Genomic DNA, 55,178 nt, shown 5'->3' on the forward strand with positions numbered 1-55,178 from the left:
ACTCGAGTTTTGAGTTGCTTTGATTAATCTTTTAATTACATCTGAGTTGCTTTGAAAAGCTATATATAATCCGATAAGCTATACTGAAAAAATGTAATTTTACGTTGTTTTCTATGGCGAATACATTTTGTTTCTAACTTATAACAAGAAGCAGTAGGAAAATTCTTGCCAAAACTCTGTTTATCTCATAAAACAAACAGACTGATGTGGTAAGTTTCTTGATTTCTTGTCGGAAAGCAAGGAGTGCGTTCTTGACCCGCCAATAAACTTTTCCATGTACCTGTACACTTATATTCACATGAATGTTGTGAAAATGTTTTATGAAAACGAGAGATTGATGGATATTGAAAAGAACTTGACACAGACTATCTAAACTGCTTGGCTTTTGTGGAAAAACACGCGTAGCTAAATTATTGTGCTTTGACAAGCATTGTGCATATTGTATCATCACTGAATCTTTACCTAAATGGTAATTTTGCAGTTGCTTGAGAGATTACAAAATTATTTTTTTATACGAGGATTGAAAAGTTTTGATATATCTCAGCAGAAACACTATTAGGACCAACTCAATAATTTCAAACTTTTCATTCAAATGTTGGTCTTCAAAAGCTTATTTTCACAAAACGGTGTATGCCTACATCTTTTTCTCCATAAATTTAGACGTTTGTGTCATTTGGAGGAAAGTTGTTTGTTGGGTTGAAAGAATCTGAAATCAATGCCTCGTTTGTGTAACGTATCGTAACGTAATCTATCAGTCAGCGCTTTTGTGCCTTTTTGTTTTCGAATACATTTCCGTGACAAAAGATTGGCTTTTGTAATAACGCCATCAACCATAGAGTTGTATTCTCTGACTGCATCTCAAACGCTATGCCATACTCAGCAATTTTTCTAAAGCATTGTTACACAAAATGCATATCTGACAAAAGAAGGGAAATATGTTGAATTGAATTATATTTTATACGGATCGTTTTCCTTGTCCTTGAAAAAAAGAAAGAACGATTTTTATCGTTTGGCATAAAAATATGTATATTGAGGTTCACCTTGGTTTGCATAATGAAAATCACCCCGAAGAATTGCTTGAAGTGATTTTGCAGCTATTTGATCCTTCGCGATGATATCAATTATAGTTTCTATCAGATGAAACCTGTTCAAACTATTTTTTTAAAACTATGGTTCATTCAAGAATATAATAGCTTACTTCATTTTTGCGTTTTTACTTCGATTTTTTCACAAGCAAGACTTTACACAAAACAAGTTATTTGCAACGTGAGTTGATTGACCATAGTAGCCTAAATGGACCAAAATGCTGTGGCCAAAACTTGATTACTTTTTATCAAAATGTTTGCACATTGGAAACAGCAATCATTTTGTTTCAAATCAGCATATCACTTTTTGTCATTGGTTCAACGTCTGCAGACGTCTAATCTAATATACGACAAAATTGGTTTTCTGGGTCTTCGGTTGCGAAAAACATCATTATGATGTATTGTGACGTGGTCTATCAGCCAGCAGTAGTTTATGCGTCTTTTGTTTTTGGATGTGTGTCAATTACAAAAGATGGTTTTTGCAGTAACGCCATCAACCGCAAACTGCATCTAAAATGCTATTTCAAAATTTGAAAAGAAAGAAATCTTCTAATGCGTAATAAATAACTTGACACAAAATGCATGTCCAACAAATCAGAAAAAAAATGTAGAAAACGTTATTTTGCAAATCTAGTTAACAACATGAAAAAAAAACACTTCAATCATATTGACACAAACGTGCATTTTTAAAATATCAATAACCTTCAATTTTGCCCAAGGAAAAAGTCAACACTTTAGTGATTTTTTGTTTTTTTACGACAATAGCACTCGGCCTGAAAAATAATTTTTTTCTATTTTTCGTATCGTTATGCCACGACTTTGAGTTTGTCACGCAGAACGGGAGTTCCATTTGGCAAACGACCTGTTCTATAGCCTACCAACACGATTTGACTAAACGATTATTATCACTACATTTTGTCACAACTGTTTGCAAAATTGTTTCATTCAAAGTGATCATTGTTGGTAAGTATTGAAACATTTCACTTTGGAATGCATCGTGACATAGTTTATCAGTAAGGAGTTTTAGACGCTCTTTGTTTTTGGAGTGCATGATGGCCTAAAATGGAACAAGCTCCTATCGAAGCAAGTCACTACCTTTGGATAGGTTGTTGTTCAAATACCACGTGACACCACAGGCTACCTTACTTTTCTGTATTCAACCGCTACCCAGACAGCAAATCAGACACTTTTTACATCGATTCAACGTCTTTAGACGTTGAAATAATGTTAAAAACGAATAAATAGCTTCCTGAGATGTGCTGTGAAATACAAAGTGTTTCTTGATCATGCATAACCAAATTCGACAGTGTGAATGTGAAAAAAAATTTGCTTGATTTAGTTCCAATATCAAGTAATGACAGTACGTTTGAAAAAGTGTAGACTATAAACATGTGACTCAAAAAGAACTTGAAATAGTTTTTTTGTGGTGATTTTGTCTCATTCTCTGCAAATGTTGAAACAAAGCAAATTTTTTTTACAATGCCTCCGGCAAAACAACAAGCAAACGCGAGTCGGACGCCAATTACGATTTCATTGAAGCGTGGACGACGTCTCCGCGTAAGAGATTAAAATCTACACAATGGAATTAACCCGTCACACTCAATTATAAGTTAATTACGAAGCAATTTCTCAAGTCAAATAAAAAAATATTACCAACCATCAAATTATTTGATTTTTCAAGTTGCGCTGTTGAACAAATTGCAAAAGAGTTTCGATGTTATGTTGTCAGATAAATTATCTGCACCATGTGAAAATTTGATTGATCTATCTTGCGTAGTTTTTGAGTTACACGAGCTCAAAGTGATAATGTCGAACCGACCCCCCCGTCCGCAAGTCAACTGGCCAAAATACGTCACAGGATAAAGGGTTAAGGGTATAAAAACAACTCATTCTCAATTTCGATAACAACAAAATATTTTTTTACTGAAATTTAGTCTGTATAATCTAACGTAGAAATATCAGAAAATTCCAGGTCTCTGAGGTTTCATGAAAAGAGTTGATCGTATTTTAAAATTGAAATCGGTAGCCTAGAGTTATTCCATGTAGCCGAACGAAGGTTAAAGGTTAAATGTTATGACAAGCATTCTAACATGCACATTATCTACCAATTCAACAAAGCATTAAGCAACATACACATATTTTATTAACTAATCATCATGAAAATTAAACATTTCATTTCATAAGTAACCACTTCTTGTACTAGATACTTTTCAGGGCAGTTTCCAACGAGGTACCACGCATGTTGTACAGTATGAAAACTCAGCATTGAATAAATTACAGAACAATTTTTAAGCTTGCTCTTTATGATGGAAAAATAAATGATTTAGCAAAGGATAACTCAACATCTCTCGGTCACTCATTTTCTTCCACAAAGCGTCTAATACTTCAAGAATGTTGAGTGTTAAATATGCAAAAAAGCACTGAAGACAACAAACTAAAACAAAAGGACTGTAGAAGTACTATCAATTTTATTAAGTTACAAGTTTTCAACTTTCAATGATAAATTGCGTTTATAAATTAGGAGCAAAATTTGACAAAGACGTGATACGAGTGCTTGAAACAATTTAAAACAAGATCACATCAAAGGTAGCTCGAAATACAATTTAACACAGTGGTTCTGATACCCAGCGTATTTTTTGCGGCAGTGCGCTTTCAACGTATTCTGTTTTTAAGGGACAACTCCAGTTTTTTGTGGAATAACCTTTTTATCGACAAGTTTATAAATTTAAGGGCATTTTCTATTTTTGCGATGTAGTTGATTTTTTAATGGTTTTATCATTTTTTAATGAACATCTTGCTTTAGGGCTGGAGCATGTCATATAGCCAGCTTAAATTATCCTTTCAACAGCTCCGGTCTTGATTGAAGCGTAATGCAGTTGGATGAAGGCATTTGTTGCGATTCTGTTAACGTTGAATCATGGCTATCTAGAGATACAGCCCAATTTATTACATTTTGCACACTTTTTCAGATATCGCTAACTTAATAACTGTTAGAATGAAAAATTCAGAAAGCAATGTTTTAAAAAAATTTTACGGTCATCCCCGGTGACAAATAGGGTTTTAGCGTCAACAGGCTATGAAAACAAAGACGCATGAATCAGAAAATATCAGTAAGACTGTTAGCCGCTTGCTAACGTTTTTTTAAACTTCTTTTTTCATTTATTACTGCTTCCCCAAGGCAACGAAAAGCTTTTACATTAATACGAGTCCGTAAAAATAACCAAATCTTCGAAAATTCAAACAGTAGCAGTAGCGCCAGTCAAAATGTGACAAATTAGGCAGCACCTCCAGGTAGACATGGTTCTGCCTACCTTGACAGCCACTTTATCAGTTTTTGATCTGGTAAAGATCTGGTCAGATCCGTAGGCTACCCATTCTAGTAAAAATCTGGACCAGATAAAGTGATTGTCTGAGTAGCCTACCTGTATGTCGTGATCAATTTAGAATAATGTTACAGCATACGTATACTGTATAAGTTCTTAATCTTACATCTGTTTGTATGTTTGCCAAAAAAAAAATAAAAAAATATGTTTGCCAAAAAAGAAAAAAACTGCGTTCTTTTCTAGCATAAGAGTCAACCTACCTAAAATTTTATTAAAGCGGCCCGCCACAGCTTTCCTTAGTGCTAAAGTGGCCCGCATGCAAAAAAGGTTGGTGACCCCTGGATTAGGCTACTGTGCCAACATATATCTTATAGCCTTATAACATAACTTCATGGCCTTAGCCAACACAAAATTTCGAGGAGAAGTGGCAAATAAGTATTTTTGCACGTGCGTGAGCCCGACAAGGAGTCGGCGAAAGCGGACACCCACAGAAGGGTCTTGGGGACCCTCTCCCCAGAACCTTCTAACCAAATTCTTTAAAGTTGCGTATTTTGAAAGTAAGCTACTTTCAGATTAATCAATGGTAGTGGCAGTGTGAAATTTTTATTTAAAATATTTCACGGTAGGTGGAAAGTTGTCCCTTTTGCCCCCTTGACTACGCCCCTGCATAACTTTGCCAATGGACATAAGTGCGTCGCGAGACGAAGGTTAAAAATTCTTCCAACTGTATCTCTTCGAAACATAACATTTTCTGTTCTGATTAAGTTCTGATTAAGTTTCTGTTCTGATTAAGTTTCTGTTAAGACAAGCAATATACCAAAATATCAGATAAGATTTGTTTGGCGGTCTGCCACAGCTTCGAGGACACCAAAAGGGGTCCGCCAAGACAAAAAGGTTGAGAACCACTGAATTGAACAATGGTTGACGCATCAAATACACTGCATATGAGATGTGCACACCAAATGATTCTACGTAGAGAGTACTCTACTACAATTCGCTGTGATTTTTCAACGTTGTACTAAAATCCGCCCTAACTGTAGCTTAGGCCTTAGTAAGTCACAAAGAGATCACAAAGAGATTTTTCCCCAGAGATGCTTCCCCCTAGCATCAGAGGTAGGCACTCGCTACTTTAAATGTAGTAGGCTACCCGCCACCGCTGCTCGGGCCAAAGTAGCGCGCGCTACTGCTATCAGCTACCAACATATAAAAGTAGCGCGCTACCCGCTACCAAAAAATAGTGGCGTTGTTAGTGGAGCTGCAAACGTAGCGCGCTACTGCCCACCTCTGCCGAGTATACATAGGCTACAAGGCGAAACCTCCAATGCTACATCATCTTATTTATGTATCAGTAAAGTGAGGACATCTTTTTGCCTATGAAAATTGCATCTTTGTTTCGTTTCTTTTTTGTTTACTTTAGGGCACATGAGAAACGTTTTCTCTTTTCCAATAATCTTAAGGCTACCATATGTTAGTCCTGTAGAATTTTCGGTCAACCTAGAAAAAATTCTTATAAAGACGTATGATATATCGCTGGAAAGATAATTTTATCAGCTTTTCAATGATGGGTTTTGTCTTTTTTTTTTTACCTTGGAGAAAAAAGGTTACGGTCAAAAATGTGCCGGGGGGGTAAAACACTAATTTGCTCTATATTATAATACAATTATAAGCTAAAATACGTTACCTTTGTAACGGAATACACACCATAAATTGGAATATTTCTATCAACAAAGCAAACTAACAATCGGAAAGCAAAAATATAAAACATAACCTAATTAGGAGGTATTTATCACACGTGTAAGGGAGTAAAAGTTGACCGAGACGGAGATAACAGGATAGATTTCACCGAAACAAAAGTTTTTTTTTTTATAAGCAAGGATATGTAAGCAACACATAAAAGCTATCTAGAACGTAGTGAAGAAGGTTTTAGTTAAAGTGCTATTTCATAAGGTATTTTGTTACAAAAGCACTGTGTCCCCCAGTCCTGGAGTGCCAAAAAAGCCCGGTCTTGCTAGGGTTAAACCAGCTGTGAAGATGTAAAAACGACATTTACAGTTTTAAGTTCAAATAAAATGTAAACACATTTCAATCAAAGTGATGCAAACGCATCCATAAAATTTCTCTCTTCTCCCAATTCGTCATCAAACACGACTGTAATATTTGTGCATGTCTGATGATAAGCTATACTCTGAGGCCGTGGTGGTATGCAGCTCGTGGTGATTGTGGAAGGAGAGCTTGATCAATGTGAGAACAATTAGACATGACTATTTTCTCGTACTTCTGTTTAGTGATTTGTGGTAAAGTATATGTAGACAAGTTTAAAAGTTCGAAGTACCGTATCCAAGCCTGCCAACTTGGTGTGGAGACATGTCGTCTTCGCAGAAAACATCGGCAACATTTCGCAAACTTGCTTGATTTCAACTTCTCAAATAGACATCTTGCCGAATTTATGAACTTCTGAAGTTGTATCACAGCCACTCCAAAACAAGAACATCTACCTTCGCAATAACATCTCTAACTCTGTCGCACTGTCTTTGCTGGTAGTTTTTCCCTCTTGTAATGTTTGGCAAGAAGATATCAGAATAGTCACGATAGGCTACATAGCATGATGCACTAGTAAGCAAAGGACATCAGTAACGTCGGATCTTTGTTTGTATAGTTTGAGAAAAAGATGTTCCTTTCAGTTTGGCAAGAATTTTGATCATTCAATTCAACAGTTTGAGACGTCGTACCAGAGCGTTTTTGATGGGTGGAATCTTTGATTGACACCGTGTCATTCTTTGCTTGACGATGTGCCTGTTAAGCCCGCTTTCCGACAAGAGCAGAGTCTGTCACATGATCCCTTGCAGCTACATCGAAAGATTTTCAAAACATCTTCTGGTGCAGCAGCTACATCCGTCATGACTGGAGAAAACATGTCATCTTTCTTCTGCCAACCCCATGACAATGGTTTCAAATCTGAGTTGCTTAAAGTTCTCCAAACTTTCAGCTGGTGATATACTCTGTGGCCGTGATAGTATGCAGCTCGTGGTGCTAGTGGAAGAAGAGCCGGATCAACAGGTGAACGATTAGACATGACCATTTTCTCGTACTTCTGTGGTCGTTTCCCATGTGAGTCCACCCAATAGCTTAATTGGTTAGCGCGTGACTTTGTGAACGAAGAAGCTTCATCAAGCTGCGCTGGTTCGACTCTAGGTGTGTAATGGATGGAATAATTTCCCGGCAATAACATTTCAACAATCGGAAACTTCACTCTGTCAATCTCTGTAACCGGCCCTGCGTCAAAAGCCTCTACATTCTACAAGTATGCGAAACTATCACGAATAACCTGTCAAGGCTTTGTCAGTCCGAGGATAAAGGTTCAAAACCAACCTTGTAACCATCAAAAACAATAACGTTGGCGTGCAAGTGCTGAAGAAAACTGATGTAGCCTACTTTTTGAAGAACTCATGGAACTTCTCATTCTTCTTTCAGTCACAACACCACAACAAGGCACCGCCACCAATAATTTTAATGGAGTCAGGTTATTTTGTCATTTCAACTTTGTGCAAGATGTATGACTTCAGTTTTGATTTTTGCGCAGTTCGTAAAACTCCATCTTTGAACAGTGACATTGGGTACGGTGATAACTCGTAGAATAAGTACCGGTAGTCTGCAATTTTCGTTTTCTGGCTTCCTCTCTATGACAACAACCAATCTCAAAAAGAGTATTAATGGATCAATGGTGATAGTATTATGACCAATTTTTAGACTGGCATAAAGGCTCTGTCTGTATAGCATTTATTTGCTTCTTCCTCTTGAAGGAACAATTAGTAAAGGTTTTATCATCAAGTTCAATTTGGATAAACGCCCCTATCTCCTCAGATCGGTCACAGGTCACATACTGTTGTTGTTATCAATCAACCCTGAGTCTAGAGCCATAAGCTGAACTCCAACGGATTATGTGAACGAAACCAGGTTTGTACATTTTTTAAATCATCATTATCACGTTTGATTCTTCCAGCAAATGCCTCTTTGTGTTTATCATCAGAATTTGACAATGATGAGACTGTACTGAGTGCATCTGTCACTTCTGCACACCTGTGCATGGTTTTATTCCACGCCCTTAATACATTATCGGTGGTGTCCTTGCCGATGACTACGCCTTTTCCTTTTAAAGAGTTCATGAGAATTTGTTTAATAGACAAATCAGTTCAGAATTCTGCCCATTGTTTGTTAAAATGCCTGACGGCGTGATTTCCGTACATAAATTGCTGGTAGACATCTGGGGGACTTGTTTCCAATTCTGGCAATTCAGCAACTGTTTAAAGATGCAGGCAACATGTTTTTGCATAATTGTTGTGACCTGTGGCAGCAAATAGCTTCAGCATGCTTTTTGACGCAGAAATGTGTAGTAACCAGTTGCTTGTTCTCTCTGCTTGAATAAACTCCAGCACAACTGAAACGTAATTAACATAGCTCAACCACAGAGCTGATATACGTGATTCTCGTGTGAACTGCTCCTTTTTATCGGTGAAAAATGCCATTATCTTATGCCCAATGTTATCATTATTATAATCAGAAGGACTGTCTGAGTCATACAATTTCTCCAAGGCACTCTGCTCTCCGGGCGTCAACTCACTCCAAAATTCTTCCAACATAAGAGACAGAATAGCTGTTGCGCATAACAGATGATCTCGAACAGCGCGGGAAACTGCCTTCCCACTAAACATGTGCCCTACCTACAGTTACAGGAGCGTATGCTGTCTCAAGAGCTCTTCTCAAGCCACTTCCCTCCATCCCAGAAAACTCATAAGCTGGTGAAAGCCGCCCAATCGTACAAATACGCCCATGTTCTTTGATGACTTTATGTCGTATGCTTTTATGTGAAGCTGTTGGTCGAAGGTTACACATGCCAATCGGACATTCAGTTTTTGGCGCTGTTCAACCACAAACGATAGAAACGAGTGTTAACCTGTTAAATCTGTGGCGTGTAAGTCGATCACCGGTAACATGGTTACAACAAACTTTGGCTTAGATTGCGATATTGTTTTCGCACTCATGTATCCACCACCTGGAGGGTGACTTCTTGAAGATCTAAAATGCGCTCCAGAGAAGATCAATAAAGCGATTGTGAAGGTCCTCCTGAAAGCAAATATGAAAAACAATACGGTTTGTGTGGCATTCTGTAATCATATCATGATTCCAATCCTATACTGACAACGGTGTACAAGTCCATATCATGTTCCATTTTTTTTATATGCATTATTAAACAATGTCATTTTTTCAGTGGATGTTGGACGACCAGGTGTTGAATACTGAGCAGGATTTTCAAACCTTGTTCTGCATGGTAGCCTACATGGTATCTGGCTTCAGCAACCACCAGGTCGTGTGCAGTAAGCAGTCGTTTCTGAACAGTTTTAGAAAGTTCATCGTCTCTACTTTGGCATAAAGCAAGTGTTACGTAATATATTCCTGACGATTTTGTCCGCACCTCTTCAAAGTTATTTCGATCAGGGTGCGGTTCATCAAACATACAACTACTTTATATCCACAGTAAAAACACTGCTTTTTAAAGTCGAACGATTGTTGTTCTGACCTGGTCGATACTGTCCTGCTACTGGATTGTTCATTGCTTGAGGCTGGACGTTTCTTGGATCTCGCATGGTTTCTCAAGAAATTACGGCATGATGTATGGATGCATGTGATATGGCCATTTTCTTTATTTTTCTCCATTGCAACCAGCGTTTCACAATCCATTTTCAAAGCATGACCAATTATAGGGTCCAAAGGGTGTGTGGTAGGCAGTGTTGGGCGCGATAACTCATTTTTCGGTTAAGCGATAACGATAATCGATAAATGAAAAATGCCTAAAGCGATAACGATAAACAATAAATCAAAAAAAAGTTAAGCGATAACGATAAACGATAAATTATCGCCGATAATGTCCGATAACGATACTTTTTTTTTCTTGATTAGCCCTGCCCCATCCCATGCAGCACGAACTGTTTTCATCAACATGACGAAAAATCGAACATAATCAATCATTTTATAGGCTACTGTAAAGGGACAAAACATTTTGTAAGTTATGCATGAATAGAATCGCAACAGCGGCAGTGGGTATCGAATCTTCAACCTCTTGATCCAGAATCAAACCACTGAGGTAACCGCCGTGCTTATAATTATACCTTCAGATACCAGTTGGATGCTTTTATCAATTGAGTTACACTGCCGCTTACGTGCAGTAGGCAAAATAATTGAATCAAATGAAAATACCATAAAAAATTCCAAACTTTGTATTTTAATTTCTGCTTCAAAGGCTGTTTACAGTCGGCAGCAGTGGCCGAGTGGTTAGCAGTGGCCGAGTGGTTAGCGCGTTGGGCTCGCAGTCGAGAGCCTGCATGTTCGACTCCAGCCACCCGCACTTGCTGTTGTTTCTCTGGGCAAGAAACTTTACGATAATTGCCTCTACCCAGTGATCGATTTCGAGTAATGGGTAGTACCAAATTTAAGTCATAAGTAGAGTAGACAACCGGAAACAGACATTGCCGTCGGCTGCAGCGTGGGTCAGGTGTACGTCGGAAGGCGTACACCGATGCATAGCGCTCAAGTCCGCTTTCCCGCAATGCAGGATAAAGATAAAACAAAACAAACAGCAAAGTCAGGAATAATTGAAAAAATTCCAAAAAACGCAAAATCAAACGAAATTTATATCGGAACAACAATATCGGAATTTTCAATGTTAAAATTAGCCATTTAATGCCAAAAACTCTCTGATAAACTCCCTGAGCTTCCGATCCTCGGATTTCACTGAGTGAGTTTGCAGCGCTTCTCCAGTTCTCTGGCTGAATTTTAAATGATTTTTCATTCAAATTCACGAGACTATTATTTGTTACGTTTTTTGTCTCTGTGGCCTCTCCTTATAAACCGATTTCTTATTATGTTGATTAGTTATTTGTTAACTTTGATTTGAAAAATTACCATTCTGCATTCATAATATTGTTGACCCACGAAAACTTATGGCGTTTAACTTATTATGTGACCGGATTTTTTATGACTTGTTCATTAGGTTAACATTTTGGTGCTCTCTCACTTTAGGCAGGTGCCCCCCTCCCTACTTTTTTCGCTCTGGCGAGAGCACTGAACTATAGGTCTACTGTATTGTTTTTGCATCTTTTCTCGACGGTCATACATAGCCTATCTACTTCATGCTTACTGCATGGCTAATTTTCTTTAACTTTAAACAGGAACAACTTTTAACTTGCTACGCCCCTAATCTAAGCCTATGTAATAAAATCCCACTCTCCAGAGTCTTGATCTTGAAAAGTGCGATAAAATGCACGATGCTGCAATCAGAGTTGCGCTTACATTTTAGTTGTAAAATTCACTCACGATTGCCGATTGCAGCAAAACAACAAGAGAATTGTTGCAGGCATTTCATTGCATTGCAATTTGCAACTCTAAAATTTATTGTGTTGTCAAGGCCGTCGCTGCAGGGGGGTGTGCCCCTTCCCCTGACAACGACCTGTGCACACACACTTCAGGCACTGAAGAAGAACTGGTTTCAATTTTAGTTTCATTAACTAGGTGGCTAGTAAAAATATTACTTTTCATAGTTTTTCCACTTGTGTGTTGATCCGAAATAAAATTTATCGGCGATTATCGGCGATAATCAAATATTGCCTTTGGCGATAACGATAAACGATAACTGAAAAAATAGTTGAGCGATAACGATAAGCGATAAAAATTTATCGCCGATAATTATCGCCGGTAAATTATCGCCGATAATGCCCATCACTGGTGGTAGGCTACTATCACTCTTGCAGAAATAAGCTCCAACATGACACAGTGAATCACCAGTCCGATAGACACTTAACACAAATTGCTGTTTTTTCTTGACTTGAATCTATCTGCAATGTAGCCTATCACACTAACCGTAGTAAGTAAACTATAACAAAATAAAGTTATAATGAACAACGACAGCTTTACTGGTGCACCCCCCTCCCGTCTTGCTCAATCTTACCCCCTGAAACAGATATAGCCTATAATTCTATTTTCATTTATACCTTTTGCATCTATATCATGCTTTTCTGTTGATAATTCATAAGTTTCTAACCTTTTGTTCACCCATTACAGGAAAGATAAGAAAATAAATATTCTTATGTTAATTTTTTTTCTAATTTCAATTTTTACCCCTCCGGCACGTTTTTGGTCGTAACTTTTTTTCCCCAAAGTAAAAAAAATGACAAAACCCATCATTGAAAAGCTGATAAAATTATCTTTCCAACGATATATCATACGTCTTTATAAGAATTTTTTCTAGGTTGACCCATTTTTAGACCAAATTCTACAGGACTATGTCCTCTTTTAAGAGGATTTGTCCTCTTTTTTGAAGGAAAATAAATTGTCCTCCGAAGACACCCAAAAATGCTCAAATGTCCTCTTTTTTACATATTTAATTTTCTTGCTCATATTTTCAACAGGATTTCATTGTAATGTGACTTTTTCGCAATTTCCAACCATTTCTGTACAAATGCAACATGTTGATTTATAGATTTTCGAAAAACATTGGCTTACCGGTACTAAGTTACCGTATTTGATCTGTTGTTCTAAACAAATCTTAGACATTTATTGAAACAAACTACATTGCTTTGCGATTGTCGTAGGGTAGGTAGCCAAATGGCGGTCACAGTGATGAGTGCGAGCGAACTGCAAATCCACCTGTGAAGGAATTGCTTCATTTGAGGAAATCTGATCAACAAATTTATGAAAAAGAAAAATTGGGACAAACTAAAAAGAAATTGAGAAAATCAAACAAATGAGTAAATCACAAAGAAATAAAAAATAAAAAAACGCAAAAACTTGCAAACTAGTTTGACATGTTTACATTTTAAGGTTCTCACACTTTTACAATAAATTATTGCTTTACCCAGATCTATTTTATATTGATTCAGCGCTTGTAGACGTTGCTGATTACCAACTTAATAGTTTGGCTAATTTGTCAAGTGAAGCAAATCGAAAAAATAATCCAATGTGCACGATGCACAACACATAACCTATTTTAAAATAAATCGTGGCATGGATAGTTGGATACTTACAACTTATGTGGGTGCAAATGTAGAATAAATTTTATCTGTGATGCAGCCACAATGGTACAAGGAAGCAATCAGTCTTTTAGCTGAGTCTGTCCTTAGCATCTCATCAACAGCAGCAGCTGTATACAACTTCGAGCTGATCCTTTTTTTCTGAAAAAAGTTAAGGCATGGCTACCTACTAGGCTACAGATACTGTCTGCCTCACATCTTTAATTACATTATCACATCACATTTTTATTTTGTCACACAAATCTAACAAATCGGCTTGCGAAAAACAAATTTGTCTGTTTTTTTTGTGTTTGTTTTTTTTGCTGTAACTTTTGCTGCATACGTCTATAATTATCCAATAGGATGTAAAAAATTCTTCATACGTAACATTCTAGGCTACTTGTATTTTACTCGCTGGCGAAACTTGTCCTCTTTTTAGGGGATGAAAATATGGTAGGCCTAAATAATCTAGACTTTCGGCTTATGCCATTAGTTAGGCCAAGAGCTTGCAAAATGCCCAAACAGTGAGCCAAAGCTATGCAAAATGTTTTGAAGCGAGAAAATGTTTTATTTTTTCTTTGTATTAGGGCACGTGACCAAGTCCCTGATTGAACCAACAAGCAACAACTTTTCGTCTTTTGATCAAATAGCGAAACAGCTGCTAACCGACAACAAAGCGTGGTGATACCGGACTTACCGGTGATACTGACAGTTATTGAAAGCAGCTATCAACCCGCGAAGGGAATTGCCCAATTTGCAGCATTATGTATCAGTGGAAGTTGATGCTGAAAACGAAAAGTAGTTTGTTACTATCGTCTCGAAAAGCAATGAGTGCATTTGTTTTGTCACTGTGCATATTTCATTTTTATGCTTTTATTACATCTAATCAGCGTCAAAAAGACATAGAAAAATTGCGGTTAAGCTGCCAGGCAGACCATCGCCCAATTCAAACTCGTTGAAAGTGTTTGTACTGTTGCTGAGAACCAGGTTGTTACTTAGCCTTTTATGTCGCATTATTCTACGTCACGAGAGAGACCAGACATATTTCGTAACGTCATTCTATGAGGCTGCTCAGTTGAAAGGAAGGATGCGTTCACTTTAATGAAGCTGGCCTTCCAAGTCAAGATTATCAAACTTACTGCTGTAGCTTATTTCGTTATTCAGGCAGTGATCTTTTATTGTCATCTTGTAGCGTTCAAATGAAAAAGTGTTTGTTCAAGTATTAAAAAAATTATATTGCAAAATGTTGACCGGCAATGTTGTATTTACGTAACAATTGCTCATTTTATTGAAGAAGTTCGCTATGAAGCTACCAAGTAGGCTACAGACTGTAACTTGAAAGTGAGTAAGCTAGTAGTTCTTGTAATTAGTTACGGTATGTGTTATCAGAACTATCGTAATTTTGCACAAACTTTGCAGGCTACTACGCAGAGTTGGATCAAACCTACTAGGCTACTGTTCCATCGAGGTTTATGATAAAACTGTCTGTGCAGTCAGTGCGCATATGAAAGTGGGAACTTCCACTGTACATAGACTTGCAGTTTTACAGTTAGTTAGTTTAAATACTGATTGTTCATCAGAATAAGTGAAAAAACAGAAGAGATCTCGAGTGAAGGCGAAAAGTAAGTTTTGCTGGTTTTTCAGCTTTGTTGAAAAATTGAAATAGCCTACTGTATGTTTGCGTTGAGTTTGCGTCTCTAAGCATAAACTAGACTAAAAGGATTTGTAACACGTGGTTGCACATTGAGCGGCTTGGTGTTGGCACTCGTTTTTAACAGTTCGCTGCACGCATGCATTTGCTGCCGGTTTTCCCAGCGTATTTGCTTTGATTCAAGGTCTGTAGATGTACAGTGTTTAAAAACGACTGATTTGTGAGCCGTATTTACTGAGAGTTTACATCCGCGTGATTTCGTGGTTGTAGGGCTGTTCCGAACAAAATTAAATCAAGCTAAACGTATTTTGTACTTGATTTCGTACCAAATTAAATCAGCCTTCTTAGCAGCTTAAAGAGTATTGATTTTAATAAAACTTTTGCTGTCTTAAAGTTGGCATCTTATTCCAGCATAAACTTCTATTAAGACACTCAAAATTGTTATTGCCTTCAATGGACAACTGAGTGGTTGAGTGATTGCGTATTGAGTGGTTGAAGAATATTGTGATTGGGTCTTGCGCACCTCTAGACAATCCGTCCTTGCTTCGCAAAGAAACCACCCCACGGAGAAAATCCATCCTTTTTTGCATTAATTTAACATCATCAGAGATTTATTAGATGTATGAAAAAGAAGTAATTTGCTGGTGGAGCCCTTCTGTCTTACACCCCTACAGATGGCCACTCCTGTCGATTAAAATTTCCTGATTTTTAGTCAATTATGCACTAATGGGGACTGACTTCCTCATCTCAGAAATGTGGCTCTGAATAACCGACAACGGGCCATACCATCACCGACTTCTTTGTTGTATGCCCTCGAAGTAGAGCAGATGATCTGGTGACCTATGTGACGAGACTAAAGGCTGCATGGTATTTAGTATCCTTGTAGTACAGTCTGAAAAACATCGACATTCCGTAATCGTAAACTGAGGGACGTTCAGCTCCTAAGACTCAAATGATGACGACAATGTAGCGTTGAGAAAATGGGTTCAGAAAAATAGTTTGGTTGGCTGGGCTTTTATACTGCTTCTCTGAAACCGCACGCCTTCTAAAGGGCTGCGAGCAACTCACACGAAAGATTTAGCTCCACATAATGCACATGTTGTTACGATACATAATAATTGTTGAAAAATACGGTATTTACATCATTTTGGTTGTGCGCAGTGCAAGAACCATGAAAAATACGATTCTTGTCTTATTACTACGGTCTTGCAATAGACTAGTCTCAGCAGCTTTTGTGCAATTTCTCCTTTAACAGTTCGCTCAGTTTTAGTGTTTGACATGTAATAGGGCTATTGTTTTTTTCAGACTAGGTTGACTCAGCGATATTTATTTTGTAGGGGGAGTGAGCCATTCGATGAGATTTCATATACAGTATAATATAACAAAGTTATCACTTTCCACACGAAAAAGTTTTTTGTATAAAACGAGTGGACTAATCCAGATCGATGTGAGCTAGGAATACGAGGTCAAGTCACTGTAAGCGTCTGACGTTTGGTAACTTTGACGAGGGAGTCCAGGAGGTGCTTTTAGATCCGATACCGGAATGATTTTAGGGGCCCGTAACCATTCCAAAGGGCCCGGGAACTTAAAAAAAAACTCGTATTCGTTAGATAGGGTGCGTTTTTCTTAGAGTCTGAATTTGAGACCCGAGAGTCTCATTGGTACCGAGCCAAAATGATCCCGTTAACGGCCCTTCTGACGTTGAATCTGTATGGTTATTGGGATCACCTCTCAGCTACTAAAATATATTCTTTAGCTGTTGTTATAGTTGGGATTCTGCTTGTGGAGCAGTTGGTTCTTTTTGATTTCTTTCAAAGTTATTTACTGCTTTGTTGAGATTGCGTTAGAGTCAATTGAACAAATTGCTTAAAGTTTGTCAGAGCTCAAGTTGAAACAACGTAATCTTGAAATAATTAGAGAATCCCACCAGCCTCGAAGAGCTTGCTGAAATCAAAGGTTTCAAATTCATTATAGCCTTTTTACAGGGAAGGTGCAATTATAGCCATACAATACAAAGATAAATTGAAAAGTTACGTAGTGTAGAAGGAGAATTGCCTGAAAAAGCCAGAAGAAATTTTTGATAAAAAGTTGAAAAACAGTTTGGAAGCCTAGAAGGTAAAAGCTAAACTCGATATGCAGGGAAGTTTTTTTTAAGGCTTCCTTTAAACAGTATTTTACTTGTGGAAAACTAATTCCTAAAAAATACATCAAAATTCTATCTTCTTTGTAATTCAATTATTCATTCTTAATACAGTTGTTGGAAGAAAATTTGTTAGGTCGCTGTTGCCGCTGGGGGAGTCTTTTGTGTAGTTTGGTCTGACAGTAATCTACAAGCTATTATTAAAAGTTGCACACCGAAAACATCATTACAGACGATGAGTTTCACGTGGTCGAAGCTGGCAGCTAGCTATTCATATTATATATACAAAAATGCTGGTAAGTAACTTTGCTGTTGCCACAATGATTTTAATAACTGAATTAATTATTGTGCATTTGAACTTTGGACTCTAGGAGGTAAGCAGCTTACAGCAAACGAACGTTTCTAAGTGAAAAAAACTGGTGAAAACGTTTTTGTTGATTAACAAATATCCAACATTTGAACAACTTTAGCCAAGTTGATTGTTCTTGTCAATGAAAAATGATCCAGGGTTGCCAACCTGTCTTCACCAAAAAAAGCCAGACCTAGTCACAAAAAAAGCCTAAAAAAAGCCAGAAAAAAATAGCTGGAAAAGCCAGTATAAAAGAGCTGAAACAGCCAAGAAAAGGCCAATTAGTATTCATTAAACATACATATATAAAAATTGCACAACCAAATAGTGTCCCACCGAACTTTGACTTCAGCGACAACGCAGAAACATAGTTAATGAAAAGACAAGCAACTAGAAAATTTTCTCGTTTCGGCTTCAAAACGACATTCGGTCGGACACTATAACTAAATATAAGTTAGAAATTACTGCTCCGACTGACGCTGACTGAATTTTTTTCTAAAAAAAACGGGAAAGATAAAATTAAGCCAAAAAAAGCCAAAATTATGTTGGCTTTTTATTAAGTTGACAAAAAATCGATGAAACATGAAAAAAAGCCAGAAAAAGCCTAATTTTTCTGGCTTTTTTTATTTAAAAAAAATAAGCCAAGGGAGTTGAAAAACAGCCAGATTCTCAAAATCTGGCTTCAAAAAAGCCAAATTGGTCACCCTGGAAAAATCAATGTGAGCAGAAGCTGCGTCCCAAGTGAAGCGAAAAAAAAGAGAAAAGCACACAATTATTAATATCCGTAATACTGAAAGAAACAAATGAGCTAACAATTCAACCTCTGAAAGGCCATGTGATATAAGGCGTTGGCGTTGTCGTACAAATTTTTAACAATTGTATCCTTGCTTTCTTGGTAAACAATTTACCGTTAAAGAGAAAATTCTTTACTCATTTTGAATGTTTTTTTACAGCAGACGACAGTAGCCGTTTTAAATACGTTTTATCTATAGTAACTATGATAGTTTGAAGCGGTCACGCTGTAGTTGTCTTGCTTACCCACAATGTCCCAGTGAAACAATTTGGTTCTTTCATTCTTCAAATTGTATTATTTCGCTGCTTCGTTTGCAACTATGCAGTAGGCTGCTACCGTCACTGCGGCAGTTGAATGTTGTGTTTCCCTAACAGCTAGGATTACCAAGGTGTAGGCTAGTTGTTTTTTTGTAATTCCTTCAATGTTTGCACTTGCGCTTTCACACTTCTCGACTTTTCCTAAATATTATTCGAGATGCTTTGTCAAAAAATAAAATTAAAATTAAAAACTAGGCTATATAATATGTATATATTTTCATTTTGTTTTTATTGAGTTATTTTGATCACATACCACCATTTTTACCATTAAGTCAGCTGCTCGGAAAGAATGATTTCTTTCTGATACCAACTTCTTTCTGATACCAACTGCATTTGTATAGACGTAGCAGTAGGTTGAATATTTTTAGTCAATTGTCTTGTACTGAATATGCGCTTTTTCATTTAGAAAAGTTTTATGCCATTCAAATGAAACTTGTAAAGTAAATGCCGCTACAAGCAACGGAATTGCAAGTCAGATATTAAGATGTTGAAAAGTAAAAGTAAATAAACAACATTTAGTGGCAATAGTGCTGTAAAGCGTGCGTGACATTGTATATCAACTACATGTAGTGCGTTCATAATTCATTTATCCTTTTATGATAATATTGTTAATGTTACATTCTGTAAAAATATTATATTTTAAAGTAAGGTTTGCTTTTCTATTGAAAATAGCAGCAGTAAGACATATGCTACAGGAGATGAAGTAACTAACCACTTACATTTTCTCCTGGGACACAAATGATGAAATTTCTAATGAAAAGTAAAAAACGCTATCTTAAGGTGATTAAATGGTAAACATTTGATTGATGAACAATTGAAGGCAATGAATTTTCATTATTCGTTAGTTACGTTCATGGCAAAAATGCCCGATAAGCAGCGACAAAATACTAAGTTATAGCTGATCTGTCAAAACAAGAAATGTTGCAAACATAGTAACATACTTTAGCGCCCAAGAATGGGAACATTGTGGATATGAACTGCTTGCAAAATTAGCAGGGACAAAGCTTGCTGATAGAATTGCTGGAAAGAGGTAGGCTACAATGTGTGCTGCGACAAATCTTTACTATACCAACCTTGGCTTTGAAGCTAGAAAAAGCTACTTGTAAACAAACTAATCGTAATTGGCACTAGGAGGTTGTACTAGGACACTAGGATGAGGATGTATGGGGAAGCATGTTGGATATAGCTGCAATCAACGCTCAAATATTGTTTGTGAGCACAACTAGAACGAAAATAGGAAGACGCAAATTTATTTTACAGTTGATTGAATGCTTGCTTGGTCAAGCGCAAACTTCTATTTATAATGTTGTAGTCGCGGCGCATGCATGTGCAAATCAAACAAAAAAACATGCAAAAAAATGTCTTACGTATCATTGCAACGATGCTACCGTCTTTATTTGTATATGTTCTAAAATTGCTGTGAAGATAACTCAAAAGTACAGTACAGCAATTTAATCTATGTGAAGTGCATTACTGCATTTATTGTTGACTTAATCCACGTTTAGTGAAAAATGACATTTGTGCGAGTTTTGTGAAAAGGCTGAGTAGCCTAATTAAAATTATCATCTAGTAGGCCTAGTGATGTAAATCAAAAATCAGGAAAAAAGTAAAAGTGTTTTATTGGACACGGCGGTAAAAATCGGCTGTGGGAAAACCTGGTAATCCTTGTGGTAAGGGCTATTGCGACCGTTTCGGTTTTGCTTGTCTTGATACTAATTAATCAGTTCTACAAAGTGTAGGCTACTTGAACGGTATTACCACAACTACACATTTGTATTTGAAGTTTTGAACAGTAGCCTATTACGAAGGTTTTAGTCGTTTTCCAGCAAAGACCAAAAAAGTCTGGATGAATGCTGAATTTACAATGTATAGTCAGGCCCGGATTTAGGGGGGGCAGAGGGGGCAGTTGCCCCGGCCCCCCCGATTTTTGAAGGGCCCCCCTACGGGGAAAAAATGTGATTTTGTGTTATTTTTTTCCTTTTGACCTTTAAAGTTTCTGCAAAATGCTGTACAGTACTGGACTGATGCTACTGTAGACGTAGAGGTGGTTTTTCTCGCTGTAGGCGCGAAAAAAATTTTTGCACGGGGGCCCCCCGATCTAAAAGTGCCCCGGGCCCCCGATCAGCTAAATCCGGCCCTGTGTATAGTAACTATTTATCTAAAACTAGTTCTGAAGTTGTTTAAAAAATGCTTGTGTTGTTTCCTTGAAGAAGTGTAGATGTCCAAACTTTAACACTCGAACCGGATCTGATACAGTATGAGACACAGTTTGCTGGTTGCGAATGTTGAACTAGATGCGATGCATCTTTTGTGTGTGTCACTTTTTTCAAGGCTTAAATAAGCGCATAAATCTTAACCACTTACATGTTTTTATCTTCGACCAAGTAGAGAATACTGTCTGCTTCGTTGAACGAAATAATGTTAAGTAACCGTTTTGTGTTTTCTTCAATTAGATCCAAGAACAGAAGAGTGGCCTTTAGTAAAATCGCCATGGAATCCAGCTTTGGTTACTGCATGTTATTTGTATTTCTGCTTAAATGTTCGATCACTGACTTCAAAAATGCCAACCTACCAATTGCGACCATTAATCTTTCTTTACAACATTGCCATGGTAACATTATCATGCTACATGACTTATGAGGTAAGTAACATTTATCCCGGAGATTTAAAACTTTCGGTTACTTCAGTTTCATGTTTTTGTCATACTTCAACCTTTAGCAACGTCTTATCTATGTTATTAATGTTTCATTTGTATGTAAAACTTATGTCTGATTATACCAATGTAAATATTGTGTTATGACTGTGCAATGCGAGCATTGGTGTGAAACATATATTTGCCTATGCCGTAACAGTTTACTTGGAGCAACAATTTTTACTTCAATGCACCTTGGCCATGAATGAACTTAGTTTTTCTAAGTTGGGACTAAGTTTTAGAGATACCTAATATCCCTTAATACTTGTATCATGGGCCAAATTTACTTTCTAAATGTCAAACCAGAAGCATAACATTCTAGCAGCGTTGCTAAATGCTCAAAAGCGACACCTTTCGGTGCAATTACTAAACATTTTGTAGGGATCCAATGAGTAGTTATTTTGTGTATCCCCAAAATTATCCAGGAACTTACTATCTTTGTGTGATCGTAAAGAAAGATACAAAAAAAGTCACGTCATCATCCTGGTGTAATTGCTAAACGACTTGTGCTACATTTTACTGAAATTCTACCTGCTTTTCCTTTGTTTTTCTTTCTTGGCAGATCTTATTGTTAAGAATGTATATTGTATGTGATTGGTTTGAAGCAACAAAAGAAAACCACTTTGGCCAATGCAGTTACTGCGATTGTTTTCTGCTGCAGTTTTGATTCCACAAACATACAAAGCGAAGCTTTTTCAGTTTAATAACTTATTAGCCTATGGTCATAGATCCATCTTTGCTAATAGAGAGAAGAGAAGTTTTAGTTTGCCGTGTACTGTAGATGTACCGATGCGACTATACGACATTTATTGTTGGGTACGGTACCAGTTAAAGCTTCACTATTACAAAGATTAAAAACACACAACTGCTACTTTCCTGAAGAATATGAAACTATTGAATCCTCAGTGGGTGTGACCATGTGACCTTCACAAACATAAGCCTATTTGTGCGTCGATTTGTTATTAAGCGATGAATCATCAGCTCTAAATGAAATTCCAAGTGTGCAAACCCAGGCAGCTAAATCTGTCATTTTTACATTGATTCAACGTCTTCAGATTTGAATCAATGGAAAAATGACGGGGTTTCTGTCTGGGACCTTCTGTTCTATTGCCTAGTGGCAACAAGAAACACATGTTTAAATTAGTCAATTCTGGGACCTTGACAAGAACGATAGGCTACTTAGTACTTGTGCACTTAACTGCAAATGTGATGGCATTAGCTGAGCTAAAACAATGAGTGGTACATCTTCAATCTAAATGGTAACTCTTTGCTAGGGTAGCTGTTGCCTGTAGAATAGTAGCCTACAGCAAAGTAAGAAAGGGGCACTTCCCAGACAGAAAAATTTTGTGCAGTCGTTAAATCAATGTAAAAATGGCGGATTTTGTTGTGTGGGTTAAAAAAGAGATCGCTCGTATTTGAAAAATTCGTTGTGGGGAAGAAAAACATTACAAACCAAGTATTGGTTTATTGCCGTGCAATGTTATGACAATAGGTGGGTATTGCGTGTTGGTATTTAAAAAAAGTGATTGGCACTTTTTACTTATCTTAACATTCTAAAATTTTAATATTTGAACATTTTATTTCACAGTTGTTTGAGTCAACAAATCACCCTTCAAAGTAAGCCATCTACCAATAAAATATTTAGGATATTTTTATACAATTAACAACTGACTTTTCTCTCAAGTAGGCTACAGTAGAACCCCAAAGTTGAAAGGACCTTTAAGTAAAAACATCTTCATTCGATTGCCCCAGGATGCCAGACGACAAGATGTCTTACTCCATCACGCTTGGTATCCTTGCAGGCATCTAACCCGTTACGTTTGGCCGAAAGGGAGCAAGGCAAAACATTTTAACCACTCCACACAAAACTTTACAAAGTTTACTACATGCTACCTCAAGAAGCTTTACCAGTATTAAAAGCAAGGTCAGCTAGGCATTCAATTCTTGAGTGTCCCATCTCCAAAGCGCTAAATGGAATACCTGGTATAAGAACACGATACGAGGTTACCCTGATCTGTCTTTCCACCCGGAATGGCCCGTTTCGGTGAGTCCGATTCGGTGAGTCTGATTCGGTGAGTCCGATCCCTTAACGGGGGATTTTTTCAATTTTTTTTTTTAATTATTGGGTACTGTAGCCTAATTATCATTGCCGTTTTAGGGTTAGGGATTTGGGGTTAGGGTTAGGGGTTAGAGGTTAGGAACTCACCGAATCGGACTCACCGAATCGGACTCACCGAATAGTAGCAGACCCCTTTCCACCACCTGCACTAAATTGTGAACAATGTACTATTGTACAATACATGAGAAAGAAGGAACTTGATCGACAAGCCATGTGCAATTTGATTTGATCTCAAGGTGTCGTTACCCAGAGCAGTAGTTTTCAAATTTGTTTGGACCACGGCACACCAAGGAGTTTCGGAGTTTACCGCTGCACATTGATTTATTATGTCAACGTGTTTTTTTTTCGAAATAGCGCACTTGTACTAATTTGTGATCGAATTTACTATGACGAAGATAAAAGAAGTTATGCAAAATAGATGTTACTAAAATTAGTTTTGTTTTAAGCAATATATACCAATAAAATCATTTACTATCTTTGCAACGTAAAAATTGTAATCTACTTGTGTTTTTGCACAAATAGTCTTGATTCGGGGTTTGACATCAATTTGTATTGGTCTTATGATCAAGCAAACGATCAAAGCAAATGCTTCCTTATAAACTAATTTGACAGTTTCCAGCTTTGCGCTACGGCTGCAATATACGAATCACTAGACTTTCGTGGCACACTGGCGACCCTCTTGTGGCATATCAGTGTTCCATGGTACTATAGTTTGAAAAACTCTGCCCCAGGGCATAGCTTCTTTTTGAAAGGTGAAGTAGCCTAAGCAAAAGACTTCAAAAAGCGCAAATCAAGGCTTGAACAAGCGGCGCAGTTTTTTCCTACAAGCGTCAAGTGTCACAGATTGTGTGATAAACCTATATTTCCCAGACCTGGTGTTCTCCACTTATAGATCAGAAATTATGAGAAATAAAGTTTTTTGAAGTGGTGCCTGTGTCATTAATTACAATATCAGTTTTCAGTTCAAATAGCTTTGCATAAAGATTTGTCTGAAATGTTAGCTGTCCTATATTCAGCCTTCAGGCAAAGTGAATGTTGTCCTTAGTTTGTTTTTTTTCTGCTGCACTTTGTGTTATAATTCTTTGACGATAAGTTCAATTACAACTGCAATTTCATTCCAGTCAATAAAGCAATGCTTTTTAACATGACTTCAACGTACACAGACGTTGTAAATCAAAAAAACAAATACGTTAAGCAGTGTAAAACTATAACTAATTTGCTGTCTCCGATTGCATGTGTGTTTTTTGTGTAACCGATTAATGATTGTGAATATCCAATGACTGGCGTGATGGTGTGCAAAAGTTAACAAAGTATTCAGTTACAATTTGTCTCTGCTGAAGTTCACTATCTCCATTCCTGTCAATTCAATTAGAATACCTTTAAGGAGTTTGAGGTAAACTTGTTACCGTGCCACAATAACGCTTTCATAAAAGCACTTTTTGCATAATAAAATGTGCAACACATAACATGCAGCTATATTGTAGAGACAGTGAAGCGATAAATATTAATTGCTGTGAAATACAGTACTGGATAAGCGTAATAGCTTGTTCTTTTTAATTTTACAGTTTGTTATGTCTGCCTACCTTTCTGGATACAGTATGCTTTGCCAACCTGTCGACTTTTCTTTAAATCCTCTGGCAATACGGGTAAGTGTTTGGAATAGCCTGAGGCTATGATGCCATTTTGATAAAAAAAACTGCTTTGGTGAACTATCAGCAAATGATATCAAGCATTACCAAAGCCATATATTATGATTCTAAAGAAACAATGTCAATTTGACGTTATGCCTTTACCCTTTTTGTTACAAATCTATTTAATGTTTCTTTTTTCTGCGCAATGTAAACCGATTTTTTCAATTCCCCACAAGCGGTAGTTGCATAGCCAAAAACGCTTGCATTTTTGTTTTATATCATGATAAATGCAATGGTGCTGGTCGATTTCGTTTGAATTTAGGACTAGCTTAACTAACTAATAATGTTTAGCAGAACTTGTTATGGGAGCCACAAATCAGTGAAGCATTAAAAAAAAATTAACAATGAAACAGAATGACATTATGACTTGAGCATTCACTTTAAAAATGCGATCAATAGGTCACCTCACTTTTTTTCGCAATAGAAAATTGTATTGTCTGCTTTCTGATGTCAATTTATGTTATTAATGTTTTTGAGTTAGTTAAGTAACTTCACTGAAAGGTAGTCTTATTTCTGTCCATCAACACCAAGGCGGGCATCTCACCAGTGCAGCAAACATGTTACGTTTTGCTAACCAATTCGAAAAAGGTACTACGTTAAAGAATGAATAACGATTTCCAATATCTTTTTTTTACCAAAATACCAACTTTGCATACACGCATCCTGACATACACGACAATGTGATGATTTGTGTAATCCGATGGCCGTTGTCATATGATATTTACTAAGTAAGGTAACAAGCTTACAAACCAATTACAAATCTAGCGTTTAGTTTCTATAGGCTTGTAGTATTAGCAAGAAATAACAAACATATGGAAAGAGGCCTCTATGACTTGTCAAGTCATACCAAAACATTCTGAAAAAGGCACTTTTGTTCTAGGTAACTACTCAGCATTAATATTTCAATGGCAGAAATAAAGGTTGGTTAGATGCGGTAAAACTAGCGAAGTAATGTTACTGTTTCAAAACACCAACCTAAAACCGACAGCAAATATTGAAAATATCTTTGTAGTTTAGGTCTACAGCAGCATTTTAACATTTCTTTTTAACTATAACACGTGAGTTCTGCATACTAAAGCAGTTATAGCAACGTGTGAGTTATGTGTGTTTTATGGTCGTAATAACTTTTTTTGTCAAACAACCTATTCTAAATGCACCCCATATCTTCTGTAGTTACTAGTACTACGATATTTGTTTGAATTCGCTTTACTTGGCTTGGCATTCAGCACTAATGTGACAGTTGGTGGCATAGGCCCATACAAGCCTGTCATTGCCAACTTAAACTTTTTACAACCAAATTGAATTTTTTGAACCTTCCTTCGTTGTGTTAACTTCAGCAGGTTTGTGTATGCAAAGAGTTGCACGCACCAGTGTGTTTTACTGAGTGCGTGCTTGCAGAAACAAATGAGAAAATAAAAGCTAACAACTTTTTTGTGATGTCTAAACAATAATATTTTTCAACATTAATTTTTTCACCCTTTGCAACTTTTTTAAGATCTGGTAAATGACATATTTAAACCAATATCCAAGAATAACATACTTGAAATAATATGGTGTATTGATGTCATCATATATTGTATAAAAATCAATTCAAAAATAGGTTATTTCAACTTTTTAAGGGACAAAAACACCACAAGGTACCTAACCTACAGGGGTTAGGTTTGACCAAAGTCAAAAATATTTTCAATTCTCGTTGAGATGCCGAGCGTCAAAGTTCCGGAAAGATCCCAGTAAATGCGAATTATACTGAAAGTTCACCATCCAAGATTTGTGAACTATTTTTTTTTTAATTTGGAGTTCATTTTCATCCGCAATCCTGGTGCAGTGAACCTGCAATGTGGGCTGCACTATGAAATGTTGTCGAACGAAGTCAAAGAAACATCTGAAGAGGAAGCACCCGAAGCATGCGAAAAACAAGCGTATTATTTAAGCACCAAGAAGCGGCATTGAAGTGAAGCCGATTTGACTCAGCAACGAAACTAGCGCTTTTACTTAGCTTCTAAGCAAGTCGAGCTCTAGTAGACCATCCTACAACTAGTTGTCTGTGTCTTGTCTATAACATGAATCAGCATGTGCAGCTTCCAAGCTGAAGGTTGGCTGTCATTTAATGCTTCCACACCTCACGTTCCTCAGCTATTCATAGCTAATAAGAGCCATAGATTGAAAACATAATTAGGTTATTGAAATTGTCCGTACAGAATACAGATTGTCTGTGTTTTGGGTCGCGAAAAGTTCACCAAACACAGATTTGGGTCGCGCTTAAAATTTTGGGAACCATTGCTTTAGTCCATATAGTTTGTTGGATAAAAATACAGTTTAATTTTGCTTTACAGTATGTTCCACGGTAATATTCCTAATTCCTATGTACATTTTGAAAATAGAAGACTTTACAGCTTTTCCGCTATAAAAGCTGTTGTCAGGAAAGTTTTACCACGCCTGATTTGGTGTGGGATTTTCTGCAAAACTCTAAACTGTTTGCCAGTATGGGGAAAGCGTATGCTCAATCGGCGTGATCACAATTGAAGTATTCATTTAATGTAATCTACCAAGTTTATTTTGCCTCATAAATTCGAGTACTATATAAAAATAGGGGATAGCGCATCGGATAAGGCGTTGGTTTTCCAATTATGCAAACCTGGTCCGACTTCCGGGTTAAGCTGGTGGTTGAAAACATCACTTTCCTCTACCTAAGGTGTAATAAATTGGGTAGGCATAATTGCTGAAGGAAAAGCGGCCGAGAGAAAGGAACTGGTCACTTCATTCTCCCTAGTGTTGAAAGCTTAGTACCACGAGAACCTTATTTTTCCCCGACACTTGTAATCAAGTATGGCACCACCTTTACCTTACTTATGGAAATACTGGCATGACGTCTGTTACTTCATACTGCGTTTACATTTAAAATAACGTAAACAGAGCATTTGAGACCACACATCGAGTAGGAAATGCTGTCAACGGAATGGGTTACAATATTGTTGATGTTAATTTAGCCTAGTTGTTTGAAGCAATTTCTTGTTCGGACGAAACGAAACAAAAAAAAACAATTTTGCGTAGTATTAAAATCAAATTTATTTTCTAAAGATGTTTTAATAAAACTTCTCAATGCTGTGCGGTAAAGTACATCCATCCAAACTTTTATTGTATTAGAGTTTGTTGAAAATAGTAAGCCTACTCGCGTAAAGTAGATAGAAATTATTTTGTTTTGTGTATAGATTGTAGCCACAAGCCAGTAAATATTTCTAACTGAAAATAAATGTGTGAGGGTGGTCTTTTCACTGAACGTTCTCCCATCACCGAGTGGAAATGCAGCAAGATGTTACAACTACATAATCTACTCCTTTCTCATTAGGCCATCTAAGAAGCCAATCATGGTTGCTTTGTGGTCATGATAAAAAAAAACTACTATTGTTGGCAATAGATGACAGCCTAAATGTTTATTTGTTAATTACTACAACTTTTCATAAGTTTTAGTTCCACGCAAATTGACATATTCACAATGTTTTCCTCAAAACTATCTAACTGGTAAAAAGTGCATAAAAATAATTACTTTTTCAAAAGTGCCCTGACTGTTAACGATGTTATTTTCCAGATGGCAAGCATAAGTTGGTTATACTACTTTTCAAAATACATCGAGCTAATTGAAACTGGATTATTCGCTTTGAGGAAGAAATACAATCAAATTTCCTTCCTTCATGTTTACCATCACACCAGTATGATTTGGGTTTGGTGGTTGGAAGTAAAGTATTCCCCTGGAGGACAAGGTAACGACTAACAATCATTTGCTCATTGGATGTGGTATAAGTGAAGCGTCAGTTGGCCGATTAGGCTTTACAAGCCCATTAAGGAAACGAAGAAAATAGACTAAGTAACTGAAGCAATAAGCTTATTAAAGAAATTGTATGTTGGCTAATCATCCGACTTTATGCACACAGGGGCGCAAGATCAAGCAACGCTGGTTCGGATCTCAGGGTGTGCGCTTGACCAACGCAATTGTAGGGACTGCTCTCCGTTCTGCAGCACCCAATACATGGAATAATTCACAGACAATACTTGAAAAACGAAAACTTCACTTTGCCAACCTCCGTAACTGGGCCTGTGTTAGTGGTCCAAAGCCTCTACAAGTATGCAAAACTGCCAGGATTAAGTTCGCTAAAAAGCTTTGTAAGTCCGAAGATATGGACTAAATCGATCAAGAAACACTGATAAAACTAATCCTTGAGTTACAACGCTCCTAAAGAGTTTGTGCTACATGATATTCATACAAGGGATCTTTTAAAGAAATTGCAGCATAAGAATTTATATGCAACAATATTTATTGTTTTGTTTTGACGAAAAATTTATTGTTTTGGTTACTTTCAAAATACAAGATTTTTTTCTTAACTCCAAAAACACGTAACTCATAGTAATCATTGAACATAATGCCTTGCACCACACTCTTCAAATGATATCAATTTTTGTTAGGTAGCCAACGTTTGTAACAAAGCTACAACATTTTTTTTCTGCATTTTATCTTTGTAAAGAATTTTCGTTTCCTTTCATGGCGAACCGCCTTGTACACAATCAGATTTTGTTGCATTTCTGCCATAAACTACACTGGTCTACAAAAAAAGATTTTTTTTCTGCTGTTTGGACTTTTACAACTGATTTAAGGTAATTTTGGGATCCTGAATCCGAATTTGAACTCAGATTTTTACTATCACATCAAATTTTTGAGGTATGATAACAAAAATACTTGATTTTTGCCAAAAGTGAAAGATTTGGCGTTTCGTTTACTACCAATCTTTGCAGTGCGATAACAAAAGGTTAGTGTTAGACAGGCCAAAACAGCTTAACACTTTGCTCCTCAAAGGGAGGCCAGATTTGGCCCCCCCCTCATATTTCCTTTAATTATTTGAAGCACAGTAACGCCATGCACTTAGTTTTTCTTGACTTTTCCTAAAATTACCAGGCGGATCTGATGATATTAAATTTGATGCTAAAAGTTGTGTAGTTTTCTTGTAAATTCAAGATTTTGGTGAATTTTTGCTATTTCTAGCTAACTTCCAGCAAAGCGTGAAATGGATTACATTGCGATGACAAGCCATAAGCTCATAATTGCTTCGTGCATCGATATGCGCGAGCAGAGAGAAGCATCCTCTTGCTTTCTTTTGTTTGGTTTGACCTCAATAATACAAAGCGCGTTATTTCTTATGCTACAAAGAAAAGCCAGTGATCGCAAAGCTGTTAATTAGAAACAATAATAGCAAACGTTTTTTGCGTTATCAGCTCTACAAAGAAGAATAGCAATCCACGATCAAAATAGTAGACTATGGAGGCCACAAACTATTCAAAACAGTTGTTTCAAGTAGATAATATTCATTGACGAATAAAAAACGTTACAATAAGAAATCTTCTCTTGGACAAAGACACGAAAACCTGGTTTCGAAATAAACGTTCTATGGAAATGCTCTCATTGACAAAACTTGCAATTGAGGAAATGTATCACTGCAAATGCTTTTGGGAGAAGCCGGAGAAATAGCGTTTTTGCAAACAGTAATTGTGAGATACACTCAAAATTATGAGATAGGCTCCATTTACACGTAGCAGCTAACTCGATGGCGTCCCTTCACTGCTTTATGTCGCCTACTGGTTGTTATGTCCTGTATTTTTGTTTCACAGTGCACTGTGTTTTGTTCCAAAGAGCGCAAAATAAATGTACAATGTACACAATGTACATTACAAAATATTTTGTGCTGTAGATGAGGCATAAAGTTAGGCGTCACATAAGACAAACAACGAATCAGCTTTCTTGATCATTGATTCAACATCTGAATACGTTGCTCCAATGTATAAGAGGCCGGCTATTGTGAAGACCCGCCATTTATAAACGATCCGATTATACCAAAAGTGGGACAAACTAGTGGATCAAAGAATGAATAACCAATGCTGAGAAAACTAAATCTAAGTGACGAACAATACCGATGTCTTCATTTATCTTGGAAAAATGCTGCCTAAACTTATCAACAAAAAATACCGTAAATAACGGCAAGGATCCCGAAAGCAGAATTTGCTCGACTTTGGCATGAATTTAGTCAGACATCTACAGTAATAATTCCACACATACAATAACGGGCTCTCAACTGCTGTAAGATACATAATAATCAACCTGAATCTGGGCGATTTGTGTAACAGTTTAGGGGAAGACACTACTTGAAATGATGCACCACACAAAAGATTTTCAATGAAGACTGAGTCTAAAAACCGATGTGGATTGTGCTGCACAATGACTTCAAGTTTAGGACAGAAGAGGCACAAAAATATCACGATAAAAATAAAGACCTCGTGGGAAATTTTCGAGAATCATAACACGATGCAAATACCATAAACGCTTAGTTTGCATGCTGCTCTAAGCTGGCCGGCAACCACAAAGGTAGACAATAGCCTACAGGCAGTTTATAATTCGATAACAGCGCAATAAACATTATAAATACGTAAACCGACAATTTTCTTTTACAAACGTTTTACGTCTAATAGGAAATTTTCCCCCAACAATTTTTTGTGAAGCACTTGCAAACCACGGTTTTGTAAAATAATTCATCATTATTATTTTTTACTTCTCGGATATTGTAAAACGTCATCAGCAAAATCACAAAAAAAATTTCATTACTTCAATGTAGTAGGCCTAAGAATTTTTTATAGAATTGTAGCCACGTTGTTTCAACAAAGAAGCCATTTTTTAGCAATATAAAGTTATAGAAAATAATTTGCAATCATGCAAATGGTTGGAAAGAATCTAGGAAGTCTTCTCACAATCTGGCACAAAATCATTATGTTTATTGTATCTCTGTAAAATGTTTTACGACAAACTTTGAAGCTTCGTTATAATCATTTTTATCTTTGAAGTCAAAAGGTATTTTTTTTTGGCCAGAAACATAATCACTGCCTTGCTGATGTTGTCGCTTTTACGCGTATTTTTTGTGCTTCAAACAATAAGGACCCAGTCAGCAATCCAGTCCTTTACATTGATTCAACATTTGTAAACGTTAAATTTATGTAGATTTGCTGACTGTGGGTTATTTCACATTTCCTTTGTTTACGCATGTTCCTCAATTCGCTGTTGCATTATTTCGACGCTGGCGGACTAAAAATGCATTTTCAAATTAATTGAAACAACCTTCAATAAAAAGTGAGCTTCGAACTTGACTTTGTTGATGTAAATGCTGTATTTTTTGTGGATGTAATTTATGAGTCATGTTTATAAACACCCGTAAGCGAAATGACTTATGATGTGGCCTGCATGATATTTGTGATGCGACTTGACACAAATCCACAATTTCAAAAGCACCTAATTTGAACTTAGAAATTTCAGATAATTTCAACAACTTGTTCAATTGTCTTCTCTCTACTAAAAATATTCATACTACAAACTCAATTGTAGACCTAAAATACACAAACGAAGATGTAAACAGCTATTCAAGCAGGCTAAGGTGTTACTTATGAGAAATTTGGTTCCATAAAACTAGAAGCTAGCCATGAGTTTCGGAATGCATTAGTTTAGGATAAAAATGTAAGACAACAAACGCAGTTTTGTTTTTTTTCAAATTCGTGTAACAATGTTACTCTGATTGTAACTATTTTAGAATCAGTGAGTAGCTTACAATAAGATTTGCTCGCAAGTCGTCAATTCTAATCAATGCAATGATTCGGCACACCGCACACACACTTCGTGCGTTCGATCGAGCTCTTTGTTATTTAGAAGTTTGCATGAAATCGGATTAGCACGGTAATTAAATAGCGGCAAGTTAAATCAAAATTGTCGTTTTTGGGTACCTTTGCAAAAATTGAAATATCAAGTTTAAGATATAAAATTTTAAAATAATGAATTTTCAAACTTATAGACAAATGATTTGCTTTCACACCAGTGCAACTTCTGTTGAAATAGCATCAGCGGATAACACGTAACAGCTGATTGAATTTGATCCAAAAACGGCCCCCCCTTGAGCAGTTAACTTCCAAAAAAACGTTGAAAAGCAAAGGGTTAAATAAGGTTACTGAACAAGCATCGCCATAGGTCTGCTTAAATCTTTGTGGTTTCATGCAAAACATTGACGGAGAGAGGGGGTCAGTTACACTTTTAGCTTGTTATTACTGCCTTGTTAATAACGTTGCTTAGAAACCAAATTGGTATAAAAATTGTAGTTGGTGGGTGTATTTCAGCTACTTATCTACCACATGGCCTGGATTTCTGGATATAGCACAATGTGTATGTGCAATAAACGCAACGTCAAATTTTCCACTTTTGACAAAAGTAACAATTTGTTGTAATTATTTCTCACAAACCTGACGTGATAGGCAAAATCTGAGGTCAGATTCGGATTCAGCACCCCAAAATTACTTTAAATCAGTTTTCAAAGTTCATGCCGCAAAAATCGTGTAGACCAGTGCTATCGTATGAAAGAAACGTTGTTCCAAAATCCTGTATGCTGCAATCTGCATCTGTGATTTTTCCATGTGTATTCTCATTACATTTTTCATCTTCTATTGCACTTATTTTAACAATACAACAAACTACGATGAATTCAACTGAGTTTTTGTGGGTCACTGGTGCTGTACTTAATAATTTTCCACGTGCACCTGTTAAATCACTGAATTATAATATCACAGAATTAGTTTAATTTTTGTATGGGTTTTATTACTCTCTATAGCGGTGGTTCCAGGGTTGAGAAAAAAACGTTTTTTTTTAAAAAAGCTCAACCCGCATGGGTTTTTAAAAAACAACGTTTTTTTGGGGGGTTTTATTTTAAAAAAATGCAAAAAAGGTAGATTCATGCTTATTTCACCTCAAATACTACTTTTTACCAATGAAGTACCTCTCACAGTACATGCTGGCATAACTCAATAAAATAATGCACTAGGGCTGTTTAACTATGAGGCCTTCTTGCATAAATGAGTTTTAGTGTAGTACAAAGTGGCATTACTTGATTTTTGTGTCTGTGTTTTCAATTCATCCTTGGAAATTTCCTTCACAATCACATCCTTAAGTCCTAATTTGAAGTTTGTTTTACGTACCTTGTAGAACTTTGGTTCATTTTTCAAATTTTTGATGAAAATTGGACAAATATGATGCTCTGGGTCTTTCATGTTTTTTTTTAAGTTTTTTTTTTTTTAAAACCACCCTGTTTTTTTTGGGTTGGGTAAAATACCCACAACCCTGGGTGGTTCCCAACTTGTTTTCATGCCTTGGCTTATGTTGAAACTCTTCCCTTTTTACAATGTTTCTCCCTTGTTACATTTAGTTGACAGCATATGCTTGAAAGAGTTGAAGTATTTCCTTTTGCAATCACTAAGTTTGCACGTTTTGTATTGCAGAGCTTCCCCAAGTGGGTGCCGCTGCACACTGGGATGCCGTGAAAGGGTCGCAAGTGTGCTGCGAAAATCTACTGATTTGAATGCGGCAGCCGTAGCGCGAAGCTGTAAAGTGTCAAATTAGTTTAGAAGGAAGCGTTTGCTTTTGTGTTACAATAGACTGGTACGGTAGTTAATTAACCGCGCATACCGCTTGATCATCCGATCTCTCCTAGCTGATGTCAAGAGTGTTTGTTCAAAAAAGCAGGCACACCTTGTACATTGCAGTAAGCAACCAAACATGTATAGTTTGTTCAACGTAACAGTTTCGATCAACAAGTCAATGAAAAGCAATGTTTCGAAAAAACTCTTACGTTCTAAGTTAATGTACCACGGTAGATTCCGCAAGCTTTTGGCCATAAAACTTTGACAAGCAACGGCAAAACAGCGTCACTTTTAGGTCAACCGTGAGCATAGTGCTGTGTTGTGGCAAGACACTTAATGGCTTACTCAAAGTTTGATATAAAGATTACTTACCCGTGCCAATACCTAAACACCTTTTCACACTAAAACTCCGTGGAAAAAGTATACGAAGTAATCCGACAATATCGATCGACATTGTCTTCATTTCCGGTTTCTCGCATCGCTTCATACAACAGCATTTTTACCGCAAGTGATTTTTATTGATAAAAGTTGTATGTAACATGTGAAACAAGACATTTGAAGCAATTGAACAAGTGTAACAATCACAGCAAGCACTGGGGATCGGTAATGCATCTGAAAGGCTAATGTCGACATCGACATCGTCGGAGTTTATGTACGGTATAATATAACTCATAATAAAATAACCTACAAACGTTTTATTTTCTAATGATTGAATTGAAAATACACTTCACTAAAATTAACCCATACTTATTCTGCCAGAAGTGTGAAGTACACCATTGCATAGACAAAACAAGAAACTGTTTCTTGAAATTCCACAAAAGATGAACAATTTGTTCTGTTTGAGTGAAAATAAACTAGGCTAGTTGCCTGTTACTGTTTATTGTGTGCTTTTGTTGCTAGAGCACCCGACATTACAGATCTGCTACGTTTCAAAATTTTGTAGGGAGAGCAATTGCGCCTGGCTTTACACATTTTCTACGTTTGAAAAATAGAAATTTTAAACACAAAGCACATGTTGACTAAACTAAAAAGTTTTCAAAAACTAGAATTTTTTTTATAGCTAAACTAAAAGTTCGTCCATGTAGGATTGTAGGGTAATGATTTTTTTTTTGACTAAATGGCATGGAGAGACATTTAACGAAAATTGTCAATAAGAATCTTATTTCAAAATTAAAGAAGAAATTAAATCAGATAATATTGCTCCGAAAGAATGCTACAGTTTGTTGCGTTTTGAAAAAACAGGTATTTTGGTTTTGCTACTGGGGCCGCTAGATATTTGTTATTTTTTTAAACAATTGGATAAAGCCATACATGCAACATGTATTTTATCTTGCTTTTAGTGTTCTAAGAAAGCTTTATGATGTGTTTTGTTTTAAACACATCACGAAATCCCACCGACAACGTTTCGAAACAAAACAATTTTTCGCCATCAAAATATATTTTTAATGTCAAAATCAAACTAATTTCACGTCGAAACAAAACATTCTAAAACATTGGAATATCTTTAAAACTTATGAATCGAAGAACCTTTGTCGCAACCAAACAACTTGAAACATCGCTGCTAAATTTTACCACATGGTTTCATAAAATAAGCTTTATGCTCCTGATGTGCTTTTTATATTTTATCTTGCGTCTGGCAACACCAGAAACTACAAACGTCCAAAAGGTTGAGACTGATAAATGACTTATTTTGTAAAAGTAAAGTGATTTTCTTTATTTTTTTAGATTGTTGAACATTTGTGTTTTATTTTTCAGCGTACATATTCGGTGGAATCAATTCATTCGTACACGCAGTGATGTATACTTATTACTGCTTGAGTGCGTTTGGACCTTGGATTCAGAAATATTTGTGGTGGAAGAAATATCTCACTATGCTTCAACTTGTAAGTATACAACGCGATTGATTAACTGAATAACATGTTTTTAAAACCTTTAAACAAATATTCCTAACTTGCAAATAGCCTCAAATCGTGCAACCGTCTCAATTTAAAAAGTTCTGTCAACAGAAACATTTGTGGACGGTTATGTGACGTTATGAAAACATCCATACTTTTGATGTAACGTCACATTAGTGCAGTTTATAATTCTTTTGACTACTAATCCTACCGTTTTTTTTTGCAGAGCCAATTTGTTATTTTATTCTTCTTCTGTATACAAAGTGTATCGAGTGGCTGCGATTTTTCCAAAGAGCTATGCTATCTAATGGTTGGGTATGCAGTTACTCTGTTAATTTTGTTCCTGAACTTTTATTTCAAATCTTATGGAGTCAAGAAGAATTCTAAACCACAACATAAAACTAGCAGCGTTCAAAACGGAGTGAAAAAATACAACTAATATGATGGAATATACACAGCTTTCAATTTAGTGTTTTTTATGCGTGCTGTTTCCTTTGAAGAAGTTAAATGGTTTGATAAATAAAAATTAGTTGTGATGGTGAACTCTTAAAATGATAATATTGTCACTAATTGAAGTTGAAATAAATTTTTTTTTTCTAACATTTTTCTTCGTTCGATTTTCATTTGTTAAAATTTTGTTGGACTATAATGTCTAAAATATATGCTTTTGCAACCCCAGAGAAAAAGTTTATCACACAGAGAAGCTGCTGAAGAGCAGAGAATCTTTTGTCAAGCAGATCTTTTATTGCTAAACGAGATACAAATTTTTTCATTTGTTCACTAAATATAACGACGGATAAACGTGGGTTGCTAATAATGCTGGCGTACTAACGCTTGAACAGCAATGTTGTTGATAATTTTATTTTTATTGTTTGTTATTTCTAACCTAGAATTCAATATTCAGCGAAGAATAAGACTCTTCCTTGATAATGTCCTCTAGTTGAAATGATTGTTTGTTCCTTGTGTGGTATTTCAATAAATGTATGAAAAAATGAGAAAAGCGTTTTCGTCAAAATATTTCTACTTTAGCAAGATATAATAGAATGAAGCGCTGCGATATTAACTGATTTCAGCTGACGTTTAACTTATAAATTTACCTTGCATGTTTAATGAAAGAAACATATCTGTAAGTCTCACCTACTGTAGCCTGAGTCACTTAACCTGTGGTTTCACAGTGTGCAGAAATGAAATGTCAAATACAACAAATTGATCTTGTACGTCTTGTACAAAACTAACCTTGAAGGGGTTTGACTAAAATTTTGTAGTAAAAAAATGCAAGGTTTTTTTGAGAGTTGTAACTCGATTCCGTTCTGTTAATAACCTCCGTTCTGGCTTCTCGATATCAAGGAGACTTACAGATCATAAATCTTAGTAGGATCCATGTATTGTAGAAGCTACTAAACGAATAAAATCCGCAAATAAATATAATCAGGTTTGGTAACTAATGAAATTTATTTAAATTTTTCGCCGCCGAATAGGCGGCTTTGTTAGTAGTCTTATTCAAATAGAATCAATTTTAGCTGTTCTTTAAACAATTTTTTTTTAATTCTATTGTTTGGTGGATTCTGTTTGGATAAGAATACTGGCAAAGGCCCATAAATAATTCTTTTAGTTACCAAACCTGCTTGTTTTGCTTCACTGATAGATGTTTCAGGCTAAATACTTGACAAAAATTGTCATTTCATTTTTCTAATCCTATGTCGTAAAAAGCAAGGTTTGGTGAAATTTCAATCATTATTTTCGGATTCAGTGTTTCAAAAGTATGACTTTAAGAGCAACTTTGTCTTTAATTCGTCTAACACAACCTGCTGTTATTGCAATTGCATTGATGCGACGTGTGGCGTCAAATCAACTTAAAATGATGGATAGTTTTTACCTGGGCTATATTATCGGTAGTAGTGTGTTACCAAATTCAGATTTACAATCACCACTGTCGTTTTGTAGTACAAATGCATTTTTTTGTCATGTGAGATCAAAAGTGATTCACTATTTATCTCAACAAAGTTACAGTGGTGGCAAATAAGCCTTAGCTTCAGATCCGTTAGGCCTACTAAAACATCATGTTTTATTATTATCATACAGTAGACGGGATCGTCAATCATGCTTTACTGCAAAACGTTCTATAGATTATTTCTTTTGACGTTTCTGTTGATCGTCCATTGTTTAGCAGAGAGGCGTGTATTTTAAACAGATTTTATTTGTTGTGCCTTCAAATTTGTGTAAAGATTTTTTTTTCTGATTATAAGACTTACAGTTGTGTGATTTTTCGAGTTTGTTGTTGAATCCTTTATGCTTCAACCAAAACACCGCACTGCAAAACGTTTTTTGTTTTTGTCAAACTTTGGGTGTTTCATGGTGCATAACAAAGAGCACCAGTATGGTTAGCAAAACGTAGCTTACTGCTCGCTTTTGCATACTGAGTAGGCCTACCTACTATTTAGCCGTATACTAATAGCCAAGTAAATCGCTCCTTCTTCATGGCGTGTATCTGTGGGTAAACTACCGTTGGTTCAATTGGCTGCAACTAAAGCTGTCGAGAATGTAGTATGAATTAGTAGTGCTATACTATTGATCTCAACTTCCGCAGCGAAACACGTGTCTATCGCTGTGTACTCTTGCGTTACTTGGCTGCCGAGAAACAAAGAATTCTTAATAATAAAGTTTTGTAGCTTAATGATAATATAGTCATGTTTTATTTTGCGCCAATTGCAACAACATGGTCTACAGAACATTGTGATCACAAATGCAACACAACAGACAACTCGAAGCACCGAAGGGACATGCAGTTATCGAGTCCGCTGCTTCCAATTAGTTTGGCATGCAATTAAGCGTCTTGCCGAGACTCTGCCATGTGCTCTCTAACGTCTCCACTTGTCCTTGTGGCTGACTTATGGTGTATATGACTCTATACCAGGGGTGACGAACCTTTTTGCGGTCGCGGGCCTCTGTCAATTACACATGAGTTATCGGGCCACACAACTTTTTAATCGTAACCTACTATGAAATCTTTTAGAAGCGACTCAAGATATTATTCATGAAAAGTAACAAACGGCAGAGGAAAATAATAAAACCCACACAGTTGAAATTATCTTACCCAGAATCGAAACATACAACAGTAAAAAATAAAAACAAATTAACTTGAGCAAAAAGGATAGAGCAACAGTAGGCCTACTTGCACTGATAATGAAGACAGTTTAATTTTCGAAGCGTTTGCTTTCATATGAGTATGATTTCTTCTTTTTTGGCTCTATCCTTTTTGCTCAAAGTGACTAAATGTTTGGACCACCATGCTCAGAAGCAACAAATCAGTTAATAAAATTTCTTTTTCAAACAACTAACGAAAGCTCATGTGAATCATACAGCTGAAGCTATCTAATGCAACATTGAAGCATAAAATATTTAAAAATAACATTGAAACATTGAATTTTTTTGCTGCGTGGGATTTTTGGAAAGTTTTTTTGCTTGACTAAGCGTTCAATATTAGGTCGAACAGACGATGTGGCAACTCTCAAAATACATTGTGAAGTGGGTGAATAGTGTTTTCACAACTTTACCTTATAGCTTTCCCATTTTTGTAACTTTAAACCCCGAAAGTTAGTGTTTAGGGCAAGAAAATAGCAACGGAAAGGTGTACGAGTGAAGGCATAAAACAGCTTTGAGATGTCTTTTGTCTTTAATGCATGAGCGATTGTCAAATTGTTTTGCGGGCCGCACAAAATTCTTTGATTGGCCGCAGGTTCGTCACCTCTGCTCTATACACTCAATCAATGTATTCCCGGGTACTTTATAATTGAAACATTGTCTGTGTTTTAAAGATTTTTACATATTTTTGTTTAACAAAGATGTGTGTATATTAAACAGATTTTGTTACTTTAGAAAGTCAGTCATGCACAACCTTCTAGAAGGCTATGCTGAAAATATGTGTACAACGTTTTCGTCTGATCTTTCTCTCATTGGCTGTATAAGTTTTTAAAGTTAACCTAAATGCTTCAATTCAGCACTTGCTTTAAAATGGTTTTCTAGCGTCATGTTTTCAAATTTGTGTACTTCATGGTGCACTTGATTTCATGCAAACGTGTATTTAAACACATATCATATAGTAATCAATGCAAACGATTTTTCACAATCGTTTTGTTTGAAATAATGTTACAACATGGTATGAGGCAGCGCCCAGCTTCCATATAACGCAGAAACACCCCGAGTGCACCTCCAATGTTTGATATGACTTGACCCATAATTTGTATGTGAGATTTTATTTGCTAAATTTGCGGATGAATGTGACACAAAATGCTTTCATTGTATTTGAAACCAGTACGGTCGTGGTATTGGTCAATAAAATACACACAGACTGTCGACTGATTCTAAGTGATCAAACTTGGTGGGGTTTGGATCTGGGGGGAGTCTATTTAAGCGATCTTTTTGAAGATTGACAAAAACATAAGCCTGTGATAGTCTGATTGCAAATCGTAATGGCATGTCACAGTGATAGCCAACAATGCGACTGAGATGGGAACGCCGTTGATGTATTTAACTCGCCAGAGAATGCAACTGGTCACCCTTTAGCTGATACTATTAGTTGCAGTATCGTAATAGGCTGTCCACAAAAAAAACATCCGCAGTCAAGTTGGTTCAAAATCACGGATAGGCGATTCGTGGGATGCAGTTCATTTTAGCAATCAAATACCCATTTCACAACCCTGTTTCGCGTCTGATTGCGAAACAGGGAGCGGTTCAGACACGCACGAAATTGACAGTGATATACGCGCATACAAAAAATATTGACGCCGTCAGCGTAAACGCAAACGTTCGAAAAACCATACGCCGTATGCGTCAACGTAACTTGTACAAAAAGTTGGCAGCGTCAGCGCATACACTAGCGTAAACTCATTTTGTTTGCTAGTTGCCAAGCATTCACACGGTATAAACCACTCGAAACATACAAGTCTTATTTTGAATTTCCACAAAGAAACACAAGCATATGAAAGTGTCCATCTGACAATATGCTGCATTTTGGTTTCAATATGTCTTTGCCCATTGAAAACATTCTTTCAACTGCAGCGCTGGAAGGTATTGACGTGTTGTAGCGAAAAAAAGACATTAAAAAGTATGCGTTAACGCTATAGCCTACGCTAAAATACCGCGAAAACTTTAAGGCGTAGCCTCAAGCGACAACTATCCAAAAAAATGTGGACGTAAGCGTTAGCGTAAACAAAAAGTCTACGGAGTAGAATTTGCGGCGTATACGTACATCTCTGGAAATTGAACAATGAAGTAGAGATGTCTTTTTCAGAACAACGGATCCCTCAGGACCGGTTCCAAATTATGAAACCGGAATAAGATGTTTGCCAAATGTTTGTCGCTGTTGCGCCTCGTTCCGTCTCTGATCACACAATCTTTTTGTGCGAAAATTGGATGGATGTGTGCAAAGTGAGAGAACACTATTGCCGCGTATCTTAATCTTTGCTAAACACACAGCGCGAAGGTCGTATGAAAAAGATCTTTCTTTCTAGCACTCAATGATTAATCACACCATGAGGATGTTTCTTGCACTCACAGCAGCGATACTTGCCAAAAGGGGAAAGTCCATGTGATCTGTTCAACCTTGTAACACCAGTAGAAAAATGATGCCGCGTATTTATTGTAGGCTATATGTCATGTGTATTTTCCATCTGCGCCGAAGTCACAGAAGGACAGCAGACATCAAACACAAATGCAATAAAGGAAGGCAAATACAATGGAAATGTTCATTCACAAGTTGAGGATGTGAGTGAAGTTGCATCGGAGAAAATTGATAAATATGATCCCATGAAAATCTGCAGAAACATTTTTGATACCTTGCAGTGCTTTAAGAGCGAAGGTGATTAGATTAGGCCTACATGTTTTGCATGCAGTCGTAAAATAGTTTTGTGTACTGTAGTGTAGCCTACTTGAAAAGTGTGGTACTATAACAACTTAATTTGGCATAAAGCTTTAATAAACTTCTTGAGGATTTGAAGCAGTTTAACTATAGAGAGTTTCTAAACCGCCACTCTACAGTAGTAAAAGTAGTAACTTAAGTTAATATTTGCAGTCTCACCCAAGCAATACAACTTTATTTATACAGTAGGGGAGAGTGGGGTTAGTTGAAAAATGATTATTTTTTTAACTTTCGATAACTTTTTCAAATATTTACTGCCAAAACGCGAAATAGTTTATAAAAACACATAATCCATGTTAGTTTCAATTTGTTCAGTCAAGGTATACCTGTTTGGCTGACAATTTTGTATTTTCTTACTTTCGAAGTAAAATTTTTGGCGTAGGCTATTAAAAAACATCTTATGCGTCGATATCGTTAAAGATAGGCAGAAGCTTTTTTGGTGTGTGTCAGCTGTGGGTGTTCTACAACAGGGGTGTGCAACGTGCGGCCCGCGGGCCAAATGCGGCCCGCGAAGTTGTGCCAATTTTGAATTGTGCATGGCCCGCGAAACGTGTTTATAATTTAGTTTTGTCTGGTAGGCCTACATGTGAATTATTGTACTGTGGATTTAACACCTTCTGTTAACTATTTTAGAAATCTCCCACCGGCTACCACAAATCCATTGCATTTAATCATTTGAACGTAAAAATGTATGCTCACATAAAAGGCTTTATGAACAAATTACGACTTTGGAAAGCTCACACACAAACAGAAAATCTTTTTCACTTTCCAACTTTGAGAGACTATCGAATGCATCCTGAGAAGAAAAATGAATTTGCATACCAACATGAAAAATTGTTGTATGAATTTTTGGCTCGTTTCAAGGACTTCAAATCTCATGAACATTTGTTTGGTATATTCTCTTCGCCATTCAACACAGACATTCACAAAGCACCAGCTGATATCCAACTTGAACTGATTGATCTTCAAGAGAAAACGGATTTAAAAGCAAGTAGCCTAATTAGAAATGAATCTTGGCGATGTTTACCGAAAACATCTCAACCAAGATGAGTTCCCACATTTGAAAAAACTCATGGCTTCAAAAATGGCTCTTTTTGGCTCAACGTATTTGTGCAAACAATTTTTTTCTAAAATAGGCGTCATGAAATTTTCCTATCGATCGGTTCTGACCAAGGTCATGGTTCTGACAGACGAACACTTGGAAATGGACTTCGAATTGCGAGCACTTCCATTAAAGTAAATTGGGAAAAGCAGTCGGGAAAAAAAGCCAGCTGCAAACTTTTCACTGAACTCGTATAAAGTCGGTGTGACAATAAATTAAAATAGCAGTTTTCTTTAGAAATTTATGCATCTTGACTTATTATTTCTGCAAAGAGATAACTCCTAATAATGCCATAAGAATAACATGAATAACAAAAACAAAGTACTTTTTTGTGCCTGCAACTACTAGAAATCATATGTTAAATAAACGTGCGGCCCGCGGTTTCACCCAGTTATCTATATTTAGCCCTCCTGTAATAAAGGTTGCACACCCCTGTTCTACAACACCAAGAAAAAACAAATTTTAGTCCAATACATCATGATTGAATATTTTAGAAAAATAGTTTGTCATATGCTAATGGGGTTAGTTGGAAGATAGTGGGTGGGGTTAGTTGGAAAATGGTTTAATAATGGTATGACTATGTAGCCTAGTATGATACGAGTGTATCGTCGTGGTATGATAATAAGCAATATAAGCTCCAATGTACTTTGTTTTAAGCAGACATACATTGTAAAATTTTAATTTGAATAACTTGGAATGTGCTATAGCCTAACACGGCATCACAAGTTTTAACAATGCGTTTATTAAAAAATGTTTTTATGATGATTAGGTGTAGAATTCATTGCATTTTGATTTTATAGCAAGTAAACATATTTGCTTAGGCTACAACCCCATGTAAATGTTTGTTGGTTAAAAAAAGAGTATTCAGTTCATTAGTGGGCATTAAACTGACGTTTTTCAACAAACCCCAAGCATGGGGTTAGTTGAAAAATCAATTGTAGGCTATGTTTGTTTATTTTAACTTTTCATTAAAAGCTGAATTGACTCAATACTTATTTTTGGTTGTATGATAGAGGACACCATAGATGATAATTTAAGCCGCTTCAAGTTGTCAGGTTATGCACCAATTGTTTTAAATTTCACTTTAAAAAAAACTTTCCGATTAGCCCCATTCTCCCTTATATAACGGTTACACTATGGAGATATCCGCAATGTTGTACTACGCACAGACAAGGGGAAGGGGTGACACAAACGAGAGAGGGGGGTAATTTTTGACAATTTTATGAGAAGATCTTTTTATGAACGGCCCCTAAGTAATAGCCTACCGTCCAGTAAAAAGATAATTTGGTTTTTAATTTAAACTTTACCTGCATCGACCTCCAGGGGCGGCGCCAGCCAAAAATGAGTGGGGTGGACAAAACTATTTCAAGGTGATATACTACCCTAAAGTATGGTCTTTTAATGTAGGGGGCGACCTTCTAAATTAATTTCAGTCACTAAAATTACCGATTGCGATGTGACCATGGCAATCTGATCGTCTTGAATGTATTTTGATTCCTTGCAGCTCGGTTGTAAAATTTATTGAAAAATATACAAAAGAAATTGCAAGGGGGCAAAAGCTTGTTTTCCATTGAGAGCATCACTCTGAATTATGAACAAAAGAATAGATAAAACGGAAATGATCCGGTTTATAAAGTACGAAGGTACGGTATCAAAAATTACCAAAATCTTGGTGACATATCAAAATTCCGTTTTCGCTGGTTATAACTAGTGTTTTAAATCGTTTTATGGGGCCAAAGGCTCCCATACATTTCCTCTGCGGTTAGCAAGCATGTCGTTATTTCATGTCCTGGAGCTGCTGCAATGATAGGCGGCTTCATAAAAATTTATTGGGTGGCCCCTTGAACAGAATTTTAAAAAGCCTCGCTATTACCCAATAATACCCATTATAGCTATAGGTTAAGAATCACTGCAATAGAGTTTTATTTTGCGCTCGCAGGTCAGTCTAAAAGCTTCCACCAATTTTTCAAGATCAGTGTTATCGGCAATGTCTCGCACTCTGCTGATCTGCACAAGATGTTCAAGTCTTTGTGATGTCATGGCAGCTCGCAGATAATTGTTTATTATCTTAACTTTGCTGTGAATACGTTTACAAGATGCCACAGTCACGGGCAAAGTAGCAACAATAGCAATGATTTGAAACAAATCGCTGTACAAATGATTAAGATCGTTTTGTCCAAACAACTTCAAAAGTTAAGGCAAACACAACTACGGGGTCTTGGTCAATCCATTTTGGTGCTCTTCAAATTCTAGTTTCCAGTTTTGTCAATTAGCTGACCTCAAAAAAAAGATATTGCTGCCCAACATGATTTTCATCGAAATTATAGAATTTGGCTAAATATTCAACTTTAGGCAAATTCGATGGAGACATGTGCGTGGGATAATATGCAGCTGCATTTGACATTAATTCGCAGGCTTGATCTGAGTAACGTTTTTAAGTTCATTTTGCATTCTGTCAAGAAAGGGACAAAAAAATCTCTTCTTAACTTTTCTGTAATGGATTCAGATTCACTCCACGGAAGACTGTTGCAACCTGTCAATAATGTTTGACCAACTCGGAAATGACTTGTTGGTAGCGGCATCGCTTAGCCGGCGTGGTGGTTTCACTGGTAATTTGATTTCGATCCGCAAAGATGAATTTATGACCCCCTAACCCCTCGCATACACCCCCCCCCCAAGTTTTCTCATCGGATCTCGACGAATTACAAAATTGACTCTAAATAGGATTGGGGTGGACATGTCCACCCCAGTCCACCCCGTGGCGCCGCTATTGTCGACCTCGACTAATGAACACAACTGTATTTCAGTTCACAAGTGCTATATCAAGAAACCACCATTGGTTTTGAGCAATGGCACCAGGTATCAGTAATCAGGATGTAGTGCATTTAGAAGCACAACGTTTTTTTTTTTGCTTTTTTTTAATTAACAGTGCGCGAAGTATCAGCGCTCCGCGCACAGGAACCGAATGCCTACGTCCCACAACATTGGACAATCTTCCCATTCGACATGATAAACTCTCGGCCCAAGAGGCCCACACGACGACGACGATCCACAAATGCATGGCTACATCACACAATCGTGCTAGAACTTCTAGTGAAAACAACTGTTTTCGTTGAGCCATTTCGTGAACTAATCACTTGCATTTTTTCTCAATTCAAGGTCTTCACACAACTCGCATTTGCACAATCTCTGCTAAAGGTACAATTAGTTAGACCAGGATTACCAAGCAGCTTGAATTCGAACAAAAAAAAAACAAAAACGATGAATTAGATTAGTTTCGTATGCTGTGTCCAACGTCTGTGTCTAATCGTTCGGATATTTATTTGTGCCTATGTGTAGCCTAATTTCCTATGACATCAGTGAAGTGCTGGACCATAGCCAAAACATTAACTTTGTAGCCTAATGTCTGTGCTAAAAAGTCTAAATTTCAGATGATAACATTGTCCGAGATCTTTCAAGATTAGCCTACTTGATGAACCTGGTTTTGGCTAACACTGTTTTGCAAACACATTGCTGAACACGGTGTGTTATTGCTAATTATGTCATGTACAATAGGTAGGCGCCCGGAGTTTCTGGCAGATATTGGTGCTGACGGTGGAGACATGCTCATTGCTCATGTTCACTGCCGTTCGACGGTTAAGGTATGCTAGGCTTAAGACAGAGTAAAAAGTCAAAAGATAATTCGAAAGTAGGCTACGTTAGGCCTATTAGGCTACCGTACTGTTCATTAGCAACATGGCTGCTGAATTTGAAAGTTGCATTAACGGTATAGCCTATTAATTCTTTTCTGCCCTTGATGAGAAAAGCCACCACCTCTCAACGATTTTCAACTGGAGTTGCTAGATTTGCAGTCAAATGTGAAGCTGACACAAGCATTCAAATGTGATTATCTACTGCACTTTTGGGGTCGAATTCCAGAGAGAAAGTATTTTTGATAGACAACGCGCCGAAAAATGCCTCTGTTCAACATAATTAGCATGTGTGAAGCATTTTTCAACAAAATGATAGGAATTGAATCCAAATATCACAACCGAATGACAAACCATCATTTAACCAGCTTTTGAGTTGGCCTACTAGTAGTAAGAGATGGCTGTCCATTGCCCCGTCGGTACAGACGGTGGGTACCGCCAGGTACAGACGGGTATTGCCATAGGTAGGGTACAGACGGAAGTGGTACAGACGGAAGTGGTATCACCACAGATAGGGTATTGACATATTATAATTCGGCGCGTGACATCACTCTATGATATAGTATTTTTTTAAATTTGATAAATAATAATTGTTTTTGAAATGTGTACCTTTCTTATTTTTCGAATCTGTTAAGAGTGATATTAATGAAGCCGTTTTGTTCTACACAGCTGTTGGTGGTTAGGCGTAAAACTCTCATAAGCCGTTGTTGCTTTGGATGCACGAACTCAACCTGCTTCCTGTATAATGATATCTTCAGAATAGCCTAGCAAGCAGCTGGTACAATGCACTCTTAGTCAGTTAACAGTAAGGTCTAAAGTCCAGTAAGCAAAGGCTGGCAGAAGAATTATTTACGGTTTCTAAAGTATTGAGAGTGAGAGCTTGTAAATGATGTGATTTTAACTATTTTACATCTTCGCTTCGAAGTTCTGCCATAATTATTATTCCAATACAAGTCCTAAACACACCTAAAGCATATACTTGAAGATCATAAAGGTTTATTAACGTTATTTATATTTCTTGCTCAACAAACATAAAATATCAACCTCACAAAATATTAGCTAATGTAGTGTTGCTGATTTAAACTGCAGATCTTTTGGTTCTAGGCATATAGAGCATCACGATTTAAATACCATAAACGAATGTTTGTTTTTCTTTTCGTACAATACGTAGTGGGAGCTGATCGCGTTTAAGTTAGCAAACTGTCTGTATGTATTTGTTTTGTATATGTTCTGTATGTGTCTGTATGTTTTGTTAATTTTTTATCGGTTTGGTTGCAGCCATGTTTTTTCGCTAAGCTGTTTGCTTGCAGGAGTGGAGTTTTCACTATTAAATCTGATGGATAGGTCTATTGGTTCGATTCCAGGTCTTTCCGAATGCTGTGTTGCATTCTTATGGGGAGTGGATCTTTCGAGTTTCATAACTTGTCATTGATTGGTAGGATCTTTTGGTTCTAGGTATATAGAGCATCACGATTTAAATGCCATAAACAAATGTTTGTTTTTCTTCTCGTACCATACGTAGTGGGAGCTGATCGCGTTTAAGTTAGCAAACTGTCTGTATGTATATGTTTTGTATATGTTCTGTATGTGTCTGTATGTTTTGTTAATTTTTTATAGGTTTGGTTGCAGCCATGTTTTTTCGTGAAGCTGTTTGCTTGCAGGAGTGGAGTTTTCACTATTGAATCTGATGGATAGGTCTATTGGTTCGATTCCAGGTCTTTCCGAATACTGTGTTGCATTCTTATGGGGAGTGGATCTTTCGAGTTTCATAACTTGTCATTGATTGGTGGGATCTTTTGGTGATTTTATTGGTATATGAGGTTTCACTGTTGTTTGGAATGTTTAGGTTGATTGAACATTTCGTTGTACTTTGTTGAATCTTTTAATCAGTGGAATGGTTTTAATTCATTGTAAGGCAAAACCCATGACTTGACCGAAAAAACTTAATAAATACTGCATTTAATCATCTTGAACACTAATAAATACTGCATTTAATCATCTTGAACACTAATAAATATTGCATTTTATCATCTTTTCGGTTTATGTTGGTTTCAGTAAACCTTTATTTCACCAGGTCTTCGTTTCGCTAAAACAGTGGTTTCAGCTAAACCTTTATAGTAACGTTTGATACATGTAACTAACCTGGAGTAATAGCTTGGTCAAAACAACGTAACTTTAGGCTTATCATGCAGGAATAAATTTTACATTTTTATTTTAGATGATGCTAATACCAGCTAAACAATCAACATTTCTTTTAAACAACGAGAACACCCAAATGAACAGCTATAGAACAAATTGTTGCAATATATACTTCTACAATCTGAGGACTGGAAAAAAATCAACAAATCTAGCGCAATCTACATCACAAATTGTTACCTTAAGACAAGCATAAAAAAAAAATACAAACTCCAGCAGAATGAGAGCACAAATTTTGCAACACGTAATGACACCGGCTGATAAAAACACACAAACAAATCTCCAAACACAGATTTTAACGTTACAAATTTTGCAACACGTAATGACACCTGCTGATAAAAACATACAAACAAATCTCCAAACACAGATATTAACGTTACAAATTATGCAACAGAAACTTGTGATATTTTGTTATAGTTTTTTAAGCTCGTAAAAATAAAATTGCAATTTGTTGAAAATATTTTTTAAGTTTGTAAAAGAAAACTTAAGTTTGTCACTTAACATAATTTTTCATGTGTATGTTTTCATGTGTTAAACTTTCAGATTATAATTTGTTAAAACTATTTTTTTTATGTTCAGTTTGTAAGTTATGGAACTTATAAGTTTGTAGTTTGTTAAAACTATTTTTTAAGTTGTAAATTATGGAACTTAAACGTTTGTTAAAACTAATTTTCAGTTGTAAATTATGGAACATAAAGTTTGCACCTCGTTAGTTAATGTTTTTTTTTTAATTTATCAATCATACAAACTGAAAGTTTGTAGCTTGTTAAAAATATTTTTGGTTGTTGGTTTGTGCAATTAAAAGTTTGTGATTTGTTAAAACTATTTTTCAGTGTAATAAAAGTTGAGTTTGTGATTAATTTTTCGTGTTTATGTTATTAGAATAAAACTTTTAGTTTACGATTTGTCAAAACTACTTTTTTAGTTTGTAAAACAAAACTTAACTATTTTTTTTATTTAAAATAATTTTTCGTGTGTATGTTGTTAGAATAAAACTTTTTAGTTTACGATTTGTAAAAACTACTTTCTAGTTTGTAAAACAAAACTTAACTATTTTTTTATTTAAAATAATTTTTCGTGTGTATCTTATTAGAATAAAACTTTATGATTTATTAAAATTTTTTTTTTAGTTTTGTAAGTTGCAGAACTAACATTCTTAATTTCTTTTTTTTTTCGTGCTAATGTTTTAAAAAAGTTTTAGTTTACAGTTTGTTGAAATAATTTTGTTTTCAGTTTTAAATTATGGAACTTAAAAGTTTGTAGTTTGTTAAAAGTATTTTTTAGTTGTCGGTTTTTGCAATGAAAAGTTTATGATTTATTAATTTTTTTTTTTTTTCAGTTTTGTAAGTTACAGAACTAACATTTTTAATTTCTTAAAATAATGTCTTTTTTTCGTGTTAATGTTTTAAAAAGTTTTAGTGTACAGTTTGTTGAAATAATTTTTTTTTTAATTCTCTCAAAAATAATACATCCGCTTATTTATTCTTTTTTTTTTTAAGATGAAGTATTTCCAGCAACCATAAGCTTACTCCCAGCAACCTTAAGCGTATTTCCAGCAACTTAAAGCACACTCATGATTTGCATACTCTTAAATTGTTTTTATAATCTTAATCTAAAAGTCATAAAACACTTTGGATGTGTCTCATGAGACTTTTAAATGACAACACTGTTTACTTAGGGTTTCACCTCCATTCGGTTCTGAAGGTTTTATTGTTGAGCTGTTGGATCCGTGATCGATCCCACGCTTACATTTGTAAAACGGATTAGTGTCTTGTTTATACTATGGTCACAAGTATTTTTTTTTCACATTTTCAGCCCCTGTTATTTTTGTTAAACACACGCATGGTTTACTTTGTAGATGATACAATTTTATACTAGTAGCCTAGTTTTATGAAGCATATTACTTTAAGTGATTTATATTTTCTACCTGCTACAACTACAATTTAATTTCACATTCATTCTTAGCGATTTAGAGATTACTTATGTATATATTCTTCCTATTCCATAAGTACAATTCATCTGTAAAGATAATAATTACCTATAACTAACTGTTTTGAAATAACAACACATTATTTTTGAATCGTGGTAAGTTGTATTGCATAAATCAGTCTTAATGCTGTTTTATTAAAAACGTCTTTGGTAGGTTTCATATGCGTTGCATTTTACAAACTCCAGAACCACTCCACAAGATTGTTTAAGAAACAGAGGAAGTCACGGAGTTGCATTGTTTTGATGAAATGCTTTGACGGGTAAAAATTTTGTAGTATTGACGTAAATTTACCATTCAAGGGTTGGTAGTTTATAAGTTTATAACACAAGATTCACTTTAGTTATAACTTAAGATTCACTTTAGCTTCCTTGTTGACTTGCATAAGTAACTAATCAATGTTGTTTTATGAACTTGCATAACAGGTTGCTGTTTCATTAGGGTTCTTCAGTTTTATAACGCTCAGTGCTTAAACTGTTTTGTAATTATATCTTACCTAATATGTAACCTCTAACAAATATACCAAACTATTTTATCACATTGAAAGATGTTTTTCTAGTAACCCATTGTTTTATACGTTCTATATGCCTCTAACTTTATGTAATGATTTTTCCACATCTACTTATAACCTAATTTCAGTGAGGTAAGGTATATTTAAGCCAACAACTTTCTATGAGTATCAATCCACAACTAAATTTTTTCACTTCAATTCATTGCTGGGTGAAAGCACACAAGGAGATCTCAGAAACAAAAGATTATTTTATACCAGTCCTAATACATTGTCTTGTATTACATCCAAACTTCAAAATTTATCTGTTACACTGATTGATTTGTATAAAAACGAACCCATAGTTCCTTAATTCCTATCAAATTCGTCTAACGAAGTGGATTTTACGACTTAATCGCTTCCCTTAATTGGATGACACCCTTTAATAAACTGCTAGCATCTCCTGTTTGAAAAGCTTAGGTACCTGCTATAGCACATAATTTCATGATCACGAGTTTTCACAGTTGAATTATGACTTTAAACGTCTTTGTTTTATCATAGTCAAAACATTTTTTAAATGAAATTGCAATAAACTGTTTTATGTTGTTTAAAACAGACGTAATATAACAATTTTTAGTTTGGTCATGCGTACTGAACACTAAGTTAAGGTGTTGATCTTAAGAACCAATGAACTAAAGTCCGCGTGGGATCGAAATCCCACATCTAGTATTTCGATTTTTGGGTTAATGTTTAGCACTTAATTCTGTTTGTTTTGTTTCTTAACCTCACGTCAGTTGCTTGTACACACGGTTGTGGTTTTTCTTAATCACAACAAGATTCACTTTTTCACATAAAAAACATAGAAATCTAAAAATTTGCCAATAAGTCCCTTTTGTTTGCTCAGATTCCAACATAATTAGATGAAAAATCGCTTTACCTTTGATCTATTTTACTATTTTCTGACAAACAATCAGGTTTTAGCAACACCTTTGCAACAACTTATTAGGTTTTTACGTGTTTTCTAGCTACAATCTACTTATCACGAGTTTACTTATAATAAAAACGGTGGATAAAAATAAAGAAACTCAAGTTAGAATGATGTAACCTTCGTGATTTGCGATAATTTTGTGCCTACAAAATGTCAATTTTGAAATTGAATCAAAGTTAAACACATATAACGAATAACATTTTACTTGTTTGTATACAGAAATACCAAAAGTATTAATTATTTCCAACCATATAACGCCATCCATTCGTTTAGAATCGACATAACCCCTTTTTTTTTAAAAACAAGTCTGAACACGATTTATATGAAATTAGCGGTTTATTTTAAATCGATTACAATATCGTTTCAAATTGATTTTGTGGTAAAAATGTTTATTTATTTACATCATGTAAAAGTACGATTTTTTTTTTCCTTGTGTTATTGTTTGGTAAATTTTTGTTAATATCTCCGCCTCTTGTGTAACTTTAAGTGTTTTACAAGATCTAAACAAAAATCAAGCAGTCTGATGCATTTCATGGTAACTTTTGAACAGGTCTAAACCGGTTTTGATGAAAATATGCTTGAAAACACATGATGATGCTTTATTAAATGATCCACGTTTATCACCACGAGCCAAACCAGTTGCAATAATTTTGTTTCACAACATCAAAAAACTTTGTGTTTGTAGATTTTAACAATTGTTTGGTCTGTAATCGACTTTACCGGTTTGTTTACCATCAACTTACGTTTAAACATAAGAAAATTACTTGAACGTTCTACTTGGATACATAGTACCATAGCATTTACGCGTGATGATTACTTTTAACAACTGCAAACCAATGACACCAATTTATTCAACAGATCCATTAAGCAAAGATTTGTTTATCATTATCCGCAACTATTTCAATTGTCTTTTCACCATTGAATCAGTTCCTCAGACTTTCTTTTGTCGTATGTTGTGTAATGTTTAATTCTTAAAAATATGTTATTTGAACAATTTTCCGCTTTTATGCTTATCCTCATCTCAAACAGATTGCTTGTGAAGACCGTATATTTTAATAGTTTCCATATTTTAGTAAAGATTTTCATGTTTCATTTAACTCTTTTATCTTACTCCTACATCTAAACTTACTGTTTGGTTCCTCTTGAACTGTCTTTTGGTCACATGTTCCTGGTGCTTCATCTTTATAACCTTATCTCACTTAGAATACACTGGTTTGTGGTTAGTCTATGTAATACTGACATAGGCCTATACACCTGGTACTAATTATTACTTCCAGACAGTAGATTCATCCTCTTTATCTTCACTTAATCTTACAGTACAACGGCTTTAATCTCTTCCAAACTCCTCTTCTTTAGTCTTTCTCTGATCTTATTGGCTCAAAACGTAATAAGTTTACCAACTAGTCTTTCTGTCTTTACATATGCATGGTATTTTACCGCCACTCGTGTGTTTTTCAGATATAAATCCGAAGGTAAAGCTTTAATTTTGTGTAACATTTTCAAAATAACATCAAACGATTTTTTAAGACATGTACAAAATATCATCAAATTGTGTTTGAACCTAGAAACAAATAGAAAAAAAATGTATATCTACGTAATACTTTTCACTAAACACAGATGCAAAATTGTTAAATCACTCAGTTTTGATGATCACTGTCTGTTACACAACAACAATCTATCTGTTGCTTGAGTAAACGTTTTTTTTCTTTTAGATAAGTCACAATATCTGTACACACCTTTCCACAGTGATTGTCTACCAAAGTGGTGCTCTTTCCACAACACTTGTTCGAAATATTTGTGGAGACGTACTTGTATTTAATATGATTGTGATATGCTAACTGTAAGCTATCAAAAAAAATCTAAGACACTGTAAAATATATACCAAAGAGTATTTGCAGAAAAACATATTATAACTAGATTATCCTATAAAATTATACCTCTCTATTTTTTTTTTATTATATATATATATATATATCATATTATACCTATTAAAAATTATATAGAATATGTTAAAGTAGTTTTCTATTATAGTATATTCTAGTTTTTCTTGACAAATGCTCTTTGGTATATATTTTACAGTGTCTTAGATTTTGTTTGATAGCTTACAGTTAGCATATCACAATCATATTAAATACAAGTACGTCTCCACAAATATTTCGAACAAGTGTTGTGGAAAGAGCACCACTTTGGTAGACAATCACTGTGGAAAGGT

At 35.8% G+C, this 55,178-nt stretch overlaps 1 protein-coding gene across 2 annotated transcripts; it reads left to right on the forward strand.

Annotated features, from left to right (window-relative positions):
• The first annotated feature begins 17,430 nt into the window (after positions 1-17,430).
• Positions 17,431-40,953, forward strand: LOC145775283 (very long chain fatty acid elongase 4-like). 2 transcript variants are annotated; one of them, XM_082586544.1, is made up of 6 exons: positions 17,431-17,554; positions 21,171-21,358; positions 25,094-25,174; positions 28,806-28,977; positions 36,461-36,588; positions 36,827-40,953. In XM_082586544.1, exons 1-6 carry the CDS (start codon positions 17,494-17,496, stop codon positions 37,037-37,039), a joined length of 843 nt encoding a protein of 280 aa, XP_082442670.1. In that variant the 5' UTR covers positions 17,431-17,493; the 3' UTR covers positions 37,040-40,953. The 2 variants fall into 2 exon arrangements, with proteins under 2 accessions (XP_082442670.1, XP_082442679.1); XM_082586553.1 differs by lacking the exon at positions 25,094-25,174.
• The last annotated feature ends 14,225 nt before the right edge of the window (positions 40,954-55,178 follow it).

Source organism: Aplidium turbinatum, chromosome 1, assembly GCF_918807975.1.
Source record: "Aplidium turbinatum chromosome 1, kaAplTurb1.1, whole genome shotgun sequence".
NCBI classification, from domain to species: domain Eukaryota; kingdom Metazoa; phylum Chordata; class Ascidiacea; order Aplousobranchia; family Polyclinidae; genus Aplidium; species Aplidium turbinatum.

What these genes read in the sequence shown, in the direction of transcription:
- LOC145775283 (XM_082586544.1), top strand. Translation starts at nt 17,494, where the DNA reads ATGAGTTTCACGTGGTCGAAGCTGGCAGCTAGCTATTCATATTATATA. An exon ending in TAAATCCTCTGGCAATACGG is followed by an intron (nt 25,175 to 28,805) that starts GTAAGTGTTTGG and finishes GTTATTTTCCAG; the next exon opens with ATGGCAAGCATAAGTTGGTT. An exon ending in ATCTCACTATGCTTCAACTT is followed by an intron (nt 36,589 to 36,826) that starts GTAAGTATACAA and finishes TTTTTTTTGCAG; the next exon opens with AGCCAATTTGTTATTTTATT.